General features: G+C 37.7%; 4 protein-coding genes and 2 long non-coding RNA genes across 10 annotated transcripts; 2 read left to right on the forward strand and 4 right to left on the reverse strand.

Moving 5' to 3' along the window:
- Window positions 1–3,728: 3,728 nt before the first annotated feature.
- il22ra2 (interleukin 22 receptor, alpha 2) lies at window positions 3,729–6,525 on the forward strand. The gene is made up of 6 exons (XM_043255499.1): window positions 3,729–3,821; window positions 4,019–4,151; window positions 4,274–4,452; window positions 4,658–4,827; window positions 5,464–5,633; window positions 6,004–6,525. The coding sequence occupies exons 1-5, from the start codon at window positions 3,752–3,754 to the stop codon at window positions 5,611–5,613; spliced, it is 702 nt and encodes a 233-aa protein (XP_043111434.1). The 5' UTR covers window positions 3,729–3,751; the 3' UTR covers window positions 5,614–5,633; window positions 6,004–6,525.
- Window positions 6,526–6,527: 2 nt separating this feature from the next.
- map3k21 (mitogen-activated protein kinase kinase kinase 21) lies at window positions 6,528–22,663 on the reverse strand. Of its 2 annotated transcripts, XM_043255497.1 has the most exons (11): window positions 21,005–22,663; window positions 16,592–16,772; window positions 15,710–15,858; window positions 14,737–14,912; window positions 13,279–13,519; window positions 12,970–13,092; window positions 12,545–12,649; window positions 11,887–12,037; window positions 11,662–11,756; window positions 9,226–9,918; window positions 6,528–9,092 (listed from the first exon to the last, which is right to left on the reverse strand). In XM_043255497.1, exons 1-11 carry the CDS (start codon window positions 21,765–21,767, stop codon window positions 8,707–8,709), a joined length of 3,063 nt encoding a protein of 1,020 aa, XP_043111432.1. In that variant the 5' UTR covers window positions 21,768–22,663; the 3' UTR covers window positions 6,528–8,706. The 2 variants fall into 2 exon arrangements, with proteins under 2 accessions (XP_043111432.1, XP_043111433.1); XM_043255498.1 differs by lacking the exon at window positions 12,545–12,649.
- Window positions 22,664–25,340: 2,677 nt separating this feature from the next.
- pcnx2 (pecanex 2) lies at window positions 25,341–42,126 on the forward strand. Of its 4 annotated transcripts, XR_006252358.1 has the most exons (35): window positions 25,342–25,773; window positions 26,230–26,429; window positions 26,581–26,695; window positions 26,879–26,915; window positions 27,822–28,877; window positions 28,944–29,088; window positions 29,919–30,061; window positions 30,162–30,240; window positions 30,330–30,465; window positions 31,147–31,289; window positions 31,362–31,515; window positions 31,602–31,634; window positions 31,722–31,893; window positions 31,976–32,086; window positions 32,187–32,278; window positions 32,451–32,560; window positions 32,681–32,789; window positions 33,208–33,300; window positions 33,408–33,558; window positions 33,644–33,785; window positions 34,599–34,776; window positions 35,092–35,200; window positions 35,765–35,894; window positions 36,340–36,398; window positions 36,904–37,119; window positions 37,197–37,450; window positions 37,786–38,019; window positions 38,206–38,309; window positions 38,476–38,620; window positions 38,705–38,935; window positions 39,515–39,789; window positions 40,085–40,245; window positions 40,365–40,786; window positions 41,046–41,294; window positions 41,389–42,126. XR_006252358.1 is itself a non-coding variant. In XM_043255625.1 (34 exons), the coding sequence occupies exons 1-34, from the start codon at window positions 25,621–25,623 to the stop codon at window positions 41,181–41,183; spliced, it is 6,027 nt and encodes a 2,008-aa protein (XP_043111560.1). In that variant the 5' UTR covers window positions 25,341–25,620; the 3' UTR covers window positions 41,184–42,126. The 4 variants fall into 4 exon arrangements, 3 of the variants coding, with proteins under 3 accessions (XP_043111560.1, XP_043111559.1, XP_043111561.1); XM_043255625.1 differs by having other exon boundaries at window positions 25,341–25,773; window positions 41,049–42,126; XM_043255624.1 differs by having other exon boundaries at window positions 41,046–42,126.
- On the reverse strand, window positions 28,309–34,610 carry LOC122356656. The gene is made up of 4 exons (XR_006252359.1): window positions 34,485–34,610; window positions 30,316–30,500; window positions 28,572–28,747; window positions 28,309–28,448 (listed from the first exon to the last, which is right to left on the reverse strand). It is a non-coding gene; the product is annotated as an uncharacterized LOC122356656 (long non-coding RNA).
- Window positions 34,661–36,331, reverse strand: LOC122356657. The gene is made up of 3 exons (XR_006252360.1): window positions 35,966–36,331; window positions 35,719–35,876; window positions 34,661–34,783 (listed from the first exon to the last, which is right to left on the reverse strand). It is a non-coding gene; the product is annotated as an uncharacterized LOC122356657 (long non-coding RNA).
- Window positions 42,127–43,030: 904 nt separating the features above from the next.
- On the reverse strand, window positions 43,031–60,199 carry rgs17 (regulator of G protein signaling 17). The gene is made up of 6 exons (XM_043255627.1): window positions 59,977–60,199; window positions 57,951–58,179; window positions 53,699–53,829; window positions 50,303–50,377; window positions 49,838–50,069; window positions 43,031–48,922 (listed from the first exon to the last, which is right to left on the reverse strand). The coding sequence occupies exons 2-6, from the start codon at window positions 57,951–57,953 to the stop codon at window positions 48,737–48,739; spliced, it is 627 nt and encodes a 208-aa protein (XP_043111562.1). The 5' UTR covers window positions 57,954–58,179; window positions 59,977–60,199; the 3' UTR covers window positions 43,031–48,736.
- Between the last annotated feature and the right edge of the window lie 11,247 nt (window positions 60,200–71,446).

Raw genomic sequence — 71,446 nt, forward strand, 5'->3', positions numbered from 1 at the left:
GATTTAAAAATGTTTTCAGCTTCATTTTTATCAGTCATTGCTCTAGTCTTTAGTGTTGCGTGATCCTTCAGAAGTCATTCTTATATGCTGATCTAATGCTCAGGAAACATTTATTATTATCAGTGTTGAAAACATGTGTGCTGCTGAATATTTTTGTGGAAACCATGATCCTTAGAATAAATAATGAATAAATTGTTCGAAAAAAAGGCTTATTTGATGTTTTTCGATCAACTTAAATTAAATCAAATTAAATGAAAGTCTTGCATTTTTCAGGCCATTTTTACTTGTAGTCTAAGATTAACTTAAACACAAATTAATGTGTTTAATTAACAGTGGAGGTGTACATGTTCAGCAATTGTACTTCATTGTACTAAAGTAAAGTGGGTTCTAGTGAAACTGAATAGTCTTACTCGGTTACATTTCCTTTTCATAATTGAAATGTTTTTTTTCAAGTCTTCATGACTAGAATCTTTCCTCTTTTACTAAGTTAACAATCTAATCAAATTACACTTCAGGCTGAACATCTGCAGCCACTGACATCGATTCAGTTGTAAAAGTCATTCATCATTCATCACAGCACAATCTGACCTAAAGCAATATGTTTTAATTACAGATTTTGTTGAAGATGCAACTTGACATAAGTGTGAACATGGAAAGAGCTTTTTTTCTGAAATTGAAATTAAATTTCTGGTTTCAGTGTAATATCTGGTCTGTCAGTCAATGAGAAAGGACACGGAACAAGGAAGTTCAAGCACAAAAAAATGTCTAAATGTCAAGCGCACCTAGATAAAGCTATTTAATTTCTGCACATTCATTATCAATGGAGGACATATTTACAATAAAAAGAGACCTTAGGCAAAGATGCAGTTAAAGCAAAATGACAAAAATGATTTGAATGTATTCTACTATTTGTTCCTGCAAAGATTATTCCTCCTGTGATGGTTTATAAATGAATACAAATAATGGGATGTGCTTACCGTCTCAAAAAGATGCACATTAGTACATTTTAATATCAAACGGATTGTTTATTATTTTATTTAATACCAGTCTAATACTCTAATTTAAGCCATTTAATTATCTTGACTCACTGAACTTTGTGAACATTTTTCGATTAATGGATTGGGAAAGTCACATCCTGTAACACAAGCAAACAGCAGTCAGAATATCTTGAGCCCTTATATTATCTCCTTGAGGAAAAAATCCAACAAACGTCGTTTCTGAGGGGTTTTCTTGAGTCAACATTTCTGCAGCAGCCCTTTCTCAGAGTGCAGTGACTCACAGGAAGAGAACAAATCATTTTGTCGGCTTTCTTTTGAGATTCTTTGACTGAAGGGAAGCCTGGCAGGGAAAAACTACACACAGGAGAGGGGGGTCCGTTTATTTTACTAGCTAAATGCTAATTATTTAAACAGATGCTAAACCTTTAGCATTTCTTGACCTTTGTGGTTTTGGGGGGCCGTAGATTATGCGGGGGGTTACTTTTCAACATTTGATGGACCTTATCTAATATGGACTAACAATGAATTGCATTTTTAACAGCTAATATTATCAAAGATATTGTAGCAAATATATTGCTCATTGCACAAATGTTATTTAATGCATTAAATATAGTTAATAAGCTGAACCTTGTTGTAATGCTACCTTACATTTTATAACAATTCTTTTAATAATCTTTTGTCACGAGTCATCAGACCCCAAAACATATTTTCGGGATGTTAACATACATTAGTGAACAGTAGCACTCATCGTGTCTATTAAAAAAGTGTTACATTTACATTTTTAGAAATAGAAATGTATTAAATTAGAGTAGAATAGAAATGAAGTCCCACTCAAAAAAAAAAGTAAGCTTAGTTTTGCTATCTGTGTTTAATATAAATGGAAATTTCATCCATTTTATTGAATCGAATTGCAGGACATATGCTAAATGTACTTTTTTTTTTATAAGGCCGTGGCAGTAGTCTGAAATCACATTAAAATATTGCATGATCCTGACCTATATTTAAAAAAACGTAGCTTTTCCTATTTTGGGACAAGGAGAAGTTGTGAGTTGTACGTATGGAATCATTTTCCGCTGTCAAACTGTTATTGTTCCTGTTAAAGGTGTTAGAGACACGTAAGTTTATTTCAACAGAAATGAAAAACCATGACAAAACGGCACAACAGGTATAGCGAGCGTGGCATTTAGCTGGTAATACGTGACATTGTTCATCATATCAGACATGTAAATGCCCTTTTAACAATAAAAGTGAAGTGAAAATGTGAAAAAACAAAGGCTGGGGAACAAAGCGAAAGGTCAGTGTCTTAGCTGGGTTATACAAGCTTAGATACATTTCAAAGACCACGTGAAAAAGGGAAATGTGGTTAGCCATTTTCAAAAGTCATGAAGGTAATAACTGATCTCGCCTTGGCATCGAAGCTCATTAAATTTTATAGAACGGGAATTTCTCTTTCGGGCAGACCTTTGCTTCTTTCCTGTGAATGAACCAGATGTTTATCTAATGTATAGGTCTATTTCAACGAACAGACTCACCTGTCAAGAACAAGATAAAATCACCCTATTTCGTTTCCATGCAGAACTCATGCATCCTGTGGTTAGTGAGCGACAGAGAGGTATTCCCTGACTTCATATGACTTCAGCATGATGTCCATATCCTTACGGAGAAAAAAAAAAACGATTTAAAATCAAGTATAAGCTATTTAGATAAAAGCGTTTCTTCAGAAGTCAATCATTGCGGTTTTGGATCACCATTAACACATTTTGGGATTTAATTTGGGAAACCGAATTTAATTAACAATACATAGATGCATCGGTTTACAAATGTAGGTATTTAGACATCATTGAAGTAAAATTACATAACAATAATATACTGTACATGCATAACAGCCTCAGTGCAGGGTTGCCATTTCTTCACTCAAAAAACTAATTACAACAACATTTGTGCAGTTTAATTCATTAAAATGTGCTAAAGCAACAATTTTTTTACATTTTGCACCATCATAATTTTATTGTGTGCTAATATATATTTACTTTATATTACTGTTTACTTATATTTATTGTGTACTTATATTTATAAAGTTTCGATAATTCGTTTGTGTTAAACACTCAAAACTGCAGTGCATCTTCCCATCATACTTTGCAAGTTTCTACATTAGACAAGTACATTTAGGGAGCGTTTTTCAGTAAAGGGAAAGTGTTTAATGTGACATTTACAGAAGTTTCTGTAATGTCTTTGAATTTTGTGGTTACCATTTTGCAGAAAATTGCGGTCTGTGCTTAGGCTGTGGGCACTCAATCAGCTCAATGACTCTTTTTGTTTATAACTACATATACTTGTTTAAGCATTAGAGAATTAGTTAAGCTTTAGTAAATAAAAAAAATAAATAAAAATCCAACATGAATATTTTTTAAGTTGAACGAACTACATTAAATCAATTTGACTTAAAACAATTAAATTATGTTGACCCAACTTTATTTACTTTTACTTTCTAATTTTGATTATTTATTATTGAAAGATAGATAGATAAATAAATAAGTATTATTTATTCGTTTGTATTCTTATGTTATTTATAAATCTTTTGTTAAATGAAATTGTTTGTAAATAAAAACTACCTTCAATGAAAAATGAGGAGGAATGAATGTATTTTTGGGAATTTGAAAAAAAAAAAAATTTGACGTGTGCCAAAAAGAAGAAGTGTGACTGTTTAAAAAGGCCTCAGATGTAAACCATCGCAAGGTCATTAATCTGTTAACATGAATGCCTTGACTGGACATAAATGCCTGGAACTTGCTTTTACAATGTCACTTCTCTACTGGGCAGACTGTAAGTAACAGCTTGTCTCTTGCACTGAAATTTGATGATCTTAATACTTTTAATATTATCTTCTAAATTATAAACTTCGATACAAACGGTTGAGTTTCAATTCAAGCCTTTAACTTGATCATTGGAAACCTGCATAAACAATGAACATCAACACGCGCAGTATTTTCATCTCAAGTTTCATTTGTACTGTCTTTAAGGCAGCCCCTCTCCGCAGGAAGATTTGGCTCCCCTTGAATTGCAGTTCCATTCTTTGGACTTCAGAAACGTCTTGCACTGGAAACATCCACACAAAGCTGTCAAGAACCTGACGTATTATGTTCAGCATAAAATGTAAGTTTGCACAAAGAATGCAAATTAGGTTTTGAACTAACTTGCCAATATCTGCTCAGATGAAATCCTCGCATTTCAGTAGCTATGCGACGTTTCATATCGCTGACCTCTCTTGATTTCAGATACGGAGACAAGGAGTGGACTAACTCTAAACACTGTCAAGGCGTCCGGTTGCTGGAGTGTGACCTGAGCCAGGCAACGTCCGATCCCAGAGAGTGGTACTACGCCAGGGTCCGTTCCTTGTCCTCTGAGGGCTTCTCCTCATGGGTCCTTAGCCACAGGTTTTACCCTCAGTGGGAAAGTGAGTGTACTAGATCATTTTTCTTCACAAAAGTTTAGAATTGAACTCATTTGTCTGCATTTAAAATGATCTTCCATCTGCATGTGGTAGTTTTGGATATGCATGTGCCGATATAAGAGGAAGAAAGACTACACTGTGTGATTGTGATATTTTGCTTTTCCTTCCCGTGGAACTTATCATCCAATAAACTTCCTCTGAATTACAGCCAATTTTAGCCCACCACAGATAAAGGCCACCGTGACAGGACGGATCATTTCGGTTCAGATCAGACCACCAAGAACACCGCTGCGAGGACAGAGGGGCAATAGGATACGAGTGACTAAACTGCAGAAACTGAAATTCAGAATACACCTAATCCACAATGATGTAGAAGAGGTAAGAGAACTCTTGCTCACAAATGTACAAAACCCTTGTATATGAAGCCTGTATTATAGATATTAAACAACATCACATGGTCAAAGGTGGTGTTGTTCGGATTGTATGCTGTTCGACAAGAAGTACTCACAGTGTTGCCACACAAACGGCTAGGTGCAGTGTCTCATACTTAGAATTTGTGCTCTGCATTTACCCATCCAAGTTTACACACACACACACACACACACACAGAGTAGTGAGAACAACTGAACACACACCATGCACACACTCCCGGAGCAGTGGGCAGCCAATGCTGCAGCACCCAAGGGGGCAGTTGGGGCATTGAGGGTGGAGAGAGCCCTGGTTATTCACTCGCTCCACCAACAATCCCTGCCGGACCTGAGACTCGAACCCACAACCTTCGAATTGTTTGGTATCATCACGTATCTTTATGTACTGCAATTTGTTGCATTCTAGGAAACAATCTGCATATGAAGACTGGCATGCACAGAGCAAAATGCACTTCAACTGGCAGTTGCTTTTCCAAAATGTTTAGAAAATTTAGTAACTGTCCGGCAGCCCAAGCCTCTAATCACTATAGGCCTAAATGACTCCACGCTGCTGAACCTTCACCAAACCCCATTTCTCCCCAAATAGGAAGTTTACGAAACAGACAGTTGCTCCAAGGAGCTCGTGATCGAGGGGTTACGTCCGAAAACCACCTACTGCCTCCAGGCTGTGTCCGTTACCCCTCGCTCAGGCCGCAAAAGCTTACGGAGTCCCAGCACCTGCATCAGCACTTATTGAAGGCTTAGTGTCTCCCACAGGTAAGCCTTACGTAACACGTGATACGGTTTCTTTAGCAAGGGAAACACCTGAGATAAACTATGGTGTCCGTGACAAGTTTTCCGCCTTCGTGCTTTCTCCAAGTTGCCTCCCGGGTATTGATGGTTGGTAGACAAAAAGACGACAAAGTGAGCACAGACACGCTACTTGTTATCCGAGACAGAGAACGCACTCTTGAGACACCCTCAGATCAAGTTCCAACCACCTTAGGATAAATTAGAGCGATTGTCTACTTCGCTAAGAGTTTCAGTTCAGAGAATTTTGAGCAGATACAAGATGCACGTGTATTTTTAGAGTATTTGTGTTATTTCTGGTTTCGATTATAACATTTCTCGTTTTATCTGCCTGCAGGGTAAGGCCGCTTCTGGACCTTTTGTTCAACATGAAAATTACACACATACACACTACACAGTGGAATGCATGCGATTTTTCACCGAGGTCACGTTCACTAGGAGCCTGACTTCGCCTTTAGGTTACATTAAAGCTGAAGTGTGTGATTTCCGCACCACTTGCATCATCACCATCAGCAAAATAATGACCGTTTACACACGGTTTCCTGAACACTGAAATAGTGCCGACCCTCAAAACACACCACTGGTTTGAGCCAACAGCAGTGGAAAGTTTTTTTTTTTTTTTTTTTTCTCAGGGAAATCAACAAATGGCTTACTTGAAGATATTTAGTATTAATTTTGCTTATTATTATTATTATTACTATTAATTAAATTCAGCTTTAAGGCTAACGAGTGTTGAAAATAAAAAACTAACTGTAACATTCAGGGCTGAGAAACGAATGGCAGACAGCAGTACTTGGCTGTTGTGTTACACGGTGTTGTAAATACACAACAAATGACTGAAATAAATGATGAAAAACGATGTTTAAATGTTGTATAAAGTATTTATTGGTCACTTGTGTACAGCAAAATAGTAGAATTTGATATAAATGAGATGATTCTGGGCTCAGCCCTTTTTTTTTTCTTTTTTTTTTTTTTGAGCCCTCCTGGAGCAATTAACCAGTCCACATCCGAACAGAACAGCTTTTAACATTAAATCGGTCACATGGGTAGTAAAACATCGGATAAAACAAAGCTCAATACAAACATACGCTAAAGAGCAAAACCAGCGAAACTATCGGCAGTGCATGTGTACCATGTAACAATCTTTTCACGAAACCGTTTCACAATCCAAGACTTCAGCTTTGGTGAAAACGTAAATCTTCCTGTTTTCGGTCACTCCCACACCCGGGTCCTTCACGTTTGGAAAAAAAAAAAAAAAAAAAAAAAAACGCTTTAAAAGTTTGATCTCTGCAGTTCTCCCACGACGGGAGCAATGATTGTGCTTAAACAATAACACCAGACGAATTCCTTAAAAACAGGCATCACGTTATTACTTCATCTAGTAATGATCATTGCAAGACATAAAAAGGGAGGCACCACAATGTCTCTCCAAGTCCTTTGTTCTCATGAATCGTAATGTGCAGTTGTCTACCTAAACTAAAAGTAATCATTCTGCCTCGATACAGTAACATCATACGTGTAATGAACGATCATCGTGACTCGAAAATCCCAGTGCTACAAAACATATTTTGTTCTTCTTTCTTCAAAACAGCACCACATAATGGGTGTTTTTGAGCAGGAGTCAGTGAGAAAACCTCCGATTAGTTCTGAACAAAAGGTACATTTATGCTGATGTAATTACAGTAAATAATTCTAATCTTTACTACAGCAAGCTTTTCAATACTGAGTTGTTTCTCAAACGCATCTTCACCGACAAACTAAGAGCACGGCACTCTTCCATTTGACAGCCTATAACCTCAAAATAACGAATCAGATCAGTCTCCACAGATACAAAACATTTTAAGCGACACACAGAGAAAACGGAAAAAGCATGACACTGAACCACTTATGTCCGCGATAGACAATGAACAAGTTAATAACTCAGTCTTTTACAAAGGGTAATGATTGATAAAACAGTTCGAATATAATGACGGTTTAAAAAAAAAAAAAAAAAAAAAGCATTTGGGTTTTGCAGAAACTGATTAAATCGGTCGCACACAGTTCAAGCACCAAATCCTGATTGAACGATTATATGATCAGCTATAACTCTAAACATTCTGCATTCATTTTTTTTGTGAACCTACCGCAGCTTAAAAATCAAGCCACTCAGTCGTTAACAGTTTCACGTAGCATTCGGGTGCTTGATGAATCTATCGGTTCAATTCATTTTTAGGTATCGTATAGAGTGGAATGATTTGTAAATAACAGCAATATTGATAGACTAACTAACTAGTAGTTAGTTAATTCATTTATCACTATTTGGCAGCATAATGCAATATCTATATATTTTTGCTTCCCATTTGGGTTATGCAATCTAAAAAGCTACAGGCATGTGTATACCTCTAAAAAGCATAGTTAGATAACATGCATCTGACTTAGAGCTAAAAAAGAAGAGAGTCCATGAGGTTCTTTTCCAATATAACTTTAGGCAAATAATACGTAAAAAAAAAACAAACAAGTAGTAGAAATCTATTTCAAATATAAGAGAGCTAAAACCCTGAAAATGTAATGTATTAGTACAGGAAATATAAAGAGCTATGTTTGGTCAATCACATTAGCTATGCCACTTCATCTGTACAACTATTATTTATATAAACACTGTGGGCCCTGTTTATGCCTTTCATATGACATTACGTGATATGAAATCAAATGCCTGAACACTTTAAAAATCAGTAGTTTCTTACAGAATCTGCGATCTTGTTCATCAGTGTAAAAGGTTCACAAATCAAGTCACTTTGTAAAAACTATAAACCAGCAATTCTACTGTAAATCCAGTGGAATGTTGATCATTCACTTCATATATGTCACTTCATATTAAATTACATATCAAAGTAAACAGCATATAAATAAAAGTACCACAGAACATCTCCAGCAGCAATGGCTCAAATATAGATCAAAGGCCATGATGTTAATCTTGGGGAAAAAAACAACAACAACTAAACGTCATGTTGAACAGACAGATTCAAGACAGAAAAAAGACTGTTCCAGATGCAGCTTATTTTCAGGATAAAAACTCTTTCTCCAGTTCAAAGACAGACGGTCGGCTTGGTGTGCTCTGTATTCGACAGAGGGGAACTGTGCAGTCTCGTTTTTGACCCTCTGTGTCCATATCCAGCAAAGAGCAGCCCATTTTGACCTCTGAGGGGAGGACCATGTCCAAATTTTGGGCACTCTTTTCCCCAGAGTAGTGCCCGAGAGAATAGCTCTTATTGCGGCTCTTTAGAAGACCCCAGGAGTGAGGTTTGCTTCTCAGGGAAAGCGGCCTGGGTCTAGATGCTGATTCCTTGGAGGCTTGCTTCTCCTGAGCAGGCTCTCTGTCAGCCTTCTTCTTCAGGGAAGTGGTAGAGAAATCAGCAGGACTAGGCTGGGAGCTACTGCTGCCATTAACTTAAGCAAAGAAAGCAGCATCATTAATAAACAATATTTGTAAACAAAACTTTACTTGTATGAGCTAATGCAGTAATGAGTGAGAGTGAGAGTGAGAGAGAGATTTCCTTAAAAAAAACAACACATCACTTACTGGTCTGACACACAGCAGGGCTGGACTTCTTTCTCCTAAGCCGAGAGCTGGATCCAGAAGTATGATCTTGTAGAGGGGCTGAGAGAGGGCCGTCACTAGTGCCTATATTCTGATGTGTCTGGGAATGGCTAGCCGGAGACTCGTTCACTAGGTTATACCTAGACCCCTCAAAATCTGACTGCAGGAGGCACTTAGTGGAGTTGCACTCAGAAATCGATGACATGGCGAGCAGGTTTACGGGTCCTGGGGTAACCTCATCCTTGCGCGAGCGCCCACCGGGGGGGCTGGTGCTTCGACGGAAGCGAGTGGCGCGCTGAAACAGGCCCTCGCGCTTTTTCTTCTCCTCACGTGGCTCTGGCTCCTCATTAGCAGCACCTTTACAAACCTCCCGCAGGTCGAAGCCGAAGGCCACGGAAGCCAGGATGGAGGCGCAGCCATAGAGAACAGTGTCTGTGCGCCGGCGCGTGGTGCTACGCTTCAGGCTGTTGGTGGGTGTGTGCTGCGGCGTGGTGCTGGTGGAACTGGTGGAGGTTGCTGGGTCCTCCTGGCTCTCACCTCCACCAGCCGGCCCCTGGCACTCCCCCTGCTCATCCTTCCACAGAGGTAGATCAATATACACCTGGTTGGGGAACTTGAGTTGCTTTGGTTTGTTTTCAGATCCATCAGCAGAGCACACCTCATCTTTTTTGCTTCCTGCAAAACAATATAAAACAAGCTAATGAAGTTAACAAGTAAAATTTTGTGGGGCATCAACTAAAAATTCTTAATCAGAAAAAACGATGTGTGAAAAAAATAATCACTGATTTCAAAAAAACAAACATTTAAGCAGCAAAACATTGATAATAATAATATCAATAATAATAAATGTTTATTAAGATCCAAATCTGCATAATAGAATTATTTACGAAATATCATGAGACAGTCTGGAGAAATAAATGCTGAAAATTTGGTTTTGCCATCAGCAATTAATTTTATATTTTAAACAGTATTTCAGAATATTACTATGTTTTTGATTAAATAAATGTAGCCTTCAGGAGGATAAAAATGGTTAAAAGGGTTTTACAGTTTAAATAAAAATAGACTGCCATAGAAAAAAAGACTAGATAAAATCCCCAAAATTGTGCAGATTTTAGTAGTTAAATAAATTCACCAAAATACAGCAGAACACTACACAAAAACAGGTGCCGTGATACAGTGGCTGTGTGTGAAATCGGCTCCTACACCCCCACAAAGGGCTTTATTTGAGGGGACAGCAGTTTATAGTGGCGTCCAAAACCATAGAGGATTATTATGAGTGCACTTATTCAATCCCATAATTCACCATGAATGAATTTCAGCATCTTGCCTAAAGATGGCGCCTACAGCTGAATCATACATCCATTTTCCAAACTGCTGATCCAATGTGGGTACAGTTTAGCATGGTACAGGGGCAAATGTATTTTTACTTGAATATTAAAAATAGTTTAATTAAGGTTTATACACTACCAATCAAACGTTTGGAACAGTAAGATTTTAAAAAATTTGTAGATGATTCTTATGTTTATTAAGGCTACATTTATTACATCAAAAATATAGGGAAAAAAATGGCAAAGCTGAATTTACTCCAGTCTTCAATGTCACATGATCTTACAGAAATCATATGCTCATTTATTTTCAGTGCTGGAAACTGCTGTGCTGCTTAATATTTAAGATTCTTGAATGAATAAAATGTTAAATAGAAGAGCATTTATTTTAAATAGAAATTCTTTCTAACAATATACATTACCATTCAATAATTTGGGGTCTGTAATTTTAAGAAATAAAAAAAATTATTTAGCTAGTATGTGTTAAATTGATTAGAGGTTAGCGCAAATATTTATATTGTTAGAAAATATTTATATTTTTAAATAAATGCTGTTTTATTCATTAAGGAATCAAAAAGCCATCACAGCTTTGCCAACATTGATCATTTTAATAATAAATCAGAAGATTTTTCAAGAATCAATCACTTTGGACTGTGGATTAAATGATTGTAAATTTACCTTTGCGTCACATAAATGATTTATAGTTTAAATTATTTAGATTTATAGTTTATTATTTAAATGTATTTATCTAGTTTAAAGTATATTAAAATAGAAACCCATTATTTTAAAATGGTAAAAAAATATATATATATATCAAATAATTGCAGCCTTGAAACATCTTTAAAAAAAATATTCCAAATCTTACTGTTTCCAACCTTTGACAGGTAGTGTACATGCTAGTTTCCATGACAGAGTTCAACATAAATCTCTGACTCAGAATTCGCTCACTCGTTTACATTCACACCTTTAACAGAGAACAGTAAATGAGGATATGGGGTGCGATTTTTAAACACAGCTGGGGATTAAAAACATGTTCTTTGTAACATGACTAAAATAACACAACGAGTTAAAAAGTAAGATGAGTTGTCTTTACCTTGTTCTGCAAATAATGCAGCCAATGGAACAGATTTCTGGGACTTCATAAGACTAGTGGACCAGGGACTGCTTCCATCTGAAAGAGGTCGAATTCTGAAAACAAAATAACAGCGACACCCACAATTTATTACTCATAAGAACACACCGGAATCATCAGATTTACAGAATCATTAAAAAGACATAAATGACACATTTGAAACAAAAAACACTTTTTTTTCCTAACCTTTCAGCACAATTTCCTCTTTCCTTGGTCTGCACAGAGCTTGGCCCCCATGTGCGGCCCTTCTTCTTAAACCCTTTCTTAACATCTTCAAACTCCTCAGGTTTGTAATTGGTGCTTCGACCCCATGTCCTATTGCTCTCATCCAAGGTCACTAAAGATGAAGATGAAAAGAATTTGAAACAGAATTGCTAATAGTAACAGAAACGTTCTTAACTGACATTCCGGGTATGAGATTCAATATATTAGTCCTTCACAGCAGAGCAGCAACAAGCTTTATTTAGAGGAAAAAAAAAGACAACCTCCACCACCCAGCAACACAGAGATGGAATTATCACTTGTGAACAAGTGTTAGATCATTGCAATCATTCTCAAAAATGGTTAATGGAGCTTCGGGAAGATCATTGGTTTGACCTTCAACTATTAAAGCACCAGCTCAAAGTCCGCCAAAATGTTCTTGATCCCCAAAGGCAGTAGAAGCAAACTCATTATATACCATTAAAACTTCAAAAGCATCAAGCAATGTGTTATGAGAATCATTGGTATCCCAAAGTCATCACAGCAAACAGAGATGCTGTGAAGCCAGAGCAGTGGTGATCAGGAATCACAACAACACACAGTTAGATGAGGTGGCTTTGTCTCACAGGACCAGTGTCCTTGCCTTTCTTCCTAAACCCGCTAGGTGGTTTACACTCGCTTGTGATATCCACATCCTGGTGATACACAAACATACTGCCCCTTCGGCTAGTGTCACTTGGGTGGCTCACTGATGGGAAGAAAACATGTTACAAACATGTTACAAAAAGGACTCAGAGTGGCAATGACCTGGATGGGTTTTTTTTTTTGGTAAATTCATTATTTTTACTGTATTGAAACCAATTCTGATATTAGTTTACGACAAAGGTGTTAGCTTGAATTTCAGTTTCTTGAAGAAAATAAGTTGTGGAACTTCCTTTTAATAATAAATAACATTAAACTTCCAAACCTATTGCAAAAAGCAATATTTCTGATGTTTTTTAGCCCAAAAAACTGTAAGATTTTAATCCAGCAGATGTTGTATGAATGTGTAAAACTGTAGCTGCTTACACTGAATGGCTCTGAGGCGAGGGATCAGTGTAGGGCTGCTGGGAGGGCTGGAGTTGTTGCTGTTGAGGCTTCTTCTCTTGTCCATAGTCGGAGAGGCCTGAACCGTGATTTTATGCTGAAAATCTGTTGAACACAAATAAGGATATGTAGTATTTAACGCACTTTTAACATATCTACTTCAGTCAAATGTTACAGTATGTTTTCTCACATAAGTGTATTTCACAACCCTAAGAGAAAATCTCAAAAACAATTTATGGAGAGACATTAATGTAATATTCGCGCTACACTAAAAATTCATACAGCTCTAACCTGAGGGTAAGCTGATGCGGTTGCCATCTTTGAGTTTGAGGCGGCTGCGTTTGAACTTGCCCTTTCGTTTCTTAACATTGGGCTTGTCCTTGTTGAGTTGGAATATGAGGATGTTGAGCTCACGCTCAAGCACATTAATTTCCCGCTCAGCCAGCTGCTGTTCCCTTCTCTTCAACAGCTCTTCATGAGACTTCTGCTGAAGGGCTGCTCGCGTCAGCTCCTCCTCACGTGAACGGAGCTCCTGGTGGTGTGAAGAACATTTGTGACATTTGGTAAAGAATCTATTAACAGTGCATCTAAACAACATAATGATGGGGAATAATGACAGAATTTATTTATAGAATTCATTAAGTTTTTTGATATACTGAAACACTGCCTAGAGACGAAAGATTGAACAGTTCTCATGTTTATGATTCTACTTTCTACAAGAGAAAGAGAGACAAAAACCCATCAATGGTATGAATGGCAGTTTCACTTCCTCTGGCCTTGGAGGACAGAGCTCAGGTTCCTTTCTGCTTTAAACAGCTCATTTCAGATCAGTCTTTTCTTGGTTTTACCCTTGAGCGTCACAAACATACTATAATGTGAGACCTGTGAGTGAGTTATTCACACAACAACGGCACAATTTATGAGATATACATTTTGAAAATAAATACTTACAAACTGGTGGTTTTCTTGTTCTCTACATTTCACTTTTGCTTTGGCTTACACTTTAAACTTCAATATGGCAATGAAAATCTGCCTTTTGCTCAAAAGAATCAATCACCTTTATGATGGAGTGAGTTTACTCCTCCAAATCTTTTGAGCAGAATAATCCACATGCATAAAACTTGCAGGCAGAATTGTTAAGCATTAATCAAAACAGTTTTCCGGCCACATGGAGTAAAGCCGTTTGGCCTAATCTCTTATGAATAACTTCTGTAAGAAGCTTTGGGGCAGTCTGCCAAGAAACACACTTGGGCAGATGATTTAGACAATTCATTAATGAATGAACAATTTGTTCGTTTACTAGCGAGAAAAAGTTTTGGACATTCCTTGTCATGTAACAAGGAAATCATTTATGCAAGAAGACTTTAGTCATCAAAAAATATTCCCTGATTATGAATGCGCGTGGAAAATAATGTCAGAGTTTCTACATGATGTTTTAGCTGACTTGCAGGAAAGGGCATTCTTGATCAACCAACGGCAAATCCTTTTCAACATAGCAAGCTGCTAGGACTGAAAGCAGCTTATCATATTAACTTTATCAAACGCTTAAGGCCATTTCATTGGTAATAGATGGCTTTAAGAGGATAAGTTCAACCAAATACAGCTACCCTATTAAAAACTTGAACACCGAAAACGAAATAGGTCCACCGTCTCATTATAAAAACAGTCTTTGGCACACAAATCAAAACGTACAGTGTATGTAAAACAAGCTCAGAAATAAACAAGCCAACTAAATCTTGATCCACTGACCTTTTCTTTAGTGCGTAGCTCATCAAACATCTCTTGGATCTCTATTCTCCAGTCCTCCTGCATGGAGTGGAAGGAGTCCTGTGGCATGGTGGCCATCACCGCCTCTTCTATAGCAGTCAGCTGCTCCAAGATGGATGCAAAAGACGGACGGATGTGTGGATCCTGCTCCCAGCATTCTAGAAGCACAAAATGTGTTAGAATCCCATTGGTTATCATTACAGTGACAATTGCTGATTGCAGTGGGAGTTTATCACAGTCAAGCTCTGTTCATGCAACTAGCACAGTAACATGATACTATTCGTGTCAATATAGAGCTGCCTATTTATGCAAAATAGTCATGTCTAATGGCACAACAAAGATGAGAAACGTTTAACTTTATGAAAATAAACAGCATCTTTTGGGAACAACAAAGTCAATGGAGATCAGATCACCCATCTCAGAATGAAAAATTACAGTATGAAGCAACTTCACTCTTCTATATGATGTGTATGGAAAAAAAACAAAAACATACCGGTATATAATTAGATAATGTGTGGAACTGTCTGTGGTCTCAGTGAGTTTGATTGATACAATAATTATATGATGCATTGCAATGAGCTGTTTAGTATTGATGCAGATGCCTTTTGTCATTTTCATGATCAAGTACAGTTCAAACTGTATTTTAATTAACCATTCATCTGGGTAAAGATTCAATTAACTACCACTAAAATAACAGCAGCAGGATTTTCTTTTGTGACAAGAAAATGTCTAGACAAATGAAAATCTCAAAATACATAATCTATGATGTCTACCAATAACTTTAGAGTTACAGCACTCATTAGGAGCACCAAGAACCAAAGTACAAAGAAACACTGGTGGTGTAAATAGGCCATCAGTGATTAAATGTCTAAAAATGTCATGCCATACAATCACATATAGTGAACCACTTTATAAACAAGCATGAACACCATCAGTGAACTACTGACAGACCTACCCTCCATGAGCTTAGCAAAAGGTTCAGGACAAGTAGATGGAATGGGAAGGGTTAATTTGTTGACAGCCACTCCATATGCAACTGCCAAACCGTCAATGCCACGGTAAGGAACCTCTCCAGTCAGTAATTCCCAAAGGAGGACTCCGTAGCTGGAGAGAGAGCAGAATACATTAGAGAGGTGTCAGTGTAGTATTTATTGGTACTAATCACACAAATGGACTGAAAGAACGGTTCTTATGCACGATACTAACAAGAACTGGGAAAAACAACGTTCTAGCAATGTCAGGAAAGAAAGAAAAGAGAAGTGAAACCAATCATGTGTTGGCATACAGTAAGCAACGTTTGACCAGAGTGACGTAAGAACTTATGGAAAAAGATGAATCTTCACATTTAGCTTTCACAAACAGGGTAAAAGGGCAGCTGGATCACCACCAAAACACTGTTCTAATTCAAACTGCCCTAAAGTTTGTGTTAACCACAAAACAAAATCAACCACAGCACATTCCAAGCCGTTACAAAACCTGCCAGCCTACACAGGGAGTTTTATTTAATGCTGTATTCGAATCGAAACGGATTCTCTTAAGTGACTGATTTGGAACACTTCCAATACAGTTTGGAGCTGGCAAGCTAAAGACACAATATTCTAATGTGTTTGTAGTCAACATTGGGTAAAATTTAGTCAGTGCGTATTTACATTAAAAACAATAATTATATTAAAACAGCTAAAATTGTGTGTCATAGGACAATTACCTTGCCTGCATATTGAAAAGCTGGCAGTGCTCCTACGATGCCAGAGTGATTGTGCCTAACCTCAAGTAACTAATTCACTATAATAACACGCTTTGTGCTCAACATTGCAATTAAGTTAAAATAACAGCTTACCTCCAGACATCACTCCCTTTGGAAAACAGAGAGGACTTGATGACCTCAGGAGCCATCCAGGAATAAGTGCCAGCTGCACTCATTTTGGTCGTTTTATGCCACTCACGGGCCAGGCCAAAGTCAGTAATCTTCAGTGTTTTTCGACCAATGTCATCATTCTCAATTTTTTCAAGTAATAAAACTGAAAAAAAAAAAAAAAAAAAGAGAAAGAAGAAATGTTTTTGTCATTTGTACTATATTAGTAAAAAAATGCATTGGGAGAAAAACACATAAAAATAATGAAAAAAAAAAAAAAAAAAAAAAAAAAAGCGACTGGGCCGTTTATATCAGCCACTTTAAGGTATGATGGGAATGTTTTCTATGTGTGAGGCTAAGCCTTTGAGCATTTATGTCAATGAATAACAATACAAGAATGCTAAGAGGATGCTCATATTTCCACTCTTTTATCATGAAGTGAAATCTTCAAGGACAGAGGCCTACATGAAGAACTCTAAGAGACATACAAGTCGCTCTAGTTTACAATACAGTCTCGTACCAAATGACAAACAACATGAGAATGTAGGCCAGCTTGCTTTGAAGTGAGGAACATCCTGAGGTCAGGAGTAGTATTATTTCTCACCGGTTCTGTCCTTGACAATTATCCAACTTGAGACCTTTATCAACATCACTATGTAATAAATAGGGTTGATAACTACGTGTCCGACCTTGACTCCCTTTTCCATCATGACCTGAAGGGGTAACTGTGTATTCTTACTTGTGGACACATTTCATTAAACACATTCTATCTTTTCCAGGCTTTAACCAATGTACAGTGGCGAAGAACGGCCTTGACTACACTTCCAATTTATGAACACGTTACGAAGCAAGACATTAAGTGTAATTGTCTTACATTTTTATTAAAAGATATTCACCCGTTCAGTTATCAGAAATCAATGTTTATTTAAGCAGTAAGCTAGAGGAAGCCATCTAATCAGAATCTAAATCTATTTTCACAATGAGGATCTTAGTTCCTTTACAATAAACCATAAGCATCCTTAATCCATAAACATGCTGGACACTGCAAATAAAAAGAACCCAAAAGAAATTCATGTAAAATTCTCTAATCTTTAATTTTGAGACAAACACGAAAATTCGGATTCCATTTTGAACAGGTTTCACCTGTTTTGATGCTTTCAGAATAATCTCAGCTGTTGGTTTTTTATGAACTTCTAGGTTTCCCTTCCATGAAGTAACAACACGAGTGCAAACAACTGTTTAAAATGTAATTAAATGACTCACCCACAACCTATTGAACGATCAATTTTAATATTTTATACATTTCAGTAAACTGGTTGGTTCAATCTGAATGCTGTCTTATAAATAAGATCCACATTTTTCTGTTAACCTGAAAAACTAAATAAATGTTAAATCAATATAAACTAACTTGCAGTGCTTCAAAACAGTCCTGCTCTGAGTTGCTCCCAAGTCTTTTCTTTGCTCAGATTTCTATGGTGTCCGTTTTATAGGGCAGAAAATCATCTTTAGATCATGAGACAATAACCACTGCCTGTAGTATGTTCGCCACGGTCCCTCTCTATCCCTCCAACAAGGCCATTGTTCTCTACACTGTCAGTCAGAAAGAGTGTGTGTGTGTGTGTGTGTGTTTTGGAGAGTACACATGCTTGAGATTCCTTAACGTTTCACTTCATGTGCCTGAAATTACAAAACTGAGTTTTGAAGTGTGGCACAGTGCCGAGTTTCACAGGGGCTGCTGGCTACAGTTCTGCAATATTCTTTACCCCCAATCAGGGGAAGCTCCCTGTCTTGGAGAGAAAACAGCAGCCATTGAGGAGATTAAAAATAATGAAAATAAGCCTTTCAGGCCCAGGAGTCGGAGCATTCTCGGGTTGGCAGTCACCTAGCAACCAGTGCTTGACCATTCCATTGTGCAAACTTATGTTAAGCTTTTGCCCCCTCGTTAGCGACATTCCTTTGAGTGAGGTATTAAAAGATTAGGGCACAAAAACATCATTTCTCTCAGTATTTGCTATATCTTAAAGACAATCATTGATCAGATAAGCAAGAGTGGGCACAAAGCAAATCTGATTTCATTTCTTGCTTTTTGAGAGACTACCGTTTGACTTTGCCGTTTGTGCCTCCCTAAAAATGTACCCTCTACCTTTAACCTGCTAAACAATATACTGCAACCTGAATGGGCAAAGAGTCCCTCTTAAGAACATGGCAGAAAGGGTCTGCCTCATGAGGGGTGGGTGTCTTGAGTGCAGCACTGAGCAAACACACGTTATTTTTTCAATTAAGGTCAGCAAGCTTCCAGTGTTGTTTGTCACAATCCTGTGGAGAGATGAACAAACTGAGTTGCGTTAACAGTAGCACTGCCACGCTGAACGGGGGCAGGGTGCCACATTGCATCTATTGTTGATAGTGGAATGTCGTCTATTTTATTGTTCTGGATATACGTTGCTAATTTAACAGAGAAAATGACACGGTAATAACACACATTTGCAGAAATCTCTCTCTCACAAACAGATATAATTGTTACACATCCTTAAAAACTCTTTTCCACTAAAAATGCAACTGCTGAATAGATTTCCATTATCAGGTCGATGTTACCAGCTGATCAAATTTGTACAGCATTCAAGACTATATTTGAGTTTACAGATTTTTGTGAAACTTGGTCAAACAACATCTGAAATGCCTCTTTTAGGTATTGGTTAACCAATGTATAGCATACCTGAGGCAGATAAGCATTAGGGTCTTTCCCAACTCCATCTATGACTAAGAAACATGATAGGACAATCCCACAGTCATGCAGTATCCCTTGCAGCTATAGTTTTGTTTTAGAGAAAGAGCAAATATCCCCATTTACATGAAAGAAACTCTCTCTATAAACATCTATACACGACGATACTCACCACCAGTCATAATGCACAAAAAAACATGTAAAAGACTGTATTAAACGAACGAATTATCAAAATATTCAGATGTAATGACTCTTCGTGCAGACAAATTTTCAGATTTTCTTAACTCTGTCAGCAGATAGGCAGTTTCTCAAAAGAGCACACCAGCTGTTCAAACTCTAACCTCTTAGCTTCACAACCGCCTACCCAGGGTCACACTTATTCAGAAGAAATCATTTCTGGGTTTGAAGATGGCTAGTAGCTTATCACTTGTTGCCTGTGCTACTCTAGAACAAGAAACCCTGCTGATGTTCATGACTTGGATCCACTGCTGAAGTGCAGGTGCAGTTTTCAAACAGCCTGCTGTTTTGTCAGAGACAACTGGGGTGTGGAGAAAAAACGCAACCTTAAATCTTCTAATGACTTTAGGGCCAGCATTTACAAAGCAAGGCAATTTCACCATCTCAGTTAAGCATTCTGGCCCAGATGTACATGTATATGATGGGGAATGAGGGTTCAATGGCCGTTTAACCACTGGTTATTTTATTGTAAATGTGCAAAATTTACATTTTAGTCATTTAACGGTGCTTTTTACAATACACAGTGGTTTAAAGCAGCTTTACAGAATAAAATAATGTTAATAGTTATAATTTATTCATGCTTTGGCACATTTAGCAGAGCTGGGAGAGAATATAGTATTTATAATATAATATAATATATGGCATACTTGTATATGTATAAACACAACACATTTAGGGACTAAATAACTGGATGGTATGTATGCAGATAAAATTGGATATTATATGCAACTTTATAAAGAACAGTGTGATAATACAATGTCTTTTGCAATATAAATTCACATTTATTCAGTTAGCAGTTGCTTTCATCTAAAGCTTTAGAAACGAATAACGCACACGATCCATTTTAGGGTAAAGTTTTAAACATGATCTAAAATAGTAAAAGCAAAGAACAGGAAGGGATTTACAAAGAAGCTTTTTAAATATTTAAAAACGTGCAGCTTAGGAAGCACTCTAAGATGAGCGAATGCTGAAGTTGCCAGAAGGACTTGGAAGGATCCAGTGTCTTTAACATCAACTACAAAGGCTCCATTCAATCTCAGAGCATCCATCAATTTTATAGCTTTTCTTCTGGGGTTAGATTTCACTAGCTAGTGGCTTCCTTTGAGAATCATATTGCTTTTAGCTAGAAGATAGTGTCCACGTTTCCTTACTCGACTACACGCAGGTTGCATTAATTACAGACAGACGAAATATTCCTAGATGACCTTAGATTGTAAGGATGGTTAGGTGTTCCCCTCCATTTGGGGTCAAACAGGGGCTTATATGGAAAAAAGGTTGATGTACTAATGATAAGCTTTGTAAACGATTAATGATTAACGTGCTAATTGCGAAAGGAAATACCAATGCGACAAGCTTGTGTGTGCTTCTACAGTAGAGCAAATACCTGCAATTCTCGGTGGAGATAAGGAGGCATTAACGAATGCGTGATCACTTACTGTTGCTGGACTTGAGGTCTCGGTGAATAATGGGAACCACAGCCTCCTCGTGGAGATACTGCATGCCTCTGGCGATCTGGACGGCCCAGTTCACGAGGATGTGAGGGGGGATCCTCCTGCCCGTCAAAGCGCGGTTCAGGGTCCCTCCTCGGGCATATTCCATAACCAAACACAAATTAGGCTCCTCCAAACACACCCCCTCCAGTTTAATAATATTAGGATGCTGAAGCATGGAGAAAAGTTTGGCTTCTTGCTTAACACTGTCTGCAGTCGCTTTAATGTCCTCGTCGGGGTCCTGTCGAGCTGCCTTCACCGCGACCTCCTGGTCTTTCCAGGTCCCCCGGTAGACTTTGCCAAACCCACCAACGCCGATGATTTCTTGCAGGACAAGTTCAGAAAACGGTATTCGAACGGGAGCGGAAGGGTCGCTCTCGCGAGCCCCCACCGCCCTGTAAATGGCCGGTTGGTAAGTAACATAATTAGACGGGAAGATGCCCACGCGATGGTTAATTTTACCAGTCCACCAGCCTTCGTCTCCCGAGATGGCAGCGTCCTTGGACAGGACTTCCACCACGTCTCCTCGCCGCAGGCTGAGCTCGTCCTCCCCGCTGGCCTCGTAATCAAACACCGCGGTCCAGAGCGAACGGGGACACACGGGCGCAGAGTGAGCCCAAGCCCCCGAGCCGGAGGACTCCGTCCAGACATGGTCTTGGAGGCTCAGGCGCCCCTCACCGTTTGGGAAAACGGCCTGGGGAACATCCATGTCTCGGTGCCTGCAGGAGCACCATAGGGTGCCGTGATGTCAAATCAAAGTAAACTAGTCTTGTAGGCGTATTCCTCAATGACACATACACACAAAAAAGTTCCCAAGAACCCCAGTCAGGTCACTTTATACCATTAATGGAGAGTCGGTCAGGTTAAATCCGGCTTAATAGAGGTTAAGGGACGCATTGCTTTGTTTCCACGTAAGCCAGATAACCAGTCTGGGAGAGCGAAGCGTCTCTGAAGCAGGGACATCAGCGTTAGCCGGAACACTCGCGACGCTAACTCTTTTTAACATTACTTTTGAGAGTGAACGCTACATTATCGGTCTAGCGATTGAAGCGCAACCAGATGTCCAAAAGAATATAATCTTCGTAAAAGATGACGGTAAACAACATACCTAACCGGGAAAGTTTTCAAGCCGTGAGGCTACAGGTGCAAAGTACCTGCTCATCCCGGGCGAATGAATCGAGCTAAATATACACGCGATTAATTCACCACCTAAGATAAGTCACCAATTAACTCGAGCGCGTATATGTCCAGAACCTCCACAGAGACCGTCTCCGGCTAGTTGAAGCACTTTACGCGAGCAGGCTAAAGAGCCGTGCTAACGCGTTAGCTCTCTCTCCGAACTTCACTAACTATTAACCGCGGCTCCCGAAATTCCGCCGTCGCCAAGGACTCGTCACGCGCGAGCGAAAGGAAACGCTCAGCGGAGTCAGTCTGGCGCGCACTTCGCTCATTCACCAGCGTTACAAAAACGGCGTTTCCCCCTCTCGCGTAGATCCAAAGACTTTTTTTTTTTGGAGCAGCTTAAACTTTGCTTGGTAAAGTCTATGCGCGTACCGCCATCGCTTCTCCGCTCCTCCAACTCGACTGACCCCAGAGGAGAGAAGGAAAAGGTGGCAGTGGATTGGCTGCACGAGTTCACGTGACACTCTGCGTGAGCGCAAAACAAAAGTGGGAACTGAGCACTTTACTTTTTTTTTTCTTTTTTTTTGATCTGCGGTGTTATGCTACGTCTGGAGATTTATAATAGAGTCTGAAGGGATAAATCAACCTGTTTTACCCTAGACTTTACAACATACAGACTACAGTATGTTAGTCTACACTGTCCTTGTTAAACTATTCTGTATCGTTCATAGGCCTACAGCCTGTATATGAGAAAAATAAACAAACAAACATACAATTCCCCAAACCTTCTGCAAATGCCTCATCCTATTATGACCAATAGATCAAGAGACATTTCTGTTACCTGCATAACAATAAATACATAAAAATAAACACATTTTAATGAGTAATAATTAATCATTATTATTTTAATTTGGCAATATGTACAAATACTTTTGGGAAATTGAAGAATAGAACACATTTAAGATAGATATGTCATATACATTGATAATTATAAATAGGGATTAAATTTGGGGGGCTCTATACTATCAGGCTTTATATATATATATATATATATATATATATATATATATATATATATATATATATATATATATATTTATTCTTTTTTTTTTTTCTCAGCTGTGACATAAATATGCACGTTTGTTTAAATATATAATCTAATTAAATATTATATATACATATATTATGCTAATTAATACTAATTAATAATCTTTCGTTTCAAATTCTTAAAATTCATGTATAAATTCAATTGGCCTATAGTAATGTGATTGTTATTATCTATATATTATCAAATTAAATCATTTACAGTGAAATTATAACTGCATTAAATAATATGAATTATGAACTATAAGACGCTTTAATATTTCAAAATACAAACAAGAAATGATGGCTGAATACTTTTTCAATTAAATAAAACGCCAGTAGGTGCCAGAAATGCGCTTTTAATGATGGAGTCATTGAGTCGTTCATTGAATTTGTTCGATTCGTTCAGATTCAGCAGTTGTTTATTCATGGGCTGATTGACTTTGATTCGACTGATTCGTTCAAAACACTGAATGATTCATCAATCAATCGGCTGCTTGCTATGAGATGCTCTGTGGTTCCGCCTCAAATCTAAGTGACTTAAATCTTACAGGACTCTCTTAATGAACTGTTTATTGAACTATTAAACAGTCGTAGTGGAAACGGTGGAAAGCCTGTCTGAGGTTACCTAACTAACGGTATTTTAATTGTAAAAATGTTGATGTTTTACCTCAGCATGCTGACTTTGCTTGTGCTGCTTGCTTTGATTACTAGCCGTTATACCGTCAACTTATACTAACTTTATACAATAAATGCATTATATTCAGTAACCTAGCTACTATTTTCCTTAAATGTAATAAAAACAGAATAATACTTGCGTTTTGGTGTTTAGACAGTTATTTTAATCATGTTCCTTGTCTGACTTTAATAAAGCATTCATATATATATATATATATATATATATATATATATATATATATATATATACACACACACACACACACACACACATGTTGTGGAATGTTGTGGAAAATTTCATTTATTTCTGTAATTCGACTCAAATTTTCAAACTTGTGTATTAAATAACTTACGTAGTTTAAGTAGTTTGTTTCTTTTAATTTGAATGATGTTGACTAACCCACCAGTTCATTATCTCAACAAATTAGAATACTTCATAAGACCAGTGAATTAGTTGATATCTGTTCACTTTTATTTTTTTATTCTTGTAATTCTGACAAAGCCTTTATTTAAAAAAACAAAACAAAACAAAAACAAAAAAACGGAAGAATGTTGTAACTAGTGCTGTCAAACGATAGCTGTGTGCCCGGTGCAAATTTATTATGTATACATAAATACACAGAGTATACACTATACATATTTACATGTATATATGTATGATCATATCATTTTTATCAATCTGGGGAACGATTAATCGCGATTAATTGTATCCAAAATAAAATGCTGTGTACATAATATATGTGCGATGTCTGTGCATATTTATTGTATATATAAATACACACGTATCTATCTATAGATTTTAGATGAAATATATATGTAACATAAATAATACAAATCTAAATAAATGATTATATATACATGTAACTAGCATCTAACATTTATATGTATGAATATAAAATATATTAATTTAATGTCTGGCCTTTATATTAATGTGTATTTATCGGCACACTTCATGGTAACTAAAGCATAACAAAGTGCACAGTGTGTAATTCTATTCACATTCCCGGTGCATACTTGTTTATATCCCATCTGCAAGTGTATACGTGCAGGCCCATTTCTGAATTCTGACAATGACATTAAATAATCACGACTGATGCACAGAGCTCCATACTAGTATTAAAAACATAATATGCTACTGCACGTCCTGTATATATATATATATATATATATATATATATATATATATATATATATATATATATATATATATATATATATATATATATATATATATATATAAACATGGACGTTTTCAGTTTTGCGCACAAATGGACTTAAAGCGTTGGCACGCGCGTGTAAAAGTTGTAGATGCTGTCCCTGGCTGCACGAGCTGATTGTGTTTGGACTGGCAGCTCAGGGAGGGGGCGCGTGACTCAGTGAGCAGCAGAGCATCGCTATGAATCAGTCCCTTCCTCCCTCCTCTCCGCTCATGTGAAGCTGCCTGGCGCAGGAGGATGCTGCTAGGCGCCTTTCACCGCACAAAACCAATGCCCCGATGCTGGGAAACAGGGAAGCAAGGCGCGGACGATGAAAAAGAAAAGTAAACGGCTTCAAGGAAGGATGTAGAGGCAGTTCTGTAAATATGTAATCGCGCGCAGGGGTAGCGAGTCGAGGACGGCAGCGGTGTGAATTCGCAGCTCGCGGCATGATATATCTGTAGCGACCATTATCGCAAAAACATGGGCTCTCAAGTTGTGCAAACGCTACGCCAAGGAGTCTGGGCTTCGCTGACCGGAGGATGGTATCACGACCCAGAGCAAAACAAATTCAACAATTCGTGTCACCTGTATTTATGGATGTTTCTGCTCATGCTTCCGTTGTCCCTTCATTTGGTGAGTGATGCGATGCCGCAGGCCGCCGATAATGTGGTGCTCCGCAATTAGAAAGCGTTCGGCGCGGTACAGCTGCGGAAACCTTCCGCGGGATATTTCTCAGAAGAAATCAAATTGATGAACGCGTTAAGCGTGTTGTATTTCGCATCAATTCCGGGGTTTGTCTGGTGCTAGCACTGTCGCATTTTTCTTCTGCATAGCCTCTTGTACAGGTGATGAACGTCTCAAAGCATTGTTTTGCATTTACAGTGTGCGAGAATATGTCTAATATGTCTTTCTCTCACGTTTTTTTTTTTTAGGAAATTACTATTAATTAATTATTATTATTATTAATATTATAATTGAGACAATAATAACAATACAAACCCAATCTATTTTACAATTGTATCTAGGCTATGTCAAATAGCTCCAAAGATGTCTGGGCTCTGATGTGTTTTCCCTCTCTTTCTTCCTCAGGCTCTTCCACCCACCACTACTACACTCAGTATTTACTGCACCTCAGTGACCGTTTTCTTCATTGTCATTAAGATGGTAAATTATCGCCTCCATCTAATGTTCGATCAGGGCGACATTGTAGCCCAGAATAGCGTGCCTGACATCAGCAAAGGTGTAGACAAGAAAAGCAACGCATCTGATTCCTGTCTTCCATCTCTAAGGTAAGACCCAAAATCGGCTGTGGCATTTATTGATCTCAATTTTATTGTTATTTTCTATTACTGTCTTAAGCCTCCTGTCCCCAAAGCACTGTCAGACGTATTTAGATTTTTCTCGTGACCAGGCTAAAGCCTGAACTGTTTTAATGTACAGGAAGAGTAGCACAGTTCCTGACAGTGTTGCCACATCGGTATTGACCAAAAACAGACCAAGTCCAGTAATACAAGTCACGGTGAAACAGACTGAAACAGACCCTGGATTGATCGGAGTGAGTAATCCTTTAATGCAATGAATATAATGAATTTATGCAAAATATGTATATTTACAGAATTAGCATAAGAGCAACACTTTGCTTTACACGAATGGTGCGGTGGATGTTATGTATACTATTTTGTGCACTTTAAATGTTTTTTTGGTTTTTTTCGTTAACCTGCTCTACAAACCTGTGAAGGAGTGTCCAAAACCTGAGGAGCTGAAGAATATAGAGGGTATGTACCAGCTTTAATTATAGCACTGGCCTGGTTTCACTGCAATGCAAGAGATCCTCACAATTCTGGGAACATGCTGTGCAGATACATCACTGTAAGTTTCTGTCTCAGAGCCTTGCATATGAACCGAGGAATAACTTGACTACTTTCTATCTTGCCTCAGTTACACATCACACTGAGTGTGACATCCTGCCAGGACTTCTCAAAAAGATCTGTCAGACAGCTTTGTCAGAAAGCCCAAACGCAGCTTCACACTGACATTGTGAGGGTCTCCGGCTGCATCTAAAGCATTTACATTTTCAAAAATATTTGATCGAATTTAATAAAAAAAAAGTGTTGGTGTAATACTGTAAAGAGATTTTAATATTATTTAGTAAATTAGTAGGGATTTTATGAATTTTTCACCCAAAAAAGAAAATTCTGCCATCCTTTCTTCACCTTCATGTTGTTCTAAACCCATAAGACCTTGGTCAATCTTAAAAGCACACATTAAAAATAAATGCATAAATTCAAATTCATTCATTGAAAGTCCTTGTCACTAAAAATTAAAAGATCCAGAAATGTTATAGGTAGGTATCATATAATTAATCTGTACGAATCAAGCTGTTTTACATCATGTGAAGAGATATGATCACTTTATATGTTGAACAGATTTAGGCTTCTAAATAGTAAACAGTGATCATAGAGATATTGAACATGAAAGCTTTGGCTCCTTGGGCTTTCCATGCAGTCAGAAATCTCATACGTTTCTTAATTTGTGTTTGAAAGATTAACTGAAGTCTAATGAGGTTTTGTAAAAGATGACGAATGTAATTTTTGATTGAACTAACCATTTAAAGCTGTTTGTGACATGCTTCCTCTGGTAGCTGCTGTATGAAATAGTTATTATCTATCTGTCTTTTACAGGTCACAGTGATGAACGATCTAGGCCAGAGGCAGAGGGGCAACTCACCCCTGAGGATGTGTTCAGTCCCAACACTGACCAGTCTGCGCCACTCCTGCAGGGAGAGCAGATTCCTTCAGCCCACAGGGACAAAGCTGAGGAAAATCTGCCACCTTCCCCTGTGAATGAAGAAGAGAGCATAGAGGAGAAAGACAAACCCCCAACTGACCCCAACAACAACAATACCTCTCTAGAAATCACACGAGAAGCTGATGAAGGAGAAACACCTGAGGAGAATTATTGCTCGGATGAAATTGCCGTAGTATTGGTTGACAACTCGAGTCCCTCGGCCCACCTGGACGAGAGTGATACGGTGAAGATCATCATCACTATGAGCTGTGACCCACAGACAGCAGCCGAACTGGAAGAGTCCGTCAAACAGAGCATTTTAGAGTCTGCTCAGTCCCTGCAGGGTGAATCCGACTGTCCTGTCAAAATTCCTGTCATCACTTTCGATTCGCCTCACGAAGTGGAGGAACCCTCCGCAGGTGATGAAAAAGAAGATACGCTGGTTGCAGGAGACAGCTCGCTTCAGGAGAAGTCTGATCATCAAGACAGTCTTCTTGCCAAAGAGCCGATCAGTTCTGATTCTGCTCAAGAATGCAGAGAAATAGAGAGCAATGAGCTTGAGATGCCCAACCTGAGCCCCCAAGTGACCAATAACAGCTCTTCGGGCATTGACGTGAACTCCCACACTGAAGAAAACGACCCACCTGAGCTTAAAGTGGATGCCGATGGATTCTTGCAGATCCCTTCAGCGTATATGAGGTGCACTCAGAGTGGAAGAACACATGCTAGGGGAATGAGTATCGACAGTGGACGAGATGCTGTCCTCATTAGCCACAGAGCTAAAGATAAGCTCGGCACAATGACCTCCTCTAAATCAGACCTAGAAGCCAAGGAGGGACAGATACCCAATGAGTCCAACTTCGTTGAGTTTGTGTCTTTGCTGGAGTCAATCAACAGCACCAGGTTTGGGGGAGGAAATGAGGCCGAGACAGAGAATGAAGAGAGAAATGGTGAGTGCTAGTTTATGACACAGGTTTTATTATCTCAACTCAGTCTAATGGTCCAACTCCTTTCAGAGCAATGTATGGCGGTGGAGAAGAACTCGGATGTGTCTGAATCCACAGGACAACAACAGGAGCGTCCAAATCCCCCAAACAGCCTGGCTACAGACACAATGAAAACCATTCCAGAAACTCTCATTCCTATTGTTTCCCCAGAGAGGTGGGTATTGTACCATCTGGCACTGGATAAAAGCATTCGCTAAAAGACCGCTGCTATTTACTTTCTTTTTAATCATGGTATACATAGGAAAAAAATATTACATATGACAAAAGTATTAAAGTATAATATTATTATTTATATATTTTTATACATTTATTTATATATTATATATTTACACACACTACTTTTAAATGTTTTGGTCAGTAGTTTTTTAATTTCATGAATAATTAATACATTGTATTATTAGAATTTATTTGAATCACATGGTATTAAATAAAAACTGGGAAAAATGGAAGAATTTTTATTCTTCCTCCATGTCCCTTCGGAAGCTCCTTATTAAAGTGATAAAAGGTGATTGTAAAGATGTTTAGAAGGTGAGATTTCCAAAAAAAAAAAAAAAGAAAGTTAAAAACGTTCTATTCGTTAAAGAATCCTGGAAAAATATGTATCACAGTTTCCTCAAAAAATTAAGCAGCGAACTGTTTTCCACGGCGATAATTTTTCTTGATCAGCAAATCAACAAATTAGCATCATTGATGATCTGAACGATCATGTGACACTGAAAACTGAAAATCCGATGCCATCGCAGGAATAAATTACATTTTAAAATACAATTTAAACAGAAAACACTGCTTCGAAATGTTAGTAATGTTTCACGATATTGTGGTTTTTACTGTATTTGTGCTTAAATAATGAATTCATGCGGCCTTGGTGAGAATGGGAGAAAATATAAAAAAAATAAAATAAAATAAAGTATTACCCCAAACCTTTAAATGGTATTGTGTATCTCATATTATTAATATAAATTAATATTCTCTTTATCCTCACAGTCCACAGACAGATAAGGAAAGGGACCCTGATTATGATTCTCTGCCCTCGCAAACGTCCCAGTCAGAGAGCTCTATGCTTCAGGTCATCTGTAGACCGGAGGCTACATCCAAAGAGGAGGCTTACACTTTTCACACTGTTCACAGTGAGTACAGTGACAGACGACTACGACAGAAACAATGACATGCAGTTTCATATCTCTCTGTTATTTGTGCATGGGCCTTTAACATGTATAATATCTACAGGAGAGAGACCTCGAAAACTGTACAATGAAAGAGCTCTAAACTTACCCCTTGGTGCCGAGCTCATCACGGGCAACATATGGTACGATATCCTATTCTACTTCTCTTTCACAATCACATCGATTAACATTAAGTCAAAATTTAGTTGTAATGTTACCATCTCTCCGTCAGCGATCTCCTCTCCACATCCTCTAACTCCGAGTGCCAGGACGGGTTAGTGGGAGGTCCCTCTGAGTGCCCCTTCCAGCGACGCATCCTTCCAACTCGCCGACTCCGGCCCAGGAGAACCCATCCGGAAATCTTCCAGGTGTAGAATCCCTTTTTCAATGTAATGAGCTGGCTCTGACTCAACACAGTAAACAAAACATGTTGGTTGTTTTGGTTCAAATTCTCTATCTTAAAGGGTTAGTTCGCCCCAAAAGTGAAAATGATGTGTTTGATCACTCTAGTGTCGTTCCAAAAACACAAGACCTTCGTTTATCTTCGGAACACGAATTAAGACATTTTTGATAGAATCTGGGAGCTCTCTGATCCTCCATAGAAGCATCGGTAACATAGTCCATGTGACATCCGGAGTTCAACCATGACTTTACAAAGATAAGAGAATACTTTTTGCGCAAGACGAAAACAATAACATAATTTATTTAGCAATTCTTGTGCTAAACATAAACAACACTGATTAACTGAATAAATTATGATATAATTTATAAATGATTGTTTTCTTTGTGCACAAAAAGCATTCTCATAGCTTTGTAAAATTACATGTCACATGGGACTATTTACTGATGTCCTTGTTACTCTTCTGTGCCTTGATCGTGGTAATATCCTTGTTGTCTATGGAGGGTCAGAAAGCTCTCTGGTTTCATCAAAAATATCTTAATCTTACGGCTTTGGAACGACATCAGGGTGAATAATTAATCTGAACTTGTACCTTTAAAGTTTACTTCAGCCAAAATTTACCAAGGGTTTAAATGTTTGTCATACACAGGAGGAAGACTCCTTGGATGATTCATCTGAGACGTCAACCCAAGAGAAACCCTCAAGAAAGCTGTACTACAAACTAAAGGTTTTTCCCGGGAAATGGGTCAACATATTGTACGATCGCTTAACCTTGATGGCGCTGTTAGACAGGTGAGTGTGACAATGAAAGCGTGAAAGCGACTTTGCATTGCCGTTCAAACAACATGCACATTGTTTCTGCAGGAACGAGGATATGACCGAAAACATGGTGGCTGTGTTCTTAGCTTTCTTGGTGGCCTTTCTGGGGTTTGTGCTTCTAAATGAGGGCTGCTTCAAAGACATCTGGGTCTTTCAGTTCTGCCTGGTCATTGCTAGCTGTCAGTATTCCTTGCTGAAGGTACCGTTTTTCTCATTTTACGGCCAGTTTTTGCTGAAAATGATTCTGCTGCTAGGCTGCCTGCTAAAGCCTCTTATGTTTTATAGAGTGTCCAGCCAGATGCGGCTTCACCTACACATGTGAGTTTCCTAGAGAAGCATTCGAGAAAATTTCATACAGGATGAAGAAAGCTGATACTGTTTTTTTTTTTTTTTTTTTTTTTACAGGGCCATAATCAAATTGTCATCTACAGTCGTGCTGCATATTTCTGTATGTTCTGTGGCCTTATTTGGATTTTGGAGATATTGTTGAGAACACCAGACCTCCCTGTGTCCACAATCTATGGCATCACAATAGTAACGTCTGATGCCCTTCAGTACCTGCAAGACATTTTAGTCGGTATGTGTTTTTGTGCATGCTTGAAAAATTACAGAGGAAGTCAAACGTGACTGACAGACATGTTGATCTGTGCTCTTTGCAGGCTTTACATACTGCTTTCCGGTAACATTCCTTCTTGGCCTCTTTCCGCAAATCAACACTTTCGTTATCTACTTTTTAGAACAAATCGACATGCACTGTTTTGGAGGCACAGGTCCGTATCTATGCTAAATCGTTTTTTGGCTATTTCTTGTCAAAACATAGATAATTGAAGTCTGAATTGGAGGAAACTAATGCTTCTGATTTCTGCTTAGCTGCAACTGGGCTCCCTTCTGCTGTGTACTGCATAGTAAGGAGTCTTATAGCGCTCTCTTTACTATACGGATTCTGTCTTGGCGCTTTGAAGGTAAGATCTGTTGGAATTATGTATTTTAAATGACAACATGCATTTAATCCGCCCTAATAAAATGATGCCGTATACTTCGAAAATGAGTAGATCTTCAGTATTAGTACTTTATTTTTGAACGCAATACAAGCTAGACTTTAAGTTTGTGATGGCTTTGGCATCTTCTGTGTAGGAGCCTTGGGATGAACAGCATATTCCAGCACTTTTCTCTGGTTTCTGTGCCCTGCTAGTGGTCCTGTCCTATCATCTTAGTCGACAAAGCAGCGATCCATCTGTGTTATTGTAAGAACACTATGCACTTTCCACAGATCCTTTGGTTAGGAACATTTTGAACTCCTGCCATAGCTTGAAGAAAATTTGTCGGTACTCAGTATGTAAACACACTTTTGTTTTTTGTCTTAGCTCACTGATTAAGTCTAAGCTGATGCCATCGCTTGGACATGGTGAGGAAGAGGAGGAGGAAATATCTGAGAGCACAGACCCTCTTCCAGAAAAACTCAGAGGATCAGTGGTGGGTATCTTTGATTTATTCAGTTTTTTTTATTTTTTAATATGTTTTAAAATGTAATTTATTCCTGTAATGGAAACATTTCATTTTCAGCCGCTGTTACTTTAGTGTCGCTTGATCCTTCAGAAATCATTGTGATGTCCCTTTTTGGAAACTGAAGAAGTATTTCTTATTATAAATGTTAAAAAGCAACTGTGCTGCTTAATGTTTTTGTGGAAACTGTACATTTTTGTATTCTTTGATGAATAGAAGTCCAAAAGGACTGTATTTGTTTGAAACAGAAATCTTTAGTAACCTTATAAACGTCTTTACTGTTTTGTTTTTATTGCTTTTGAATAATCTAACGAAAGGATTCGTTTCCTTTGAATGGAAGTGTAATATTGTATTAAGTATCATTAATGGCTTACATTTTATATTGCAGAAAGAGATTTTACTCTCAGATCTGGTCGTCTGTATTCTCGCCTCCATTTTGACCTTTGCAATAACAGCCAGCACGGTTTTCCTTTCTTTACGGGTACGTTTCTTTCTTTTGAAATTTCCTATACATAAGAGACAATGACCACATGTTCAACAAAGCTTGCAGTTTACATATCGACTAACAATTTTTCTCATCACACGCAGCCGTTTGTGTCCATAGTGCTGTATGCATTAGCGGCCACTGTGGGCTTTGTCACCCACTATCTCATCCCTCAGTTACGAAAACATCATCCCTGGCTGTGGATCTCTCATCCTGTGCTGAAGAGTAAGGAGTACTCACAGTTTGAACCCAGAGGTCAGTTCCCTGCGCTTCTGTGATGTGTCTGCTGTCACACATTGTGTTATTAATATGATTTAATTTTAGTATTCTATGCTTGCAGAGGATGCTCACTTGATGTGGTTCGAGCGTCTCTATGTGGGGCTGTTGACTTTTGAGAAGTATATAGTCTACCCAGCCATTGTCCTCAGTGCACTTACCAACGATGGCTTCGCCCTCAGCCATCGTAAGAAACTAGGAATACAGTAAGTATCCTTCCCCTTCTTCTTTTTTGAATGTTTTACTCTTTGGTAAATCCCATCATTTATATTAAACAACCCTAACTGTATATTGACATCAGTGTTATATAATGCTGTTGTGTTTATACAGTCAGGTCCAGAAATCTGAATAAAATGATGATTTGGTGCTCAAGAAGCATTTCTTATTTTCTCCTTTGAAAAGAGTCGCGCTGCTTAAAGCATTTGTGGAAACCATAGCAGTGTTTTATTTGAAATGAATCTTGCGATCAACTTAATGCATCCCCGCAGTTACTTTTTTGAAAGAAATTGCAGGAATGCATTACATTGATCAAAAAACATTTACATGTTTGCGAAGATTTCTATTTTGAATATATTGCATTTTTTGGAATTTGTTTTAAACTTTCTTTATAACTTTCTATTTGTAAAAAGGCTAACGTTTAATCGTCAAGAGTATAATTGTTTGCTAAAAACAATATTAACCAGCTGAACCGATTGATGACAACTACTCTATACTACACCGAGAAAAGAAAAAATCTGAATATCACAATGATTTTTAAAAGATGACTCACGATTATGAATGGCTTCTGAAGATGCACATATATTATCACAGTTAACAGTTATTTTGAACTGCAATAATATTAGACAGTATTACTGTTTTTATGCTGCCTTGGTGAGCGGAATTGGCTACCCAGTAGCACATGTTACCTGGAACTGCGGTGGTGTTAGCAGAAGTCAGAGTCACCCTGGTTGGTTTTTGCTGTGCTTGGCTGTATGCTGCCTCTGCACCTGAGTGGCTCAGGTGTCTGTGTCTCGCTCCAGCTGTGATGTCTTGTTGATGACAGTTGCTGGGATGAAGCTTCTCCGTGCCTCCTTCTGCGATCCCAGCTACCAGTTCCTCACGCTCATCTTCACCATCATCTTCTTTGAGTTCGACTGCAGCAGCGCCTCTGAGACCTTCCTGCTCAACTTCTTCCTCATGTCCATCGTCTTCAACAAGGTCAGTGCTATGGGTCAGACGGACATTGTTGCAATGAAACGCTCATCGTTAACCTAAACGTTTGTGTTGGTTTAGCGTGCATTTAGATACATTTAGTAAAATAGGTAGTATGATAAGGTAATATAATAACGCAAAACATAATACAATTAAAATCTGTATGTTTTTTTTTATCTAACTTGAAAAAAATATATATCTATTGTGCCAGACTGTTGTCTAAAATAGCTCACAGCAGACAGTGCATTTAGTAGCTAGTCCAAAAATAACTGCCTTTGTTGTCTTGAGAACTCTTACAACAGCTCTTTGTTTTGTCAACAGCTTTGGGATCTTCTTCACAAACTACACTTCATTCTGGTGTATATCGCCCCCTGGCAGATAGCATGGGGGAGTGCATTTCATGCATTCGCTCAACCCTTCGCTGTACCTCATATCCTTACAATCTGTTCAGTTTATGTGTTTGTGTTAGCAGTACATCCAAAGTACTATGTTCACTCCTGATTTTGATCTCTTAAAGGTGCTATAAACCAAACTTTAAGCCGCAAAAGCAGAATGAAAATAACGTAATATTCAAAATGTAAAATTCTGTTAAATGTCATTTTTATTTATGTATTTTGTTATTTTAACAGAATTACATAATTTGTGCAATTACACAATTCTCTTGAATTCCACATACTGTTTAGAAAGCAAAATGAAAATAATGTAATATTCACATTTCTTAAATGAATGTAGATATAATGCCCTTTATTTATTTATTTAGTTTCATATTTTAGGTTTATAAAACATTGAATAATATTTATGTTACATTGATTTTTAATCTTTTTTGTCTACATACAGCAATTACATAATCTATTGTAAAATGTGTTTAAATGTAATTTTTCATTCAGAGGATCATTCAAGATAGCCATTAAAATGTCAGATAGTTGAGAAAGAAACGGGTTACAGCACCTTTAAGGACAGTTGTTTAGTTTTTCTCCTTGACGGAGCCGCTCAGACTCTGCCATGCTGCTGCTGCAGACGTTCATCACGACGCTCTTCTACACACCGCTCAGCCCGTTCCTCGGGAGCGCCATTTTTATCACCTCTTATCCGCGGCCCGTAAAATTCTGGGAGAGGAACTACAAGTAAGCCTCTTTTTATTTATATTCACTCGTATATGAAATGTGCGTTCAGCCTCAAAAGTGACGCAATGTACCGTCGGCCAGACGCACACTTGAGTGCAGGTTCCTGTCTTCTAGGGCACTAGGAAGAATAAGAGCATATTTCACTGTTTTGAGAACAGCTGTTGAGGCCGAACACGTTTGGCATGTACTCGCCTTGTTTCCTCTGGGACAAAGTTCCTTCATGGTTGATGGGCTTTATCTGAAGTCCAACAGTCTGTAGCAGCAGAGAGAAAACCACACTACGTTGAATTATTGATGTAGTTTCCAACCACAAATGTGATGACACAGAATGTTTCTGTTGTTGATATTAAACTTGAATGGTGGTACAGGCCAAGGCATCAGATTAAATGGGGTGTTTGACATGACTGAATATTTCACTTCATCAACTTTTCATTTGGTTTTTCAGCACCAAACGAATTGACAATTCTAACAGCAGACTGGTGTCTCAGGTTGACAAGGAGTCTGGTAAATACTGTGTTTATCTGTCTCTCTCTTATAACACACACACTAAACAGTTGACTGCTGAAAAATCTATCAAAAATGTATGTCTTTCCATCTGCTTTAAAGGAATAAGAAACTAGTGTCATTCTCTCACCCTCATGTTGTTCTACACTTGTACTACTGTTTTAAGTGAGCAAGGAATGATGGTGTCAAGCTCCAAAAGCATTATAAAAGTCATCTATGGCTATCAGCTATGCAATTTAGTAAAGTTGTTCTTAACATTTTGATGCTCCTATATATATACTGTATATATATAATAAATGTAAAAAATACATCAGTTCAATATCATGCATCTTTTATATATTTTAGGATTGTAATTTATTAACATAATTAATCATTAATAATAATTATATTAATAATTAATACCCATTCGGCCATTTGACATTTTTTATTTAGATTTTATATGTATCATTGTAAGCTGCATATTAAAACTCATTTTTTAAATGATCACTATGTGCTCACCATGCAGGCTGTGATGACAACAACCTGAACTCAATCTTCTACGAGTACCTGACGCGCTCCTTGCAGCATTCTTTATGCGGAGACCTGATGCTGGGCCGCTGGGGGAATTACTGCGCTGGAGATTGCTTCATCCTGGCTTCTGACTACCTTAATGCACTTGTTCAGCTCATCGAAGTTGGCAACGGTCTGGTCACCTTCCAGCTACGAGGCCTGGAGTTCAGGGGTAAATGGTTTTAACATTATAGCGTTACACCGATGTCAGTGTTCCCTCTCGTCACAGTGGCTTTCTCATTTCCTCAGGTACTTACTGTCAGCAGCGGGAGGTGGAGGCCATCACAGAGGGTGTAGAGGAGGATGATTCTTGCTGCTGCTGTGAGCCGGGTCATTTGCCCCATATGCTGTCCTGCAATGCTGCTTTCAACCTCCGTTGGCTGGCCTGGGAGGTGACCACCACAAAGTATCTGCTGGAGGGCTACAGCATCAGTGAGAACAATGCTGCCACCATGCTGCAGGTTTATGACTTGCGCAAGCTGCTCATCACTTACTACCTTAAGGTACCTACAACACTGCTCTAGGACATCTTTATTTTAGAAGAGAGACGCAGTGGTAATAGTTCAGTAAACTTTTGTTATATTTGAATAGGAATACAAATCATTAAATTCAAATGACTCTTAACAACAGTTTAATAAACAGCTATTTTAAATAATAAGACCTTTGGAACATATATCTGATGAAATCTGAAAGCTTTCTACTATTTTCTGAATGCATCTACCACGTTCTAGGCTCAAAAAGACAGTAAGGACATCATTAAAATAGTCCATGTGACATCAGTGGTTGGTGAGATGGACAACAATCACATCTCTGGGTTTTCGATCATTTCTATCTTCAGAGTATCATCTACTACCTGGTGATCAACCCCAAGATGCAGATGTGGGTTAAAGACCAGTCGATACAGGAAGCCCTGCAGCCGTACACCAAATGGCATCACATCGAGAAGGACCCGGCTGTGTTCAGCATGAAGATTGACGAGGACTATGTCCACTGCCTGCAGGGGGTCACCAGAGCCAGCTACTGTAACGTCTACCTGGAGTGGATTCAATACTGTGCCAACAAACTAGAGGAGGTGAGGAGACACAAACAAGATACAAGGTAGTCTTGAAGGACGTGATAAAAACACATATGGTTGATTTCCAAATGGTGCAAAACTTGGGAATTATATTTGATAAGACAGTTGAGCTCTGGTATTTCCACAATGGTGAAGTGATGTAAACTTGTATCTTAACTGCAAAGTTTTGTATTTTGTCCTCAGCCGGTGGACAGCGATGAAGATTCTCCATTAGTTACTCTGTGTTTCGCTTTATCTGTTCTTGGACGGAGATCTCTGAGCACAGCAGCACATAACAGATCCAACAGGTACACTTCTTAAAATGATCTCTGTGCACATCAACAGATACATCACACTAGGACAGTACAGTAAAGAAGAATTCCTAGTTTGATGGATGTCAGTCAAAATCAAGAAGGATACCAAATAGTATGTACCGCTATAATAAAGTTCACATTTCAATGATTTCCTCTACAGCCTGGAGTCATTCCTCTATGGCTTCAACACGCTGTTCAAAGGTGACTTCCGTATTGCTGCTAAGGATGAATGGGTTTTTGCTGACATGGACCTGCTACAGACGGTGGTGGCCCCAGCTGTGAGAATGAGTCTGAAACTTCACCAGGTGACATGACTGGAGAGTGTTGACTGAAAGTACTGACAGCTTACATTTACCTTTGGTATAACCTCAATAATCTGACTTATACAGGACCACTTCACGAGCCTGGAGGAGACAGAGGAGCCCACTGTGCTTTACGAGGCCATAAGCAACTACAGAACCAGTCTAGTGATATGTCACGAGAGCGACCCTGCCTGGAGAAGAGCGGTACTGTCCAGTCGAGACACACTGCTCACGCTCCGGCACATGGTAGATGAAGGCGCCGATGAGTATAAGATCATCATGCTCTACAAACGACATCTCAGCTTCAAAGTTATTAAGGCAAGAGAACAAAACTATATCTTAGAATATAATAGAAAGTATTTTGATCAGTTTCTATTAAAATAGAAAGCGTCATTTTATTCATTCAATTTTTGTCACTATTTGATTTATTTTGTATTTAATTTTTGCATTTTGCTTAATTTTGTTCAGTCTGTGGTGTAAAAAGGTTCATTAGCAATTCAAGTAAAACATGTAAGCAAAACATGGTCTGGTCAAAGTGTCTGAAAATTTTTATCTCTAATTTTTGTTCAGGAATTTTACTGATAGTCCACTGTACGAAGAATATTTTGGCATAACATTAATATGTTTACTTTATTTTGCTAGCGTCACATAAATGCACCAACTAGTATAAAAATATTAGAAAATATTAGAAATATTATAAAAATATCGCTTTTTTGGATAAAAGCGTCTGCTAAATGACTAAATGTAAATGTAAATGTATTAGAAATTTTATCTGCTGTCTGAAAAATTTTGGATTTGACTGTATTTATGTTTTGTCACTATTCACATTTCTAGGCCTTACTAATTTGTATGTTTATTATGTCCTGACACAGATTGTTATTCTTTTTTTTAATTTAGATAAATAAAGAATGTGTGCGAGGGCTATGGGCAGGTCAGCAGCAGGAGCTCATCTTCCTCCGGAACCGCAATCCTGAGCGTGGAAGCATCCAGAACTCAAAGCAGGCTCTGCGAAACATGATCAACTCCTCCTGCGACCAGCCCCTAGGTTACCCCATGTTTGTGTCCCCACTCACCACCTCGTATATGGGAACTCACAAGCAGATCAGAAACATATGGGGTGGCCCTCTCAGTTTGGAGAGCATTCGCACCTGGCTGCTCTCCAGGTGGTTTCGGTATGTATGAACCATTAAAGAAACAATTATTTCAAACATTTGCTGGAGATTTACTCCATCCAATGTAGATGAGTTTATTTCCTCATTGGAACATCTGCGGTTTAGACTCTCATTCTTACGGCACCCATTCACTGCAGAAGAGCAAGTGATGCAATGCCAAATTTTCCTCCAAATCTGTTCCGATTAAAAAACAAACTCATCCGCATATTAGATGGCTGAGGGTGAGTACATTTTCAGCCGATTTTTCTTTCTAGCCTGAAAAGGTCTTTTTCGAAACCTTCCTTGCACTTTCTAGAGTGAGGAAAGATAACCTTACCAGCTGTAACAGTGGCATGAACATGGAGGATGTGGATTGTGCTGGTTCCTCCTTAAGCCAGAATCATAACTCCGCCACATCCCAGAGCCTAAGCCTTTATCACGGCCGCCCTCGCAGCTCCCAGTCCCGACACCACGGAGGTCAGAACATACTATACACATCAGTACAGTTTCAGCCCTAAAGCCTGTAAAAAATGTAAAATTAAAAATAAAAAATAAAAAGTCACATATTTGTTAAAGTCATTTTTTTGCCTCCACAGCTCACCGGGAGTATCGCAGTCGCTCAGTACAACCTCAGGGCCAGCGGCCCCCCGTCACCAGTCGGTCGGGTCCCATCCTGGACAGCCAGCACGGCTCGGCCTCTGGAGGCCCTGGGCTTGTGCAGCGCCTTTCCAACAGCCAGCTGTCCTTCAACACCTCCTCCATTGCCTCCGTCTTCTCCCAGGTGCCTCGTTTGTCCACGACAGGGCCTCTGGCTTCAGCCACAGGTCAGCATCGCTCCAGCCAGGTGTCTTCCTCCAGCTCCACACTGAGCCTGCTGTTTGGCAAGCGCAGCTTCTCCAGCGGCTTGGTCATCTCGGGCCTCTCTGCAGCCGAGGGGGGAAACACCAGCGATACGCAGTCCTCGAGCTCCGTCAACATCGTCCTGGGCCCATCCTGTCGCTCGAGTCGTGCAACGCAGGTGAGAAGAGGTCTTTGAGGTGTTATTAAACCATTTTCAAGAAACAAAGCTTGCAAGAATGGGTCGCCATTAGATGCTCATCGCCCATTCCAAAGTTTTTATCTAGTCAATCTAATTTTTGGTGAAAATGTTTTTTTTAGTTGGGTTTTTAGGTTTAGCAGGCTTTTTTTGACCCTGAATATACCTAATCAACCAGTTTTTTTATCATAAATTTATTTATAAGGTGTTGCTGAAACTGTTAAAAATGCTTTCTTTTCAGCAGTGGACATCAGAGGCGTACGAGAGCATAGACGCCACCTCCACCATCGCCACGGGACCCAAGGTCCACAGCACAGACAAGAGCCAAGACGACTCCACTTCAGCCTTCCACGAGGCTCTGGAGGAGAAGACCATATGAGACCACAACCACCAAATGCCTCAGCCCAGCATGATCAAACACCTGAGCCCTCAAGTAATGTACATTACAGACGTCTTTTTGTAAAACAAAACATCTGCCATGTGTAGAAATGTAAGTATCCTATTTAAGGGAGAAAAAAAAACGCTCTTCCGAGTTAAAAACAAAACAATACGATAAACAAGCTAAAAAATGTTTATCTTCTTAGTGTCCGTGTCTGAGATTAAACCGGGAAATCTGATGACCGATGAAGCATTTCCATTTGCACCTCATGAACACCATCACTCACAGCGGAGACTTTTTATAGAGCGGCAAAATAAAAACTAAGATCACGTGACTAAAGAAAGTGTCAGGTACGGTTACATAGTAGATTTCTTGCACACTGCTGTTTTGAAACGTGTTGTGATCCAGATGTGTCATTGGTATATATTAACATACAAGCCCTGAAAGGATTCTGAACTGGTTGCTGATGCATTAAAAACAGTGACAGGAAAAAAGACATTTCTGTAAATCTTCTAAACAAAAAAAAAAAAAACAATAACTAAAATTTGTCATGTTCACTCTTTGGCACATGGTGTGTATGCACTTTCCTCTGATATTTTACCATTAATAAGATGAATAATTGGCCCATAGAAAATAGTTGTAAACTGATCTTTACATGCCTGAGTATGGTGAACACAATCTAGTGTGAACGATATTCATTAATTCCTCCACAAACTAAAATTAAGATGGAGACGGTTCATCTGGAGCAAAATGTGCATTTTTACTATGGGAAACATGGGGCTTCCAGTGTGTGTATGATGTGTTGTAATATAAATTATTTCATGGTAAGTCTAGCCCTTTAATATTATTTACATATTATAATGCTCCCATAAATAGGGAGACCTCAAAAACCTAAAAACACACTACCATTAACACAATTTGAATAAAAAAAAATGAAAAAGAATCTGAATTATGTCCTCATTTCGTTTTTTGGATCTGTATAGAGTATCAGTCAAAAGATGCACCATCACATCTAACGAATGTTTTTCTTCATGATGCTTCGATTTAAAATTTAAGAAATTAAAAACGATTTGTTTTGGGAACAAATACTATCTGTGCCTACGTATGAATTCCTTTACAAAAGCAATATTTAAATGTATTATTTCTACTGTATTTAGTTTGAACTCACAACAGATTATTCTTTAATTTGTGTTATTTTATAGTTTTGATGATTTCACTAGTACTCAAAGTGATAAAACATAAACTTTACTAATAAGTGACCAGTTGTCTCCAATCATTTGACTGGCACCGTATATAAATGTAATCAAATGCTTGTTTTCAAGACTTGTCTAAATCCTTTTGTTTTTACTAATAACATACTTTTGTGTCAGTCTGCTGTTAAAGAGCACAAAACACATATGATACCCATGACTTTTTGAGGAATTTGTGTCTGGACAGTGTGTCTTCATAAATCTAAGATTTAAAAAAAAATTTTTAGCACATATTAGGCAATCATTACAGAAAGTGTGAGAATGCCAGTACTTTAAATGCACCGTAGAGCTTAAATATTGTTGCCTAGGGAATAAAGACAAAAATAGTTCACAGAAATGAATTTAGGCAATGTGGAGATCTTCCAAAAAGACTTGCGTGGATCCTCACAGCTTGAAAAAGACACGTCCTTCCTGTGATATATGCTTAAACTGCCAATTGCTACAACATCGGGAGATATTTTTCTTTTAAACTTTGCACAGACTAAGAAGTGGGTACAAAAGAAGTTTTCGTGTTAGGTGTCACACATTGTTCCACAAACGACTCTTCAGCTATTTAGCACAGTATGTTATTATGTGTCAGACAGACAGAAGCAGCACCATATTGTAAGTCACTTTATTTGATGTCTACAAATACATTTGTTCTCTGTTTTTAAAGTGATCATGCAGGAGTACATGTGATCTGAAAGATGCCCATTCGCAAGGGCTCAACTTTGAATAAACCAGTACTGCCTTTCTTGAACGAAACCGCATCGCTTTACAATAAACTAATTTCATTGCTAAAAGTCATTTCAGTCATTTCACCAAGTTTTGAGACTTCAGCACAGAATACCGTATAAAGAAACGTCTAATATTTCCAATATATATCCATTTTTAAAACTCTTCCGAGAGATTCAGTGTTATTTTCTGCAGACTGCAGTACTTCTATATATACTTGTACAGTATTGTGTTAACTAAACTATTTTAAATAGCAAAAGCATGCCAGATATAAAATATCATTTTTCTTCTATGAGTTGTTATAATTTACAAAGGCATTATAGTTTGTCCCCTGGTATTAAAAACAACGGAATTATGATTAAATACTTGATCGTTTCTATTAAAATAGGTGATTTATTAAGACTCATATCATGGCACAGCTCTAAAGAATGCCTTCAGTGAAGGCCTGATCTGTGTCTGATCCAAGGAAAAACCAAACAGGGCAAGTCTGTAAAAAATACCGTGACAATGGGATGGCAGGTTTGATATTTCATCATGTGACAGATAATAAGCACCAAACACTTATATAATAAGCACAACTTCAAGATGGTGATGATTTTGTTTTCTTTTGAGCAGAGGACAATAACAGAAGCTGAACGGCTAAAATGCTAAAATGCTATCAGTTCACACTTATTTCCAAAAATCTTGGCTTTAACGTCTTCCTGCATGTGCAAATGACCTTTGCTTACAGCGTGCATCATGCATTCAATCCTAGAGAAGAGCGCAGGATTTAAAAGACGAACATCTTCCCTATAAATCATAAACCATGGCCTAAACATTCAAGGCACTTCAGGGTGACTGTGATAAACTGTGATACAGAAGTCAGTTTGCCTCCAGAGTCTGAAAGATGCCATGAAATTATAGCACTTCTATTAATAATTCTCCTTTTTACCATAGCATGAATGTACACAGGGCTGCTCTATATCACTTCTAATCTTATATATATATATATATATATATATATATATATATATATATATATATATATATATATATATATATATATATATATATATATACATACATACAGACACACACACACAGACAATGGCAGGTTGTTTGTGTGAACGAAGCAACAAAACTATGTTTTTTTTAATATGTAAAGTTTGTGGTACACAATGTTTTAGCAATAAAATGTTGAAATTAAAAAAATTCAGCAAGTTACTCTGTGAAGTTAGTTGTAGTCGTAGTTTTAATCATGAGAACAATTGGAAAGTAACTGTGAATTGATCAAATAAACACAACTAATTCAGAATCCACCACGAGGCTTTAGAAAGACGACAGTGAATGAACTAAGAATAATGATTTTACAGTCAGGCAACACATTTGAATGTGAAAAACGTTACCAGATATCTTTCCAATTCCATGTGATAGCGAAAAACGATTTAATGAAAGAAAAGCTGATGTACATGAAGCCTTCCTCCTCGCAATATTCAAATATATTGCGGGTCGTTAAAATTCACAACCCTTCCAATCAATAGCATTGATGTCTCATGAATGTAAAGAGCATATTTCATGTGCTTACAATGGAGAATTGGGAAAGGTGTAGCACACCAGTAATGCCGTGACTACTGAGCGCTGCTAACACTTCTTTTCTGTAATAACAACAATATCACATAACGCAAGCACATGCTATAACAGATGCTGGAGTAAATGAGCGTTTTCTTTACGCAGAATACGTGTCTTTGCTTGGGCACAAACTGTCAATCCTTTGTTTAAACAGGAAGAAAAGCAACATGAGGTTGAGCTCCAATTCAGTCCCTAAAAAGCGCCTGCCTGTTCACCTGTGGCTCTACACCAAGTCAAAACAATCGAAATGTGTGCAAGCTACGTTGTTCTTCTATATCAAGCATACGGAGAGAACAGAACCAAGAGGTAGATATTCTTGTTCGTGAAAAGCGTGTTTAAAGTGCCCAAAGTAGCCCTTCAACCTTTGCAAAAAAGACTGAAGCACCATTAAAAACAACAATAGACACTCGCTTCATCCACAAATAATTCAATTACTTCCCTCCTGCCCAGTGCGGCTCCAGAGATTTCCATAAACTTTAGCATGCACAGTACCTTACATTCAATATGCACTTTACATCAATAGTGAACTGTCAACCCACAGTAGACACAACACAGATTTATTTCAATCTTAATTGAGTAGCTGTTTCGTCAAGAAGGATTTTGTATATGACATAATATGAGACCGAAAAGAGACTAAGGAATATCAGAAAAGGGCAAATGTAAACCAGTGTTCCCCCCATTTTCAGGAAAACATTCCTCAGTCACTAATTATTCCAAAATGACAATTAAGATATTTGCATAGGCAATATGGGATTAGCCCTTAAACAGCACGTTTCCTGAATTCTTTGTGAGTATAAGTGTGTATATATATATATATATATATATATATATATATATATATATATATATATATATATATATATATATATATATATATAATTATGCTAAAAAGAATTCAACAAACAAACAAAAGAAAATGCTACTCTTCTTTGTAAACCCATTTCATTTACAGTATTAGGCTTCAAGTAGATCAAAATAAACATTTAACATTAACAACTAGATGAGAAAAAAAATAACTAAGCATAACGAGAGGTAGTGGAAAACCAATGAACCGAGTCTTCTGTAATCACACAGCACATGCTCCACTTCATTTGCTTAGAAAAGGAGCCTTTTGGCAAGAAAGGTTATTTTTCCAAGTCATACCAAGCTGATAAAATTATTATCGACAGCTGTTAGCCATCGCCGTGACAGCCGTCGAGTGAAAAACTCCTAAACTCTCTAAATCGGATAAAACATTAGCAGCAAAAATAAAGTTGAGGCATTGAAATGAAACAGATAACTGCTGTCAAAATGATGGTTCACTGTAAACGGGACCAAATGTGACGTTCATGTATCTGCAATCCGATTCATAACGAGTGAAAAAGTCAAATTCGAATAATACCTTCATCTGTGAAACTTCTCTAAGATGGTTTTTATTAAATGGTTCTGTCTGCAGCCAAATATAGTAGCGTAATACTGCACGAATTTCCATTCTTTATTTGCCTCGCGTTTCTTGTCAATAATGAGAACTTCAGAGGTACGCTTCAAATTCATTTAAATGAACGTGATTATCTATGGTGATTGACCTTTTTAAAATCTATCTATATCTGCTTTAAATATAATCATATAATCACTCTGTTCCCTGTCCAGTAGTATCAGTGACCTCTGTGACATTGGACTTCCTGGACTACTGAACGGATTGAAATAGTCATACAGTCACGTTTTCATTGACACTTATAATAAAACTTACAGTAAGCGTTTGTAAATTCCCCCTCCAAAGATAGTTTTGTACAGTAAATGTCCATGTGTCATGCAGGGTCTTTTTTTTTTTTCTTTTTTCTTTTTTTTTTAAGAGCAAGACAATTTTGATTTATTGCTCATATCTTTAATGACATGTTTTTTTTTTTTTTTTAAAACAAACAAGAAAATTCACTCACTTTGTTTTAGAAAGGCTTGGAAAGCCAAGCCTCCCACGATGGTTCTTTGCTTCAGTAAGTAAACTACTAGGTAACACCTATTCGGATTGTAAAACAACATAAATAAAGGACCTACTCACATTGGCCGATGCTCACACACACACACACACACACACACACACACACACACAAATACTTCAAAGAAGGATATCTATGCACTCGGTAAAGTGACAAAGGTCTTCATTTTAATGTGGTAAACCTGCAGAGTGAATGGCACTTAACTCTCAGAGCACCAGTAAGAAAACCCAACAACAACACACTTAATCGTGATTTACTTAACAAACGTTCATTCGTTGGCACAAGAGTTCAGGGAAAGTGACACTTTGAGGTTGGGTGTGGTGACCAAAAAACGTCGGTTTAAATGCAATTCACTCTTGAATTTCTCCGCTAAAAGGTGAGAGAGTGGTTTAACACACCGGTATTTTAAATATCGTGTTCTCATGCACTGGCTGCTGCGACTGCAATAGCACATAAATGTCTAGAAAATTGAACAGCAACATTCAAGTCTGAATGCAACGACACACGTTCTTGAGGGACACACGTCTAAACCTCGAAAGGAAAATCATCTTTTGTAAGTATCATCTTGATGATCGTGACGCTTTCCGGAGAGGTTCGCACCGTATCTGGGTTGAGTATTGCAATGTGTACATGACACAACAGAAGAAACGCATGCTGGAAAAAAGTTTTATAAAAAAGACTGACTTGCTTTTTTTTGTTTGTTTGTTTGTTTGTTTTTTTCTCGATAACCTGCGGTTTTCCGAGCTGTGAAAATGACCGCTCCTCGTTTGAGGCAAAAACGCACATTCGGACTCGGAGGCAGAGAAAAGTTTCCCTGATGGATCCGACTCCGTCGCGCCACCACATCGAGCAGGTCTCACGGCGATCACAGTTATTTTAAATAGACCTAGTGTAACTCTCAAAAACAAGGCATAGTGTTGTTTAACTACACTTTTGTTTAATAAAATACATTTCTTTAATGTGTAAGACAATTCGAAGCTCTTTTAAGAACCTCCAGAATGTAGGTGAGTGATTTTCAAGCAATTCTCGCTCAATCCAGCGAAGCTTACAGCCCATGACATACAGTACCTGTGCTTCTCTCTGTTAGTAACGGACTGGGAGGGGCTAGGAGGACTCACAAAATAAACTGTGGCGTCACCAACATCAGCAGCTTTTGTGCCCTTACTCAGTGTCGAGGCATTGTGATTTTTGCAGAGAGAAAGAAATGTTCATGATTCATTTAGCTGCCCAATCACAACACTAGCTAGCCCTTATGTTTCCCAGTTAAAGAACTGTCGACACGCAAAGAAAGAGTTTGGACGGCAAGACGGCGATTACGCTTCCCAGCGTCTCTTTTACAAAACAATTGGCACAGCTAATTTTCCCTTCGCTTACGAGAGCTTTACAATGTTCTCTCCCCATGACAGCATTAAAAAACATTTTTTTTTTATTTAAAAAACCAAACAAAAACCAAAAAAAAAAAAAAAAAAATTGTAGTCCGGGGCTTAAATGTCAAACTGGAGTAAATTCCATAACCTTGTATCATGCAAAGGTTTTCTAGCTTAACATCTACCGCTTATCCGTTGTTTTTTGATTTTCTTTAAAAATGAAAAAAAAAAAAAAAAAAAAGTTTAATAATAGTAATAATAACATTATTCAGCTGTCCTCAGATATGCGAGGCATAAACGATGAAAAGGATCAGGTAGAAAGAACACAGAGAGAAAGAGAACAGGTGAGGTAAACAGGAAGAGAGAGGAGATTTGAGAGACCAAACAGGTGAATGAAAAAGACAAGTGAGTTGAAAGTAGGAAGTATGGATCTGTCAGATTTCCTACACGTTTTTTGTTTCGTTTTTTTCCTGTGTCACAGTTGCCTGAGCAGCTCGTATTGGCACTTAAACAGAACTGAACTTCAGGATCACTAGTGGATGCTCAGAATTGCTTAACTACTCACTCTTGAAATAAGAAACATCACACCTTTTGAAAGTGGCACCTTGGGGCTTTTTTGTCACAAATGTTCTTGCCGAAACCTAGGTGTCTAAGCAGGCCCTCTTGCTGTTAAGGAGATCCCTGTAAACAGATGAGTTGAGAAATCGGGGGAAGGAGTCTCTGTGCATGAGGGTGTAGATCTGAAGCTGGGCATCCTCATACATCGTACTGCTGGGTTCTGCCAGGCTTTGGTTGATGCCTTCCCTCACCCGTGAATCCAAGCTGACCTGCCGGCCGACAACAAATGTAAAGATCAACAACTTATATCGCCTATGTTTATATTTCGCTATATTGAATATACTGCATATTGTAATTCAAAATATTTTTTTCATTTGTAGACTAGAAAAAAAAAGGGGGAAAATGTAGATGTGGAGTTTGAATATATGTACTTTTCATCACACTCAAGTTCATGAACATCCATAAATAGCAATCACAAATTGTGAGATGGCATAAAAAAATGACCAGCTATTTAGAATTTTCGTACTTGTTTTCATATCTATAATTCAAATGTTTTTATTTCCATTTTTTATGTGAATGAATAATCATTACCTTAAAAGTTTTGTGTAAAATATTTACATCAAAAACAATTGTAGAAAAAAATGCTTAATAAAAAAAACACAGTTTTTCACAGACAAGCCTTGAGCCTAGTGCTAGACTAAAACGTAAATCTGAGCTGTTTCAACTGAAAGAAGCTTCGTAAATCTGCAAGTATTGTAAAGTAAAGCTAACCTATGTACCTTCGGGGGGTTATCACATGTCCTCTCACGTAAGATGCATCATACGTCAGCCAAGAAGCCTTCAAAATAATGGCCACTATCTACCCGCATTACCAAGCATTACCAAGGAAAATTAAAAAAAAGAAAAGTCATACGCACCAAGGATGGCTTCGGGGTGAGTAAAATATGGGATAATTTTCATTTTTGGGTGAACTAATAAGCTAAGCAAAACAGATGTGATGTTTCTAGCTACAGTTGCATATAAAAAAAAACACCCATAAAAATATGAATATAAAAAAAAATAATTTTTGTCAAATGGCGAAAAAACTCACTAAAAATTCAGAAAATGTTTGAGCACAAACATTCTTTTTTTTGTTATGAAATTAATATGAATATCTTTTTTATGTTGTCATCCAGTATTCTAACCTCTTTTGGCGAAAGAATGGAGACGTAGTCTTCATAAATGATCCTGGCTTTTTCATCGATAGCTGATGGGTTGGTTTCTTTCTTTAGCTCCTCACAGGCGATCCAGAACATCAGGTTTTCTTCGCTGTACTCAGACCGCAAGAACTCCCGGAAAACATCCCTCCCCTCTGGAGAGCGCATCATCATCTCAAAGCTCCGTGACCAGGCAATCACCTCATCCAGTGTGGGATGCCTTCAAATGGGAGACAATGAAAAAAAAACAGGAACTGCCCATATAAAATAACTTTACTTCAGCTCTCACTAAATAATGTGTTAATGTATTTAAAGGCACTTGATTCGAAATTAAATGAGATGATTTCATTCATTTTAACAGGACGTTGGGGAGGTATGAACACAAGCACTGTAAAAAAAAAAGCACCAAACAACTCGTCCCTGAACAATAAAAAGACGTTTATAACAACTCACTGTTCCTCTGTTGCTTCTATGCTATCCATCTTTGTACATGTTTGTCTCTCTGAACGTTCCCTTCTGTCTTCATTCCTAGGGTGAGAAGAGAAGTGTTAAGGCCAATTCACACCGCGCAGACAAATGCCAACAAACACCAACAAACAAGTTGGCTCAAGTTGGCTGTTGGATTTAGAATTTTATAAAAAAAAAAAAAAAAAAATGTCACGTTCACACTGCCCCAGCAAACTTCGAGTCACAGATAGTCAAGTAACAGCGTCTACATCGGACGCGAAATTTGTCGCATCGTTTGGTGGAGTTTGTCGGCATTTGTCTGTGCGGTGTGAATTGGCCTTTAGACGCAGCAAAGTCTCTGTGGCATTTGAAACATGTTGAGTTGATCATCATGCAAGGTTATACACTTATGATAAAACTGGAGACCGGAGACTAACAGCTATTATTGTAGTGCATAGCCATTCAGGTGTTACATATGAAATTCATTTTGAAATAAAAGATTATGTATTATAACATTAACCTGTGATTTTTAAACAACTACACTGTACAAATAATGTTTCAAATAAGAAAAAGAACATTTATAAGATTTATAAGAAAATACTATTTCAGTCTTTCTGCTTCAAAATATCTTATTTAATTTAGTTTGCTCCTTGCCATTTTTTTGTAATTATGCGTGGAATTTACTGGATGGTTTTTGAGTGTACACTAAATTTTTCCTCTTGTACAAAATCTAAAATATATAAATAATTATTTAAAAAAAAAAAAAACTACTACCATTTGTACAGTAAATTACTGCATAATTTAAAAAGTAATAATAATAGTCAGCAAACAATAAAGGTGCTGTATTGGAGAGGTTTTTTTTTTAACCGGCCCCTCCTCCTTAGACTTCATGCACAAGAAGGATGCCAGATTGACCAACAAGAACAAGCCCACATGACAACGAATGAAATGAAATATGCAGTGTTTCCCACCAACTGGCAACCGAGAGTGCCGAAATTCAATTGGGTAAACTGGCCGGGTTACACAGACCAAAACAGAGACAGACATCCCGACCCGGAACGCATATTTTCAAAGGTGCAAAACTGACTGTAGCATTGCTTTTCAGATAAACAAGTATGTTAACTTAGCATGTTTCTTAAATATATTACATATTACATATACATATTATAGTATTTTTATGATTTAACAGAGCCCAAAACTTTTTTTGGTGCAGCTATCCTTTTTGATGTTTCTCTCACTCCCTTCTGGCCCCCAGTTTGGAAAAAACTGACTCACTGTAAAAATCCAACCATCATCTAAGTCTTAAAATTCCTTCTTTAGTCCAAAAAGAGCATTTACTGTATTGAAACTAAGCTACAAATTACAGGTGAACATCCTCTGTGATTCTCAGCCCAACTTTCCGTAGAGCAAGCATAATTGGGTTTGTTAGCCATGGGGTTTCGACAAGCTGACAAGACTCTAAATATATAACATGTACTACACAGCTGTTTTGCATGTGATGTGGGACAGAAATAGCCATTTACTGAGCAGATAATGGCAGTGTGTAGTGGGGGGATGGCTGTGGAAACCCGAGGTTACAGAGTAGGGTTTGTACTGCCTCCTCAATGTTTTCTTTATTTCATGCAATATTTGTATTCATTCATGTTATTTATAGTCCCCCTGCAAGCTGTGCTATGGCCTTTCCAATCTTTCTTTGTTCAACGGCCCAGCCTCAAACTCCTGCTTTTTTTCCAGCTTTTTACAAGATACTTTAACTCTTTAAGGAACACTTTTTCTTGCGATTTAGTTAAAAGCTACACCCAACAGAATTTCATTCTGATAAAAAAAACCCGAAAAAAAACATGTAATGGTTGCGTTTGTGAACACAATTAATAAATACATTCTATTAATTTAAAATTCTAAAATTCTATTAATTATCGCATGGTAATTTACACAATGGCGAGACGTGTTAAAAATGATTAGGCTGCCTAGCAGGATATAAACAATTTAGGGTGACAATACGTGACATTTTCCCAGGACGCGTCCTTGCCGGGATTTCTGTATTGCTTTGGTTTAAAGTACCTGGAGAGCATTTTGAAACCATAAGGAAGCGATGTCATACACCGATCGGTCTCCACGCAAACAAAGCCAGAACCTAGATATGTTAGGCAATACATTTGGGAAAATGGCACGTATGATCACCCTAAAAAACGAGGGCCTTTCGCACTGCAGAAACTATTTGGATAGTACCCGAACTAACTGTGGTATTACCCAATTTTTGGCGTGTTCGCACCGCAGGAACTAGGAAAGATTTTAGTTCTAGGAACTACATAAGAACTAAATTAGCTACTACTTCAGTTTAATAGTGTAAAATGAAGTGTAAACTGACTGGCTAAACGCGTACGAAAACGCCCTCACTGGCCATGATTTCAAACACTGTATACAACATATACTGTATAAACATTGTAACAACTTATTTTTTTTCTAAAGACTTTGCCTGCAGTGTTTTCAGCTTCTATCCTCCTCAATGACATGTCTGCATTCAATGTCCATTATTTCTGAAACGCACGAGACAAAGAAAAACAGCTCCGATCACAGCATACACTATGTTGTTAACATTGTTTTTTTTTTTCTTGTTGAACGGCACGCACAAATGACATTGCTCTCGATCGTCTTACGTCACTTCCTCCCACATTCAGCGCGAATCGTCCCAGTACTTTAGTACTGTACTTTTATTCTAGAACTAAAGCGGTGCGGAAGGCCCTTATGAACAAAACCACAAAATCCATTAAATCCAGTGCTAAAAATAGTTTTGTTGGTTAAAACTCATGCTACAAGAGACTAAAAGCATGGAAAGTAAAATGGCGAAACTAAAGTAGGAGTGAGCCCACAAAACAACTGCATATACACTACGGTTTAAAAGTTTGGGGTCAGTAAGATTTTTTTTAAACGGAAAGTAATAATAAAATAAGACATATTCAATTAATCAAAAGTGACAGAAAGATATTTATAATGTTACAAATGTTTTAGTTTCAAACAAATATGAATTCTGAAAAAACTATCTCTGAATCCACAAAAATGTTGAAATATTATAAGCTGCACAACTATATTCAACACTAATAATCGTTTTATCGATGACTGAATCAGCATATGAATATGTTTTCTGCAGCTTTGCCATCACAAAAAAAAAAAAAACAGTGGTTTTAAATTTTCCAAATATTTCACACTATTGCTGTATTTTTGATCAAATGAATTCAGAAACATTAATAAAATCTTATCAACCTCAGACGTTTAAATGGTAGCATACCTAAGACAGGTAAAGGTGATTAAACACTTGCTGCTCAATGTAAAGGTCACTGTTAAGCATATAGCTCCCCTGCAAGTACATCTTTCCAGCAGAACGTAATGAAGTATGGGGTATACCAGAGGCATTTGCAGCATCCACACCAACACAGACAGCAGGTGTTGGGCCTCGGGTGACCAGGCGCCTGTGGGGGTCCTTCAATGCGTCCCTGCTGCCTTTTCCTCATTTCAACTCCGCTCACACTCTGAGGCTGTGGACAGACACATCTGATTAGAAACAAAACAGTGGGGGCCTGGGAACCGCGTTAGCCGAAGCGTCTTGTTAACTACAGATGTTTCTAAATCTAAAGTGAGACCAAAAGAGAGATTAATTATTTGCAGATTCCACGGGGAGATTTATGGTAGCTTTTCCAATGGAAACGATCATAAGGATGCTCAGTATCTGAGCTTGCTGGACGGTTTCCTACTCTACCGTCAGATGCTTATTCAGCTGAAATCAAGAATGCGTGCGAGAGCGTGTCTGTAGAGACTGAGAGGCAGACGGACGGACAGACAGAAAGTAAAGAGATCTTCTCTTCAGACGACGCATCCATTCCTCTGGCAAGACGCTAAATTAGTTTGAGCTGTAGGAGGGTGAGAGAAAGAGATGCTGGTGCGGCTGAAGCCCTGAACACACAGGCAGTAGTAGTGTGGGATCTCACATGTTCTAACACATGAGCGAATGCCCTTTTAGGAAGTAAACTGTTTAGAAAAACTGCAACGGCTGTTGCTTCCTGTTTCTTAAAATAAATTAAATAAAACCATATGAATCCTTCCTAAAAGGAGATAGACCAAGTAGACAAATAGGTAAGGTACGCTGTCAAGTGAAAAACTGTTTAGAGACTAACGAGTCGTCGATATTTAGTTTCGTTTAACTGCAAAAAGAAAAATGATAGAGTTTAGTTTAGGGAGATTCCTAGTAAATGCCACCAAATTCTCATTTTAGAGTTTTGGAGGACATACAGATAAATCTCTGTGCAAATCAATATTTTTACCTGTGCGCGGGCGACCAGAGAGCAAACTTGAAATAAAACGGTTTTCAATGAATTTTTCCTATGTTTGGTTCCCGATATCACTTGCTTGTTAAAAACAACATCAGAGCAAAGAGCTTAACCACAAACATTTTAACTGCGTTGCATGTGTTTCCAAGAAGCACTCCATCAGGAGAGAAAATAAGCAAGTGTTGTTCCTGTGAGCTCTGCTCCACTCTAACCGTGATCCATCACCATACCATTAACATGTCTTTGAAACACATGGGTGATTATTCTGTTTGACAGTTTTATTAATAGTGACCATATGGTCTCGGTACTATGGAAGCACCTTGCTCGCATACACATGAGTATAGTAAGTCAGGAGATAAATTTGCCATCTGATCACTGATTAACATTAACAATAATTTTGGTTCATTAAAAGATTATATATAATATTATATCTATTCATATAATTCATATAATGTAAAAATATATAGGCTAATGTATAATATATGTATTTTATAATGTATAAATATCTAAAAATTTGATTCAATATTTTTATATAACTTCCCCAAAACTAAAAACTCACAATTTACTGTCAGCCTCAAGAAAGAAATTATTTATTTCTTTATTCTGAACACTAAACTATCTCTTAAAGAATTTGGTAAACAGAATAAAGACTTCAGGTACTAAAACTTTAAATTTATTATAAATGAATTTGTTAAGTTTATTTCATAACTAAAAATTAATAACATTTTTATTAAATTATCTTAATATAATAATAATAATAATAATAATAATAATAATAATTATTATTATTATTATTATTATTATTATTATTATTATTATTATTATTATAAAGTAATAATAAAAATATATAATGATGAATAATAAAAACAAAACAAATACTAAATAAAATAAAATAAAATAAATAAATAAAATAATACCTAAATTATTTAAAGTAAATACATTAAAGTAAAACTAAACACTATTTAGACTACCAAGTCTTCTTACGCATTTGATATGTTTATCTGAAGAACAGACAGAAAGCTAAATGTCAAAATGGTTATAGCTATAAAGGTAAATGCTGACATATGTTTAATTTCACAGTTAACTATCCATTTAGCCTTTATGTTGTGTTGTGGCCTTTATGGGAAGTGAATGGGACTTGCCTCATTACTCTATTCAATTAATCGCTTTAAACTCTACAAGTTGTTTATATGAACTGCAAATAAACAATGTGACAATAGACTTCGGGAAACCCTGGTAAACACGATGCCTCACACCATGCCCTAAACAAATCTGTTCGTTTTAGCACAAAGCTTTCTGGAAGCTGATCTTTTGGCAGGGTTTGGCAGCACAAACACCATATCACATCACCTACACATCTGATCCAAATATTTAGGGACAAACAGTCTGGGCACTAAACAGACAAGCTGGAGGTCCGGGACAGTATCAAACGATCATTTCCCAGTATGGTATTGGTAAATACCCCATAACCACATAACCACAGGGCATTTGGTTGGCTGAATTTTTGTCGCAACGTGTGGTGCATAATTTAAAGATTCACTGCTGATTGAAATGCGTTGCTGTGATAAAGGACAAACTCCACACAACATCCAACCGTTATGTAAGAAAACATACAACACAAAATTTGCTCTTTAAAATAAACACATAAAGCACACTGCGTATGAAAAGTAAAGATTTTGCGTACTATTTTCTTACTCTCTTACTATCAACATTACTGATATAATTTCTGCCAAGATACGAATGCTCTGAATATTTAGTTAAACAAAGACCTCGAAACAGAAACCTTACCTCTAAATTCATCCTTACACTTCACTAAGTGTTGTGATAAACAGCCCTACTACCTGGCGATGAGAACTCAGTCTGTCTGGGATGTAATGTGATCACTCTTTGAGAGTTTACCCTAATGGAGCCACATAAACCAAATATGCAAAACGTAACTACCATCAGTTATTGAGTACCAGGCGATGGAAAACATACATCCTCATGCAAAACACACTGACGAGTCCCTTTGTTCACATCTAGAGAATTGACCGACAGCTCAGTGCAATATGTAAAACAAGACGTTTTATTGAGGAAAAAACAATTATACAACCAGACTGATTTCACAGAAAGTCATGTATCAGTTTATACGTCAGGCAAAACAATTCAGGGTGCTAAAACTAGCGACAGATCAATGTATGAGGCAATATTCGGCTATTTTGAAATCAACCGCCAGTAACTATGCCCCTTTTTTCATCCTGTCACAGATAATTTTCCAGATGTCATCAGTGAATTTCATGTAAATATTCTGTCATTATTTTTTCTCTGCATCTCCATTCCTTTAAAGTGATAGTTCACCAAAAAAAAATCTAATAATTAATTTAAAACATTTTTATCTTTGATTTTCTTTCTTCTGTGGAACATAAACAACGATATCATGAGAAATGTTTTAGTGGTTTTTCCATAGAATGCAATGGTCACCAAATCTTTCTGGTTGTCGGCATTCTTCAAAACAGGGGAAAGTCAGTTGTACACGTCTGCAACAAGATGATAGTGAGTGATGACAATATTTTTATTTTGGGGGCAGCTTTTTAGCATCTATAGTAATAAGGGATCGCCCCGGACAATGCACACAACTAACCAATCAAAATCAAGCATTCCAGAGAGCCATATGCTAATTTATGCTTTAAGAGTTTCCCAGGGAAGACGAGGCTGAAACGACTGGCAAAGGTAATCTGTCTGGGGCATAATAATTCTTCAGCATTCTGTTACAGATATTAAGATATCTACCCAAACGTTAGATTTTACACACCGTCAAAGAAATCTGTTTTCTGTTCCAGTAATGACTGCTAAATGGATCCCGAATGCTTATTAAAATTCAAAATAACGAGAGGTTTCTTTAATTGTGCGTATTTCTAACAACAAGCGTTCGAGCGCTCACTTCCCCGCTCAAAGCGCGTTACAGTCTGCACTCGTGAATTACATTACAGCGTGTGAAAAAGCCTCTGCGTGTGAGCATGCTCAGATGCCGCAGTCGTCCCGCCTCTAACCCCATTCTCCCACTGGAAGTCTCACGCGCCCTTGTGCGCTTCCCCATACACATTCCAGGGCAGCAAGTGATGCATAGCATAGGCTATGGCTGGCTGCACAACAGAAGCCTCCTAGAGCCGTTACCCACAAAGCCTAGCTCGAGAAACATGTCACGCCGCAGTTCCGATACATGCGATAATCACATAGAGGCCCGCTTCGCCCACGTTTCTCACCTTGCTCGGCAAACACGTCTTGCGATTTTCCACATCGTCAGTGCACTTGCAATCACCCCCCCCCCAGCCCCACTCCCCACCCCAACTTACCATGCAAATTAGCAGCAATCCATCCGAAGATCAGGTAAGAAAATCATGACTGTAATGTCAAACGTTGAGACGGGCAGAGTGCTGGAAAACAAAACGTGGCCTCTTGTATCTTCTCTTATCATGCCTGATGGAGAACGCAGGAGGTGGGTGGAGGTAGGTTTCAAACACCTGGTATTTGCAGGCACACCCTTTCCTTGAGTCAAGGGCTAAATGATCCAGGATAAGACATCTGGGAAATAAATCAAACCAGAAAGAAAACATGAGAACTGCTTTAATCTGGGGCTATAAATACTAATAAGCGTGAATGAAATAAGATTAATGGTCATTTTCAGTTAGTGCTGGGTAGATCGCTTCTAATTCTTTACATTATTCAGATTTGTCAGATTGCGCTCAAAGTGTAATCTGATTACTTCTGGACTTCTTATAATCTAATTCTTATTTAATTAGTGCTCGCCATAAGAATAATTATGTGCTGTTTGACAAAATTAAGCAAAAAGGACGTGCACTTTTATTAGTAATTCAATGCAATTGCATGAATTAAGCATTCAACCTATCTATTTTTAAAACGCACGTTGAAAATCTTATTGTGAACAACTCATCCATGCATATGTAATGTTACGTCATAACATAAATAATGCAATCGTGTGATAACTGGACCTTCATTTTTTAAAATAAAGTTTTCAAATAGGTGTTTCTGCAGTGATGCTTCGTGTGAACTTCTTGCTGTGTAACCCGCGCAAAGCAATCATTTAAACTGTCTATTTCTATTGCTTTGTTAATTTCTATGAATTATTGCATGCACTGATAAAAAGCAAGCATCTAGTTCGTCAAATAGTCAAAAAGTGTTCATTCAAATAAAAATATTTGATTAATTTCAAACTAATAAATTTAAGTCTTTAGCGAAGAATTTATTATAAGACATCATATTTTGGAGAGCAAAGACCGCAGTGCTATTGTCCCCATGAAATGAATAAAAATAAGAAATAAATCTAATTGGATAATGCGCTGTGTATTTTCATTTCAGTGTTCAATGGCGAAACTAAAATGTACGAATGTATCTGTATTTCGTTTGTGTTGGTGCTTGGTTTTAATGAATGGACTCGTTACTGACAAATCATCTTATCTGACACCCGAAATGTTTCCCCACACGAAACGGGTTGTTTCACACAATCAGCTGCTTTGTAAAACCAGAAGCACAAGTGAATGGGAGGAACTTCACAACTTGTATGATGATGAATGGTAGAGCAATCAGCCCTCCTCCGGAAGGAAACCGAACGCAAAAAAAATAATTACTGGCAAGTCCGAGAAATAATATACAAACTCAAAGAATATTATATATATATATATATATATATATATATATATATATATATATATATATATATATATATATTAAGGTTGATCGTGAGAAAATAGTTACATATAAAAGGTACATTAGGGCAAAAAGTCATAGTTCAATTTCTTAAGTTTAACAGAATAACACAATGTTCCGTGATATGCAGATATAGACGGCTGTCATCCCGTTATTCGCTTTCATTCCCGGTTGCAGTGGCTGTCTGTTGAATCAAACGCGGCTGTGTGTCTAAACCTAGTGAGGATCCTACCTAGACGGCATGTTTAGGCATCGTCGGCACATTAACGATGGTTTAATCGCGCCTACGAAGCCACCACACGCCGACGAACGTTATAAATGCTGTTGGAACATCTCGGCCGCTCGAAAAAACGTCCAAAAATGCTGTCTAGGTAGGCAGCTCGCCGGGGTTTGCGACACAGCCAGCATCTTGACTAAAGTCATCGCAGGTAAAGCCTAAATCATTTCTATCACAAGACAGCGCGGTGCAATTGAAACTAATGGGCAAGCTGTTCGCTAACGCCGCGCTGTTTTTCGCAGGCGAAATGTAACTGCCACTTTATTCTATTTTCGCAGCCGCTCTTTGATTTTCTCAGCGCAAGGAAGCACGGCTAGCGCGTTAGCTGGCGAGCTAGCGGGACCTCCAAGACCGTTAAAGAGCGTATGTCGCCTTACCCCTTTCGTTCTAGATGTCAGTCTTCTAAAAGGGTGTCGTTACACGTGTTTATGCGGATATCGGGGGTATCACGCGTTGAGATTGCATGCTGCCGTTTTATCTCCATCAGCGGTGTTTTCCGTCCATCCGCCCAACTTCAGCACCGAGCGAGCCAGTGGAGACGCCCTGCGCATGCGCGGCGGAGCTGTCAGCTCACGGAGCGCGAGGCGAGCTGCGGACAGGGTGCAGAGGCAGAGGTGCAACGACAGGCTGAGATTCTGCTATCTCACAGAAACTGCCTGCTGCACTAATAAATATACATACACGACGCAAAAAGGCCATGTGACTCACTATAAAACACTGTCAGAAATTGTAGCTCAACTGTAGCGTGTTGTAGTTAAAAGCAGAAATGATCCTGTGGCGACACCGATGCTTTACTTGAAACGTTTAGTGCTAGTTACTATTTCAGTTTATTTGCGTGCGCGCGTATATATAAGGGCAGATGAGCGGAAAACAAAATGATCCATTTATTATTTTATTATTTAGAAGCGGAATATTTATATATTTATTTGTTTTTACTTATTTATTTAGATTGCATATGGCACAAAAGAACAAACAAAAACCTTACACAGAAAAATAATCAGCTAGAAATAAAATAAAAATGTAAACCTTCAGTACAGAAACTAACTTGCTGCAATACAGTACAACTACATCGAAACTTTCTCTCTTTTTTTTATATTGAAGTCTAAATGCCTCACACAGGCCCGATTGTCACGCAAAGCTGAACAACACAAAGATAAGGAAGAAAACCACCTCACCAGCGCTGATGAAAATACATACAATTTGTATAGCCTATTTAAATATCTCAAGGTTGAATAAATAAGCAACAAATAAAAATCAACATATTTATGCGTTATATTTGATTGCATTATGTTTTTGTTTTTCTCTCCTGACACTTGACAAATCTCCCGGCCGATTCAAATTTGGTTATAGAGATAAGTTGCCAAGACGCGCACAAATCAGAAAACGATAGAAGACGGTGCAATTCTTCATTATAGATTATGTCTGTGCACGCGCAAAAAGCTATTTATAGACACGAATATTCAAGATGACTGTTTTTAAAGCATTTCTCACAGACGAGATGTAATGATGTTGCTTTGCTGTCCACTAGGAGGCACTGAGACCACAGCACTCCGGTCATAGTGGAAGAAGTCTAAGTGACCACCTCTGTCAGACTGATGCTTCTCTTTATCATGCCTGCGAGGTGCAGATATACAACTCTTTATAGTGCTTATTAAGTTAGACAGCCAGCTGGGAATTGTTTGTTTAATGACAAGATAATCCATAACCCTGTCATGTCTCTTTAAAAAATAATGATACCAGATAACCAGTACAGTGTATCTAAGTATTAGTAGTACAGCACGTCATTTCTCTAATGTTTTGTAACGCCATCTTCCTTTTCGTGATTAACATTACACATAGTTTGCAGTGCTTTGTGTGAAACGGAATTATATCAGTTCACTTCATCGCAGTCCTTATTGATGTTTTCTGTCGTTTAAATATTCTAACTGTATAAACAATATTCTGATCATTTTTTAACAGCAATGCATGTGAATAAATACTTTTAATATTAATGTTTCATTCCATTCGTAATGATACATCATTTATAATGCCACAGCATTTTAAAACAAATAAGCTTGTTACTATTAGATCCACATTGTACAAACCAGCTATTGGTTTTTTTGGGGTTTTTTCTAAATCACCTCCCTACTGTACAATTAAAAACATTACAGGAAGTCTACCTACTCAGCTCGTCTCCAGACTAATAAAACCTGCTTCTCGCACCTGTGGAAAGATGCTGAAGACAATTTCCAGTCCTAAAAGCTGTTCTAAAATCCCTCTCCCCTCTCTCTCTCTCTCTCTCTCTCTCTCTCTCTCTCTCTCTCCTCTCTCTCTCGACATCCTTAGTTTCAGTTATTTTATTGTAGAGCAAATAACTTTATATCACGTCAATAAATGACATCAGATAATAAAATGTACAATAAAATGTAAACAAAAGCAAGTTATGTTTCCATGTTGCTTGGTTCTGTGACCAGTCCTCGGTCATGGAGTGGTGTTTCATCATGAGCTTGCTTAAATAAAAGGTCTGATCAAAACCACTCTTGGATAACACCTCTTCTAAACATTAAAGCAGTACAGCTGCCTGGATACGCCGGGTCCTGTGATTCATCGCCATCAGATTATTTAGGATTAGCTTTTGGTTTCTTAAGGTTTGATTTATTTATTTGCGTTTTAGATGTACTAAATGGCTTCCTTTCAGGGTTTTTGTCCTTGCAAAATGTTCCCTCTTTTAATACTCGAGTCATCTATGCAGCGCAAGTGTGTAAGATCAATGTTTGCCATTATATTTGCATTTTTATTATCACTTGAGGTTTAGTATTTAATGTACCACTTGACTTGTATATCCTTGGTTACTGTTATATAAATGGTGGGCACACATACAAATATTCTCTTGGAGAGCGCAGAAATGTGACAAGAATACAAATGAATGTACGCGAGTTCTAGAGGTCCTGATGATTCATCAGGGTTGGAAGAACAACTGGGAAATATTTTGGGTGCCTTAATTTCCCATGGTGCCCCTATAATGAACGATTGTCAAATTTGCATTCGAGCTGCACGCTCATCTCAGTTCAGTTGACCATTTAAAGGATTCTTCAGAAGACTTCACACTTACACCAGGCCAGCTGAGAACATGACTGCATATTTTTACGTCCAAAATAGTTATAACAATAAACAAATCTATTTATTTATGTATATTTTAGATTTACTTACCCTCAGGCCATCCAGAATGTGTTGAGTTTGTTTCTCTTCATCGCAAAAGAGTTTGCGAAAGGATGCATTAGGGAAGAGGCGGGCAGAAAGTAACACTTTTTGCGACGGTTTTGATGTGGTAGCTAGTAAATACTGTACATTTGGTTATGGATCCTCTGCAGTGAATGGGTGCCGTCAGAAAGAAGGCTGATAAAAAAACTATTCATCCATCTGACTCCAGTCCATCAGTTATCATGTGTGAAATAAATCCATTGAAACTTTTTCACTTCAAATCATAGCTATAGGCAAAAGATATTAGTCCACTATCCGTAACACTGTAACTGAATCATTTATTATCGTGAGGATAATTTGTGGATTACTGTGGAGTTTTTAATCAGCTGTTTGAACTTTCATTATGACAGCAGACAATCCGTTGGTGAGAAAGTAATACTAAAGGTTCAGACAGCTCTGTTGCTAAAACTCCAGATTATAAAAGACCTATAGAGTCATATACATATAATTATCTTGCGAACCTATAATGATAAAATTTATACATGAAATAGAAGATCCTGTGATGCCATAGAACATCCATTTTTCATGGCTTCGTTCATTATCTTTTATGCACAAGAACTTCTTCAGGAAACAAAAATAATGCAGAAACAAGGCTTGTCAAGGGATGGCATTTCAACCCAATCAGTGTACACAGTTTTGTGTTTTCCTCATAGGTTTTGACGAAAAAGGTCTCTTGCTGCTTATTAGGATCAAAACATTTACATTTTAAGTTCCCGATGCTCATTATCCCACAGAACGCAGTGTCAAAGTCCCATAACCTTTGGATGAAGTATCATTTTGACATTTATCACCCTAAAAGCCATGTTTAAATTGTTGTGAAAAACATTAATTGCAGATCCAAGGGGCATTTCTCTATGGGTGATTTATTACAATAGGTTTAAGTTTAGTCCATAAAAGGACATAAAAAGTCCTTCATCCTTGGCACATGGTTTGTAGTTGAAACATCATATACATTAATGGGTGTTATGGCAGAGTGCCTGTTTAATACATAATGCATAATTATAATTTTAGTCTGCCCTTGAGTTGCCCCTCTACATCATATTGATTTGTACATTCACATTTCATTTTACATTTAACAATCTGGGAACCTATTATGCAATTTACTGGGTTGGGGGGGGGTGGTTCATTACATGAATAACAATCTCTCCTTTGTATACTATCACAAATAAAAAATAACAACAAAAAAAAACCCATACAATTATGGCAACCAGATATAAGTCCAAGTCACTTTTTGCTTAAAAGTGCACAACAAGCTCATACAAAGGAAACTGCAATATATGTTTTGTTCTCTAGCATCTATCAAAGACATATATGTTATATTAATATGTTAAAATATATATGTTAATTAAGTTTTTAATATAACGATTTGTTTAGTAATTTATTAAAGAATCTGTTTCATATTTCCCTCATTTATTCACTGTATCGCTACTCACAGGAAATAAAGAACACACATGAGATCTATTTAATATCTCTGCTATTCTCCTAGATAGCAATAACATTAAATTGGAGGGGGAAATCATATTTTTACTGAAAAAAAAAAAAATACTACAATAATGTCCGCTATGAAATCTCAGAGGTGTCGTTATGAGCCCAAGCATTTCTCATCTAATCATACAGCACAGTAAATCATACATCTTCATAAAGTCTCCAGAGTTACAAAAGAGCAATGACAATTTTCTTCTGGGCATCGCAGTTTCTTGGATTTTTCCCTCTCATTTCACGTTTGACATTATGAGTCAATGTTTTATCAAGCAGTTTCGGAAAGCGTGTAACGGTAATGTGCATTCAGGAATGCAAAAAATTTGAGGAACATGAAATGTATTAGTGAAGGGTTTGTGGGTGCTGCTGATTAGCATTGCTAATAATTATAATTATTATTCTGATTACCATCAAAATCAGCCAGTCATTTAGTCTCTCGCCAAGCACAAAATGAGTCGTGATGGGACTGTACACCTGGCCCTTAGTGAGATCAGCTGTTCAAAGCATAAAAGTCGCTAAAAACTGAACATCTATACGGTAACTCCAGGCAGACGAGCTTGAGTGAAGTTTTTTGGCAGGGGCTGCTTGGTCGCGTCTGATTGAGATGCGTGAGCCATACATCTTTCTACTCTGAAACAACCGTTGCTTTGGAGAATTTGACAGGTAACATTTTCATCCAGCTTTCACACTTCACTCAAAATGTCTCATCTGGTCCTGATGGCCACACGCCTCACGGCAGCGATGGCTTCTTGAGTCTTCATTGAATCTTATCTATAAGGAGATGTTTTTTTTTTCCATCAGCGTTGTTTGGTAACAACATTAATCTTGAGTGAGAAAGACTGATGACTTCAGTTCTCAGCTGAAACATTTTGAGTCAAATGTCAATTATGGATCGTGTGCTTCAGGTCTCGCTATGTCTGAAGCATCATCAGCTGTGATTTATGTGCCCCTGTGGGAGTGACATTCTCAGTCACAGTGTCCACATCTCTTATGATTGCTTGTGGCACAGCACTCAATTCTGGCTCTTTATGTCCTTCACCTGGCCGGCAAGCTTCCCTTTACAGCCCTTCAGCTGTCTGAGGACTCTTCTCCATCTGGACTGACGTTCACTAAATACGATAAAACAATGATTATTGTATTTGAAAGACATGTTGTGCTCAACAAGGCTTGATACAAAATAGAGTAAAAGTTTTCATTTTAACACATTAAAAAATATGATATATTTCTGTGCTGGAATGGTTTCAGCGTCGCTCGCTCCTTTAGTAATCATTGCTGATTTGCTGCTCAAGAAACATTTTTAAATATTATATGATTGTTGAAAACAGTTGCTTAATTTATTCAGTATTTTTTGATGAATAAAAACGGCATCTATTTGAAATAGAAGTCTCTTGTAACATTGTTAATGCCCTCAATGTTTTCTTCTCACATTTTCGATTAGTTTGAGGTTTCCTTGCTGAATAGATATATTAAATATAGAATAGGTTAAAATTAAATTAAACAAGCCACCTTTTGCTACTTAGACTCTATTCATATGTAAAATGAGTAACAGTTGTCATTGCTATAGCTTTATTGCGCAACCTTTTAGAAAAATTGCATGGCATTGTGACAGGCTCTCAAAACAATCCAAACTGAAAAATGCTGAACAAACTACTAATGTCAGAATGACATGAAAAGGATGAAAAAATAAAGTTATAAACTTACGCCATTCTTCTGTTGGAACATCATACAATCCAAGGTTCATAAATATCTGCAGATGCTGCCCAAGAATAAACATGTTTGGCAAACATCTACATCTAAGTCTTATTGTTAACATCTGAAATATATTCTTCTTGTTTACAAAAAATGTTTATACGACCGTCTTGACATTATTTAATATCAGAAGCGCAATGCTTTTTCATGATATTCTCTGTTGCATGCCTTAATTTTTGGAGCAATGGATGCAAATAATGAGATACGAGAATATTTCGATATGAATGTCTACAAGAGTGCTCTGACTAAAAGCCGTCATGCTTGTTTGCTACAAAATAGCAAGAAAAAAAAAAAAACGACAGAAAACCTAAGTCATATCCCGCTTGTACCTGAAATGAATGTGAAAATGCACTGATGTGCATCCGTTTTAGTGGTCACAAACACTCCCAAGTAGACACACGGGCAGACACACACCCACATGTACACACAAAAATCTCAGATGACTCACTTTTCCATCAGTTGCCATGGACACCCAGCTTTCCCCCAGCTTGAGAGCACAATACAATTACAAGGCTCTAATTATCTGCCATACAACCTTCCCCTACCCACTAGAAAAAAAAAAAGAATCTTAAATCCCCTCTCTTACTACAATTCCACATATGATGTCTCACTACATCTCGTGTTTGAATTAAAAGAAGGAGCCGGCTGAATGCATCAGCATGGGAGTTGGTGTGCCAGTGTTATTCCACAGTGTGACATTGTAGCACACGTGAGAAATAACGATTATATCAGACGCCACACAGCGAACAGGATAGAAGCGTTACTGTTACTGCGTCTTCAAGTTTAGAAAGAGGTGGAATTAGTCCCTGAGTTTGGGTCAAAATTAGTAGTCGGTTTATGGTGTGTCTATCAGCTGCTATCTCATCTAAATGGAAAATGTACTCCACTCATCCACCAAGGCACTTGCAAGTTCTTAAACACATATACACATGGTCACATGTCTTAGGCATCTTACGTTATGAACAGTTTATTTCTCTGGCTACATCTGCAGACCTCATGCCTTCCTGCAACAGGACTATGGCATGTTCATGTATTTGGTTTTTAAAAGAATAGTTCACCCAAAAATGAAAACCACCCCCTAATGTTTTACTCACCTCGAAGCTATTGTAGGCGTATATGACTTTCTTTTTTCAGACAAACACAGTTTGAGTTTTTTTGTTTAATTTCTCTTCCAAGCTTGGTAATGCTCGTGGATAGTGGCCATTATTTTGATATATCGGATTTATTCCCTAAATCGGATAAATCCGCAAGTACTGCTACGTAAAAAACGAACCTATATGCCTTCGGGTGAGATCGACAGGTTTTTGTAACAAAAATATTTCTAGTTTTAAAAGTATAACGTGAATGACTGACTGAGTGGCGAGTTCTGGCTTCTTGGCTGACTTCTGACTCGTCAAAGTCGTTGGTGCGCGCAATCATTTTTTATGGTACATGAAACAAGCGTGAAAAATATTGTTTAAACTCTTTACGTGTTGAAAATTGCATTTAGATTTTGCAAAATGATGCTTAAAATTCAGTATCCTGAAAAGAGACCCTTTTCGCTGAGCTTATATTGCATCTCCAGCGTTGCTGTTCAATACCCTGTGGTGTTTTCAAACAATTCACGCCTCATTTGGTATCACTGTCGAGGGGTTTAGATGATATCTACTAATACATCAGGCATGTGTGGTTGTCTCATGTGAGAGCTGATGATATTGTGAGATCTACTTAAGTGTATAATCATCAGTGACATTTCTCTGCAATGTCAGAGATGCTCACTGTATAGCTTACTAGCTCACAAATCCTTCTTTCTGTGTCTGTATGCTGTGGTGTTTGCTCTAAGGCTTCGGAACATAAAATACACAGTGAGTCCAGATCAGACGGAAAATTAAGCATTATCCATCTGACATTTCTCATATGTCGGTTAAATATATAAAGTAAGGGGTAGCAGTAAAAATCTCCTTGCTGGAAATACTGAAAATGATTAATGTCTGAATGAAGATGGTCCAAATGTTGTAGCTGACTTTCAATGTTCCCGCAATATCCATAAATGTGGGTTATTGTGGATTGAATATTACAGTGCTCTGCCATGCAATTTATGTTTGAAAAGATGAATGCTTTTCCATTTTCTTGATTTGATGAATTTTCTTTGTCACTGGTTATAGGAAGGAATGGCAAGACTGAGTTATATTAAGAAAAAAAAGGACAAAATAACAAGTCGCAATTAGGGAATTTATTCTTTTTCAGTGTTGAGGAAAATTACTAAAGCATATTGGCAGCATCTTGTAAAGCTACTTTTTAAAGATTTAAAAAAATCCAGTGTGTCTCTATTATAAAGTACAGTATATACAGTATCTTAAATATCTCTAAATGACAAAAATCCAGTGACTTTATTTATTTGTGTATTTATATGTTTGCCTTTTGATTTCTGCACGATTTCTAACTTCTTGTTGATATATAATCAGTCAAAACTTTTATATAATATATATCAAAATTATATAATATATTATTATATACATTATATAATATATATCCAAATTTGTTATCTTTTTCCATTTGAAAAATTAAGAACTGTTCTGTAAATCAATATGACAATCAAATCAATATTTTCTTCTGGGCAACAGATGAAAATCAAGTGACTTGATATGCCTGATTTTCCATTAACCTCGTCCCAGTAAGTGACATCCCATGAAAAAAACAGCAATTAAACAGACAATATTTAATTAAAACATGCCGTCCACAGGGGTTAAGTTACATCTGTGGACAAAACACACATATGAGCAGTCAAGGAAAACAGGAGAATGAGGATCGTTCAAAGCACTGACAGCAGACGTTCACTAGAGAGTAGATATCTCTGCAGAACACACCAATTAGCTGAGTCTAGCGCTAATTAGCTGATTAGCTGAAAATGCTGCTGAAGAGTTCTGTGAATTGTAAAGCTCTAACTTTTACAGAATGCAACCGAAATTACACAACATCCATTTCAGGGTCAGTGTTTTTCATGTCGGATTAATGATCATTTATTTGTCTAGTCCTCTACAGATAATCTAAAATTTTAGGGAGCTCTTTAGACAAGCTAATTCGCCGTGGGTCAGATTAAGATTAAGATTTTAGTTCTTGGAAGTCTGTTTTACTGGGAAAAAGACATTGGTCAATTGAAGAATTCCTTGATATGCCCAGTCAGTATAAAAAGAGATGAATTCATCGATGATAAGCTAATTTATCTCCATGAGATATTTAGTCGCAGCTTTAAAGACAGTTCATAAAAACACAAAGCAAACCCACATTCTAGGAAAGACAGTACCTGTTCTTTGAAATATTATACAACTCTGGGTCTTATGAAACACAGGCAGAATGAGTTTCAGTGTAAATCGTATGCAAATCCATTCATACTGAACTTTTCACACTTAGATTGTGTAGTTTACAGTTATGTAATTGTTGTACGTATCATTTGCACACAAATGAGTTCTGCTGAGGTTTATGAAAAGGGACAAACAAATGGATTCCTGTTTATACATTGCACAGTACTTAGAGTTCATAGAAGGACTCTCATTTCTTCTCCTCTTTCCAGGAAATGACTTCCATCGCCTAAAACTTTAAACCAATCAGAAACGAGCGTCCCTTCTCGATCATCCGACAACATCAAAAAGCCTAATTTAAGATTTAATATTTCTGGAAATCTTTGCAAAGATTTTCCCTTGGGCTAACATTCCCGTCATCCTCACTGCCTTATCTTCGTCCAGATGTAAAAACAAGCCGGAATCATATATGCGTAAAGAGAAAAGACGCAATCTCAGTATTGCACATTGGTGAACTTGTAATATACTAGTATATCTTTTCTAGGTGGTAAGAGAAGCTGGAGCGCTATCAGGGTTCCGGTGGTAAGACAGGAGACCCCGAGGGAGCTGCTGTCTGCCTGGAGCCGGTGACATGATTCATCTCACACCTCTGTGCCCTTGGGAGCCAACCCATTAATTAACCTGCAATCAAAGCCCTGGCAATCTTAAATAATTGAAGAGCCGAGAGAAGACTAATTAAACACATGGCTAACTATGTGTGCTGAAGCTAGGTCACACAAAATGTTTGATATGAAATTCTTTTTTTCTTTGATGGTTATTAATCATTAGGGTTGCCTGAATATTAAAGACTTTCAGGAAGAGTTTTGCAGCAACATATGTGACGCTGAAGCACAAAACCAGTCATAAGAAGCAACAGCTAATAATATATTGTATGGGTCAAAATTATAGATTTTTATTTTATGTCAAAATCATTAGAATATGTAGCATTTAGTATGTTCCATGCAGATATTTTGTAAATGTTATACCGTGAATATATCAATTTTAAGAATTATTTTAAGAACTTCATTTGGTTACTTCTTTTGCACCCTCAGATTCCAGATTTTCAAATATCTCAACCAAATACTGTCCTATCCTAACAAACTATACAACAATGGAACGCATTTGTTCCGTTTTCAGATTATGTATAAATCTCAATTTTTTAAAAATTGACCCATGTGGCAGGTTTTGCGGTCTAGGGTCACATATTGTTAAAAAAATCTTAACACATAATAATTAGCACAAATTTTGCTTATTGAAACTTTAAATCTTAATGATTTGAAGGCATAATCAGATTCTGTAAGAGTGACTCTGGATGACAACATGATCTCAATCCCGTGGGATCCCTCTCCGCATCCTACAGAAAATGGTACACTAGTTAATGGGGCCCAGTAAAAGATTTGGATTGGTAAGGCGTGTTTCACGTTCACTTTTTTTACTATTAAGCATTTATGGGTTTATTTGAACAAACCTACAACATAATAATACAGTAGCTACATACAATACAAAGCAGACCATCAAAACACAATCAAACTCCAAATGTGTTTCTAGGTTATGTTGTGTTTTCTCCCCCAGCATGCATTCTGCCAACTCGAGCCTGGGTTTATGACAACTTTGACTGTCTCCCCCTTGTGGGAGAGTGCTGTCCACCGCATGATGCTGAAAACACTGAGACGCTGATAAAGACAATCCTATTCTCTAAAAACCTGATTTATGAATTACGCACTGCATAGAGCTTTGATTTTCCATATGCATTGGGATAAATGTAAACGTTGCCGCAGAGAGTAGCGTAATGCTGATATATGTATACTGTATGTGTGTGTGTGTGTGTGTATATTCAGGTTATGAATCAGTGGCCATGCAGAAGCCTTATTCCCTGACAGTATAAACCCTTTTGTCTAAATCGGCCACGCTGAATGCGTCGGACTACAGGATCCCATTGCCAGCACATTCTGAAATTCAATTAAACTGGAAGCAGTTAGAATTAAGCAACAAGCCTTTTAGTTAAATCCTCTAGCCTCTTTAAGCCACTCGCCTTTTCTGTTAGTTTCAGCTCCAATCAATG

This window comes from Puntigrus tetrazona, chromosome 13 (assembly GCF_018831695.1).
Source record: "Puntigrus tetrazona isolate hp1 chromosome 13, ASM1883169v1, whole genome shotgun sequence".
NCBI classification, from domain to species: Eukaryota; Metazoa; Chordata; class Actinopteri; order Cypriniformes; family Cyprinidae; genus Puntigrus; species Puntigrus tetrazona.

Coding starts and splice junctions, on each gene's coding strand:
- map3k21 (XM_043255497.1), bottom strand. CDS start 21,767: ATGGATGTTCCCCAGGCCGTTTTCCCAAACGGTGAGGGGCGCCTGAGC. Junction 13,093..13,278: donor CCGCATCAGCTTACCCTCAG/GTTAGAGCTGTA, acceptor TGTGTTCAACAG/ATTTTCAGCATAAAATCACG. Junction 12,038..12,544: donor TAGCGGGTTTAGGAAGAAAG/GCAAGGACACTG, acceptor CTTCATCTTTAG/TGACCTTGGATGAGAGCAAT.
- il22ra2 (XM_043255499.1), top strand. CDS start 3,752: ATGAATGCCTTGACTGGACATAAATGCCTGGAACTTGCTTTTACAATG. Junction 4,453..4,657: donor GTTTTACCCTCAGTGGGAAA/GTGAGTGTACTA, acceptor TCTGAATTACAG/CCAATTTTAGCCCACCACAG. Junction 4,828..5,463: donor TCCACAATGATGTAGAAGAG/GTAAGAGAACTC, acceptor CTCCCCAAATAG/GAAGTTTACGAAACAGACAG.
- pcnx2 (XM_043255624.1), top strand. CDS start 25,621: ATGGGCTCTCAAGTTGTGCAAACGCTACGCCAAGGAGTCTGGGCTTCG. Junction 26,916..27,821: donor GGAGCTGAAGAATATAGAGG/GTATGTACCAGC, acceptor TGTCTTTTACAG/GTCACAGTGATGAACGATCT. Junction 30,466..31,146: donor CCCATCCGGAAATCTTCCAG/GTGTAGAATCCC, acceptor TGTCATACACAG/GAGGAAGACTCCTTGGATGA.
- rgs17 (XM_043255627.1), bottom strand. Junction 50,070..50,302: donor ATAGAAGCAACAGAGGAACA/GTGAGTTGTTAT, acceptor TCCCATTTGAAG/GCATCCCACACTGGATGAGG. Junction 48,923..49,837: donor CCATTCTTTCGCCAAAAGAG/GTTAGAATACTG, acceptor GTCGGCCGGCAG/GTCAGCTTGGATTCACGGGT.